The sequence below is a fragment of the Vicia villosa genome, linkage group LG5 (genome assembly GCF_029867415.1).
Source record: "Vicia villosa cultivar HV-30 ecotype Madison, WI linkage group LG5, Vvil1.0, whole genome shotgun sequence".
In the NCBI taxonomy this organism is placed as follows: domain Eukaryota; kingdom Viridiplantae; phylum Streptophyta; class Magnoliopsida; order Fabales; family Fabaceae; genus Vicia; species Vicia villosa.
Genome location: NC_081184.1, coordinates 162,815,429 through 162,887,517, shown reverse-complemented (window position 1 = coordinate 162,887,517; position 72,089 = coordinate 162,815,429). Strand labels below are relative to the sequence as shown.

The 72,089-nt window shown below is 35.8% G+C and overlaps 3 protein-coding genes and 2 pseudogenes across 4 annotated transcripts; 2 read left to right on the top strand and 3 right to left on the bottom strand.

Annotated features, from left to right (window-relative positions):
• The first annotated feature begins 12,720 nt into the window (after positions 1–12,720).
• LOC131608053 (actin-depolymerizing factor 7-like) lies at positions 12,721–14,514 on the top strand. The gene is made up of 3 exons (XM_058879992.1): positions 12,721–12,841; positions 12,935–13,194; positions 14,007–14,514. The coding sequence occupies exons 1-3, from the start codon at positions 12,839–12,841 to the stop codon at positions 14,155–14,157; spliced, it is 414 nt and encodes a 137-aa protein (XP_058735975.1). The 5' UTR covers positions 12,721–12,838; the 3' UTR covers positions 14,158–14,514.
• Positions 14,515–18,889: 4,375 nt separating this feature from the next.
• On the top strand, positions 18,890–22,439 carry LOC131603619 (RNA-binding NOB1-like protein). The gene is made up of 5 exons (XM_058876010.1): positions 18,890–19,327; positions 20,124–21,186; positions 21,423–21,591; positions 21,935–22,051; positions 22,173–22,439. Exons 1-5 carry the CDS (start codon positions 18,991–18,993, stop codon positions 22,317–22,319), a joined length of 1,833 nt encoding a protein of 610 aa, XP_058731993.1. The 5' UTR covers positions 18,890–18,990; the 3' UTR covers positions 22,320–22,439.
• Positions 22,440–23,965: 1,526 nt separating this feature from the next.
• On the bottom strand, positions 23,966–28,231 carry LOC131603618 (probable LRR receptor-like serine/threonine-protein kinase At1g63430). Of its 2 annotated transcripts, none has more exons than XM_058876008.1 (13): positions 27,644–28,231; positions 27,271–27,409; positions 26,888–26,959; positions 26,640–26,783; positions 26,378–26,527; positions 26,158–26,271; positions 26,013–26,077; positions 25,682–25,936; positions 25,394–25,599; positions 25,164–25,299; positions 24,922–25,079; positions 24,623–24,838; positions 23,966–24,471 (listed from the first exon to the last, which is right to left on the bottom strand). In XM_058876008.1, exons 1-13 carry the CDS (start codon positions 27,726–27,728, stop codon positions 24,232–24,234), a joined length of 1,980 nt encoding a protein of 659 aa, XP_058731991.1. In that variant the 5' UTR covers positions 27,729–28,231; the 3' UTR covers positions 23,966–24,231. The 2 variants fall into 2 exon arrangements, with proteins under 2 accessions (XP_058731991.1, XP_058731992.1); XM_058876009.1 differs by having other exon boundaries at positions 26,013–26,071.
• Positions 28,232–37,685: 9,454 nt separating this feature from the next.
• Positions 37,686–40,284, bottom strand: LOC131605906 (ATP-dependent zinc metalloprotease FTSH 9, chloroplastic-like; annotated as a pseudogene).
• On the bottom strand, positions 40,196–42,413 carry LOC131608052 (scopoletin glucosyltransferase-like; annotated as a pseudogene).
• Between the last annotated feature and the right edge of the window lie 29,676 nt (positions 42,414–72,089).

Sequence of the window (72,089 nt, the reverse complement as noted above, 5' to 3'; positions counted from 1 at the left end):
ACATACTTTCCGAAATTGCAATATGGCATCAGCATATAATTCTTTTGTCGAAGAATTTGCAATACAAGCCCATGCATCCATTATTTAGCCAACAACCACTCCGGGCTTCACCGGTTTCCCACCTTCGGTCTTTACTTCTTTCGTCCCCACAGCGGGTTTAACCTTACTTCTCACATTACATGCTATGTGTTATCAACAAAGTAATACATTAGAAGAAGGAAATACCCTTGTAACCACATTCATCAAAGTGGTATCACGGTCCGTAACAATGACCTTAGGCATATCAACGTGTTGCTTCAAAAGTGACCAACACACCTCCAATGCCCAACTAAAATTATCCTCTTTTTCACACTCCAAAAAAGCAAAACCAACGGCGTACGTCTTTTCGGTGGATGTTACACCGACAATCTCAAATAATGGAAGTCGATACTTATTGGTCTTGTAGGTAGAATTGAGAAGGAGCACTGTCGAGAAAGTGTTGTACAATTTTATCGAATCCGTATGAGTCCCAAAAATATCTCAGACCGTAACCTCGTCTTCGCAAGTTCTGTACCGCGACACGTAGTTGTTGTCATCCAACATTTTTAACAGTTGTTGCATCTCACTCCTATCTCCCCTACTCCCCTTATTATTGCAGTACCGTTGATTATACACTTGCCTTATATTCGATAGTTGTCGGGTTCCTTCCTTTTCAATGTGACAAGTATATTTTTCGGTTGTACAAGATTCAAGGGCATGTCATTAATACATGTCTTCTCTTCCGGCTTGAGCCGACATACACTAGGATGTCCTTGTAATTTTGCGCACAAATCATGGTTATGCAAACCACAAATAACAGAGAATCTCCACTTTTTGTTAGCCAACATGTAACCACAGATTCTAAATGGACACTCGCATTTGATCACCTTATACGTTGTCCTAACAGGTACAAAGTGATCTGACTTGGTGAGTCGGTCTACAATCACCCATATTGAATCATGGTCATTAGGTGTACGAGGTAAACATGTAACGAAGTCCATTGATATGCTCTCCCATTTCCACACCGGGATATCAAGAGGTTGTAGTACACCGCCTGGTTTCTGATGCTTAATCTTCACTTGCCGGCACACCAAATATTGGTTCACAAAATCCAATATATCTCCCTTCATACCGAGCCACCAAAAACCCCTCCTCAAATCTTGATACATCTTTGAAAAACCAGGGTGCATAGTAAACTCACTCTTGTGAGCCTTTTCTAATATTCTTCTCCTTAGTTCTGAGTTGTTGGGCATACAAATCCTCTAATTGAATAGCAGGACTCCATCAGTAGCATGAGTGAACCCCGGTTGATTCGCATTGGACTTCTAGATAATATACCCTTCTGATAATATGTTGTTGTCTTATGTTTGGGTAAGTTTGCTTTTTCTTGCCTCCCTGGTTTGATCCATAGAGCCTCATGGGGAAAGAGAGCCCAGCTTTTCAATCATGGATTTGGGTATAGGGTTGTATCTACTAACAATACGCATCCTGGTAGGATTGCTACTGAAAAGCTTGTTTTGCTGTTGCATTTATCTCATGCCATGTTGGGATGCCCTCCTCCACGGGCCAAGGGGGCTTATTCCTATGACACCATGGTTGGGGATAATAGGGTTTTTGCAATGTTCCTCATTGTGCCCCATGATGCAACAAGTAAAGAAAAACAATGGCAATTTTTCATACCTAAAATCAATCCAAGTCACCTCACTTGTCTTTCTCCCAATGTACATTCCAAGTTTGATAGGGTTAGAATGATAATCTTGACTTTCACCTTAACAATGATATCCTATCAGGCATATCAAATATTGTTGCTTCAATAGGTTTCCTTATTTACTTTTCCATTTTCATGCCCATTTGGTAAGTTTTTCCAGAAATGGGCAGACCCCATAATTGAACCCAGATGGGTGCAGAGTCGAAATAAAAATTGGCTATAGGGTCTGAACCATTCCATTCCTGAGTGATAAACCAAGAGTTGCAAAAAATCCAAGGTTTTTGTTTGAGAATTTTGTTTCTATCAACTTGTTTATCCATAGAGATTTTGAAAATGTTGGGCATAATTTCCACCACTGACAGGTTATGAGGGTTACACCATATGTTTCTTAACGCATTCTGAATTGATGCTTTGTGTATAAGCTTGTATGTGATCATTTTCCCCAAAATTGTGCTTTGGTTTGAATCTTGACTATCTCGAATTTCTATTTCTTCAAAGACCATGAAATGTGTGAAAATTCTGGTATGAAAGACTCAGATGTCAATCCCGATGTCAAGACATCAGATCTGTTATTAATGTAGCATAAGCAGAATAGAAGGATCCCCCATTAATTAATTACTCCAAAAAGAGTCAATGAGAACTGGGATCACACACGTTCAGTAGACATAACCAAATTATAATCTTTATATGGTTTTGTTTAGGAACAGCTAACACTTCTGAACCTGATGTTATAAACAAAGTCATAACATTCACAACTTAACAAACAATGTAGAAGATAAATAACATAGTTAATTGTTAACCCAGTTCGGTCTAACTACCTACTCTGGGGGCTACCAAGCCAGGAAGAAGATTTCACTATCAGTAGTACTATTTTATGTAAACAACCTCTGGTTTACAGATAAACAACCTCTGGTTTACCTAGTCACTACCCAATGCAACCTTTATCTCAGAACTCCATCCAAGACAAGAGAACCTCTGCTCACTTCCTAGTGATACCTAACTGTTATAACCCTGCAGCAGCTATTTACATAATTAACAATGAACACATACTTGATCTTGCTTCACAGCTTCAATCAAGTTTACAATACTCAACTCTTACCTACAGGCTTCGAGTGAGGACAATCACTTCTCTAACCTACAGGTTTCGAGAAGGACATGGCAGCCATCCCACAACCTGGGTGGTCTACCTATAGAAACCCTAATGACTACATCGTTAAAAACAAGGTTTTCTATATCAAACTAGGTTACAAAGTTTCCTATTTACAAATCGCAGCACTCCTTGCTGTAACAAATATGCAAAAATATTCTGCTACAAATAAGGTCTTTTAATCATGAGTTTCCTAAATTAGAAACTGCTGAATCTTCAATCTTCTGATCTGATTCTTCCTGAATCTTCAATCTTCTGATTTGATTCTTCAATTATTCTTTTGACCTTTAAATATGCGCCACATAGGATTACATAATATTCACATAGAATATTCTGTATCTGTTAAGTACAAACTGAATCTTCCTTCCAGTTCTGCAGGCGCGATGTCATGAGTTGATGTCATGACATTCCATCTATCATCTTGCTTATACCTGTTTTGTTCTTTTTAAACTTGCAAGATTCACATTAATATTATGTTTTACTGCTATTATGTTTTAGCCAAACATAAATGCCAATCAGCCAATAAAAGCACTAACAATCTCCCCCTTTGGCATATTTTGGCTAAAACTTAAACATTCATTAAAAGTGCAGCAAAACATAACTACTTCAACTTTCAAGACACCAAGGAAGAACAGAATTTTACATTCTCAGAATTGGGTTTTACCTTGTGTTCTTCAGGACTTGAACCACATCATAACATCGTCAGTCTGCTACAAAAATCCTTTTTACAGTATCAAAATCAGAAGATGGTATTCTTCTCCCCCTTTTTAGACACAGTATGACAAAGAATGAGCTGATGTCATAATATGCAGTGGAACACCTTCATGCAACACTAATGTTCACGAGGAAGATGATGGGAGAAGCCCTGCATTGTGGAGGACCAATGGTGGCATAAGGGACCCCTTCCTTAGTCTTGTACCATAAACCGAATCCTAGCATAGACCTCGAGAGAGGACTTGAGTGAAAATTGTCCACCAGTCCTAGTAACTCAGAACACAAATCACAATTATGTTCATAACTCAGATCACAAATCACAATGAAAATGATTCATATACTGAAGGTTGTATATAGTGGAACATCTTTGTTGTTATTGCAGAAAAACCCATGGTAGAGACCATCAACATCCCCAGCCCGTGTTTTTCTTTTTCTGAGGAGGTTTTGGTATAGCAACCCATCACAATACCAAACCCAGACTCGACTCACAAGAACGCACACGAACGACATTTTGAGAGAGTTTGATTTCTGTAATTCATGGAGATGCTATTGTATAGAAAATGGAGATTATAGGAAATAACGATGGTCTTTGGTCTTGTTCAATGGTAAAACGGTTAATTAGGAAACAGTTCCAAAATCTATTACTCTTTCCAAAGCATTTTTTGACTGTTTTTCTGATAGGAGTTATCTTGAATTACCAGTGCATGCATAGTCATTGATTGAACTTTACACCGACCGCTGATGTGTAGATAAACTTCAATTCAGATTTCCTTGTTTGACTTTGAAGATTCAATGTCTTTAAACATGTCATGACATTATGTCAGACATTGTCACTTTTCTTTCCTTCAAGCACATAGCCCAAGATTCCGTAAAAGATTAAGACAGGGTATCATTTGGACCAATTAACAGACTCCCTACTTACTCACTAGTCATAGACAAATACTTCTGTTGTTCTGGACACCTTGAGACTATTAGACACACAGCTACCTCATTAGTGTAGAGAAGGAATAGTCGTTACCAGTTGCACATGGTTAGCTTGAACCATTCAAATAATTGACAAACGTATCATTTTCTTCATGATGTAAAAGTATTTTTAATCAAGAAACTTTTCTTGACAAAAGAAGTTTCTCCCCCTATATGAGATAGTCTGAGCTTCCCAAATGGAATAAGCTTGAAATGATGAATGGAAAATATAAGACTCATCTTCATATCTTTAAGAGTCGCACCCTTTGTTCAACAATCTTGCTAAACACACTCACTATAGCAAATTTGTTCCTTACACTAAATACTTACATGTTGAAGCGGTAAAGCGACAAGCAACAAAAGTTTTGGAAATATTTATCCGGGAATTTATCGTGTCCACAGAGATTAGTGCTACTGAACTGCCGTTTGACGGATTCTTAGTTATGAGTTTGGTTTTGAATGAATTTAAATATGAAATGAAAAAGTAAATATCAACACAAAAAGAATACATTCTTCAAATAGAAGAAACTATCAAGTATTGCATATAATCTACTCTTCACAAACTTAAACTTATCGACCAGTTGCACTCAGTCTACTATACTCCTTAAACCATTCACGTGTTGCCCGTTGTCGGCATTCGTATCCAAACACCTCCACGAGTTCTATCGTATGCTTAGTTGACGATTTCTCCACCAATCAAACATACGGTAGCTTATCGTGTTAAATTAAAATATTGCTCGATCGACGATGTCTCCACCGATCGAACAACCCGGTAGCATTACGAACCAACACAAAGTGAACATTAACTCTTCATCTATCTCTACAATCAAGAAGCTAATGATTATCTCTCCTAATCAAGATTTGTGAGGTCTATCTCTACAACAACACAAACCCCTAACATCAAGATGCAAAACAACCCACCAAACACAACTCAAACATCAAGATGTAAAAAATCAGGAAAAACAACAAGTTTATATTGTAAAGCAACTTTATACAACGCCATGGGCGACAAATATACATGAGATCAAAGTATATATATACAAAACCCACAAATGAAACCACAAAGAGAAGAAAAGAAGAAAAACCCAAAAATCTCACGGTTTGTCGGCTCCGATTGATGAAGGATTCAACCCCGGATCATCCATTTGACAGCTCCAATGTGTTTTCTAGCATCATTCCACTCAAATATTGATTCCGCCGCTCAAAATCGCGCGTTTGAAGCCGTGTCTTCGACACTTTATTGCTCATGCTCCAAATACGCAAGAATACCTACAAAAAGAGTAGAAAATTATCAAAATGTATAAGAGTGTATGAAAATACATCTATTCACAAAGTATACGTATTTATGCACAAAACGGGGAATTATTCAACGGTATTAACAAAAAGTATCGATAAGTGCAACAAAACATATATACAAAATAACTATATTTTGGCACTTAACAACTCTCCCCAACTTGAATTTGTTTGTCCTCAAACAAGGCCAAACACTCAAAGAATCAAAAGTAAAAATCCAAAGAATCAAGAATCAACAAGATTTGGAAAAATGAAACAATTGTACGGTTCAAACAAAAACGTATGAACAAAGTAAACACTTACCACAATCCTACAACGAACATGAAAATGAAGCCAATCCTAAGTACAAAAATCATACAAAACATTCTAAAACAAAACAAGCTCAATCACGAATCACGCCTAGCAAAAACTCATCGGTAGATGAAAAACACCGAAAGGTGAGGACTTTGAACACACACCCGACAAACTTGCAAACAAAAGACCAAATTATGCGTTCATCTAAAAATAGTATTGAAAATGCAACGATACGAATCACAAGGGCTTTCAAGGTTGTAATGTGGCTCGGTTAACAAACAAGTGATAAGTCCTAAAGCTAATCAAAACAAAAACTTGCCTAAACCTAAGGGAGTAATTACTTCCACAAATTTTCAAATAATGAAATTCCAATCAAACTTATTCTTCATCACATGTTTCACACCAAACACAATACTTATTAACACAAATCTTATTCCAAACTCTTTTTGATATTTTCTTTTTCAAACTTTTTCTCTTTTTTTTTTCTTTTCTTTCTTTTTCACATTTTTTCTTTTCTTTTCACAACCTCATAATCAATCAACCAAAAAGTAAGTAAACATTCTCTCCCCAACTTGAATTCAACCATATTATCAAAGTGTGAATACTCCCTACTTTCTAAGGCAAGGTAAAAATTCAAACCAAAAATCATGGTTGAGGGTTCAAGAAAACAAAGAATCAACATCCATACAAAAATGAGAACCAAACACTCATAGACAAGCATTTAGCAAAAACAACATGGACATTGACAAAAAGGCTCAAAAAGGGATACTAATGATCACACACTCACAAGGTGAATTGAATATTTGGCTATGGTAGTTGTGCTCAAAATCAAACAAGTGCCTTGATCACTTTCGTGCATTCACAAAAACAATACAAACGAAAGATTAAACATAATAATATCCAGTTAAAACAAGAATTGTCGGTCTCTCACATATATATACAATGGAAAGCCACCTCACATTTATGGTAAAAAGGGGAAACTAATTGTGATTCAAGGCATGAGCAAGTTATGCAAAAAGAATGAGTAATATGAAAATTGTACAAATGAAAAGTCTCCTAAACATGCTATGCTATAGAATGCGATAAACGAGTACCTTGCTATATACAAATTTGATCAATCATTACCGTACAACCGGCATGTTGAATCTATCACAATCGGAGAATTACCAAATGCGACTCCAAGTAATCGGGCCAAAATTTGAGTCTAAACAACAACAAAAGAATTAAAAAATAAAACTATAAAATACTATACTATAAAGCATTGGTGTAAGTGGGAAAAAGGCTAGCCAAGTGAACCATAAAAAAGAGTTCACTAGACAAAAGCAACACAGCGCGCGACGCGCCCTCAAGACCGCGCGACGCGCCCTATGTTCTGCCAACCAAGCTCTTTAGCTCCCAGGCCGCGCGACGCGCGCTACACCAGAAAAAGAAAAACCAGTGCAGCAAAACACAAACCACGAGCAACCTCCACTTATCACCTGCACTACCCATTTACAAAAAATCAGAAAAATAAAACCGTTGGGGTGCCTCCCAACAAGCGCTTGTTTTACGTCGTAAGCTCGACGCCTTTATTGTGCTCGGGTAGTATCTTTCTCCACGACACGCCAACGCTTTCGCCCCAACGTGAACCTAAAGAAAGTATCCTAATCACACACGAAAAAAACATTACGAAACAAGAGAATATACAACAATACGTAAACAACACATATTAACAAACACGTAACGATAAGTAAAAACACAATTTTTACAAAAGTTTGGTGAAATTAACTAAACAAGTTGAAAAGTGAAGATTTGAAATTAAAAAACTATCCGAGTTCAACTTGTTTAATAAGTCCACCCAAAAAAATTAAGAACATGTATCTATACAATCCACTATACAAAAGTATACAAGTATAAGGAAATTCACAAACATACGATATTCACAAAACTCAAAAACAAAGAAACTATCGCAATGCGAATTCAATAGAAACACCAATCCCCGGCAACGGCGCCATTTTGTTGAAGCGGTAAAGCGGCAAGCAACAAAAGTTTTGGAAATATTTATCCGGGAATTTATCGTGTCCACAGAGATTAGTGCTACTAAACTGCCGTTCGACGGATTCTTAGTTATGAGTTTGGTTTTGAATGAATTTAAATATGAAATGGAAAAGTAAATATCAACACAAAAAGAATACATTCTTCAAATAGAAGAAACTATCAAGTATTTCATATAATCTACTCTTCACAAACTTAAACTTATCGACCAGTTGCACTCAGTCTACTATACTCCTTAAACCATTCACGTGTTGCCCGTTGTCGGCATTCATATCCAAACACCTCCAAGAGTTCTATCGTATTCTTAGTTGACGATTTCTCCACCAATCAAACATACGGTAGCTTATCGTGTTAAATTAAAATATTGCTCGATCGATGATGTCTCCACCGATCGAACAACCCGGTAGCATTACGAACCAACACAAAGTGAACATTAACTCTTCATCTATCTCTACAATCAAGAAGCTAATGATTATCTCTCCTAATCAAGATTTGTGAGGTCTATCTCTACAACAACACAAACCCCTAACATCAAGATGCAAAACAACCCACCAAACATAACCCAAACATCAAGATGTAAAAAATCAGGAAAAACAACAAGTTTATATTGTAAAGCAACTTTATACAACGCCATGGGCGACAAATATACATGAGATCAAAGTATATATATACAAAACCCACAAATGAAACCACAAAGAGAAGAAAAGAAGAAAAACCCAAAAATCTCACGGTTTGTCGGCTCCGATTGATGAAGGATTCAACCCCGGATCATCCATTTGACAGCTCCAATGTTTTTTCTAGCATCATTCAACTCAAAAAATGCTATTGGATGGACTGGAGCTCTAAAATATCCAACCATGCCCTAAAATATCTGATTTCCGCCTATTTATACAATTCTGGATCTGGTACAGCGCGCGTCGCGCCCAACCAGCTGAATTGGAAAAACAGCTTTTAGTAAAAACGGCGTAACTTGAGAACCGTAACTCCGATTTGCGCCCGGTTCGAAGCGTTGGAAAGCTTATTCAATTTCCTATCTAACAATGAATAAATGACAGTCAAATTGATGATTTTTATCATCCTCATTTTGAGCCTTAACCACCGAATAAATTGATTCCGCAGCTCGAAATCGCGCGTTTGAAGCCGTGTCTTCGACACTTTATTGCTCATGCTCCAAATACGCAAGAATACCTACAAAAAGAGTAGAAAATTATCAAAACATATAAGAGTGTATGAAAATACATCTATTCAAAAAGTATACGTATTTATGCACAAAACGGGGAATTATTCAACGGTATTAACAAAAAGTATCGATAAGTGCAACAAAACATATATACAAAATAACTACATTTTGGCACTTAACATTACACCAGAAGTAGAATGTCATAACATTGTGTCTGACATTTGTACTACTAGTATTCTCCACAAGTTTCATCTTTTTTTTCAACAGACCCTTGCCTAAGAACTTATCTCCTTCAGAAACGGTCAACAGATGACCTCTTGATACTAGAAGCACACACAGAGAGGTTGCCACAATCTCAACAAACAGAACTACCACTCCTTGAATTTTTGTTGAGCATAACCTTACCATGTTTGAATTAAATCACGGTCTGCTTAAGATACTTCGAAATCCTTCTTGATAAGGTGTTTTTCAATCTCACACATTGATTAACATACTCCTTGAACTGAAGAGATTCTTCTTTATCCTTAGCTGTGTTGATCCGATCATAGAAATTTTGTCTTCATAGTCATCTTCACTATGTGAAGTCTTCATCATGAAAGTAATTATGTATTGCCAGAACACATTACTAACATCCAGATCAGAACCTGCCCATTTTAATCCACCTTATGCCTGAACTGTCACTTTAGACAATAATGTTGCTTTTTAAAACTTCTAATGTATATTCCCAGTCCTTCTTCCACGAAATACGTACCTTGTGATGTTAGTACCACTTAAGACATAAGTTCATCTGAACTCAAACAAACTCTGACTATCCAAAGAGATAACACATTCTCTATAGAGGACTTGGAACACAAGAAACGATTTGTGTTCACGACTCGAAACAAGACTCTTTATTCTTTACCAAATAGTTGTAAAGAATAACCTCAGAATTAACAATGCCTGAACACTACCCTTAAACCATATGATTGACTTAAATAGACAATCATAACCTAGACTCTAGACACTTCTCATATCCGAATGAAGAACATGAGGGACTCAAACAAGACTCAACCAAAACAAAAGGACTCGATAAACCTGAGCAATTTAAACAACATACCTGGACTTTAACCAAAGTCTTCATCAAGAAATGTTATTTGAGAACGAACTGCACCAGGCGGACTTGTGCATAGGTTGGAACATGTACTTAGATCAGAATAAGTGATACACACCATCAATTCATGTCGTCAGATGATAATGCAAAGAATATTCTTTGCTAGTCTTTGAGAATAAACATGATTTGAGTTATGTTCTGAGTTTTTGTGTGACTTTGTTTTTCTTTCTTCAAGATTAGTCTTTGAAAAGACTTTGCAAATGGATAGAAACGAAAAACATTGTCTTTGTTGATCTTCATACTCTTTTACTTACCCTGAGATATACAACTTTTAGGACATCTTTGATGTTCTTCCTTGAAGTTCCCTTCATTTGGAATTGCCACAGCTTCCAAGTTTAGAAACCTCAGTTTGCTTGCTACACAAGATCCAGATTGCCACACTCTGTAACTTAAAATAGAAGAAACTATGACTGTGTAACCATAAATTGATCATCAATATACACGTCTGAGTTGTTTTATACAGACCTTGTAAATATCCAGCTCCCATCAAGATATTTAACAGAATCAGTATGCCACATCAGAGACTCTTGCCCTCTTCTTTGATGTGTGAAGATAATTGAGAACCCATGGTTAGAAGAACTTCTTCTCTGTTTAGCATCCAGGTTCTAAACCTAATAAGTACTAAGTCTCCCTTCAAAGTACTTACCAGCTTTTCAGTTAGAATTTTCTACTCACACTAGGTCATTCTGACTGATTACCTCTTCACATTTATACTTTATGTTCTTGGCAAATAAATAAAATAACTGAAGATCTTGAGATGTTGTAACATCAGATATGACATCATCCTTCATGATTCTTGGTTAACATTTTTAATGTCAAGTTGACAACACTCAGGTTAGTAACAGAATAATCCAATTATCAGCAATATCCAGACATATCAAGGGATAAAATAGCCAGCATCTCAATAACCTTTTCTTCAGACTTTCATTCTGATTTTGAGATGAAGGATGCCATAGTCTGTACCTATAGAGGAGATTCCTTCAGCTAGGTTTCTGGAACAGACTTAGTCATAGCATGACACTGAATTAGTCAGATCCATCTGACTTCCTTGATTTCAAACAACACTACCCTTTCTGGATAACAACTAGGGCAGTACACATTCTTAATCATATTTCACTGTGATTGAGACACAGTATTCAGCTCCAACAACTGCTTTATGGTTATGAATACTTATCTGGTTTCGTTGATCAGAGGAAACTTACAGATATAGGCTCTTCAAAAGTACAACATAAAGGATTAGAAAGGAATACCTTCGTGAGTTTTTCTTAGTGGAGCTGAGCACATGTTAATCGTGTCCTGATTAACTTAGCCAGATGTCTCCTCTTCCAGACCAGGAGTAAGTTCCAAACCAATGTTCTCACACTACATTAGTTTAGCACCAGAACATCTGTTCTTCAGCTGGTAGCTGCATACCAGTTCTCAATGTCCTAACATCTAGTAGAACATTTATTCCACCTTCTAGGAACACTCAGCCTTTTCAAGGCACACTGTCATACCCCAAAATTTGCCCCCTCATTTTTAAAGACAAAAATCTTCAAATGCGAAAATAATTGAAGAGGACACCCTAAGCTTTCCAACAAATTAAAAATTATTCCCAAATAATGAGAATTGAGAAAATTATGGCTGGTGAAAGTTGGGAAATTTTGAGTCAGTGCATAAAATCCAAATTGAGCAAATTCATTATTGGGCCATAGTTTTAATCCAATCATCCCTTAAATTGTTTTATTTTAGTTGTTTTGATTTATTCATTTAAATAATTCAAAATAAAGAAAATAAAATAAATTAAGCCAAAATCCGTAGAAAAATCTGCAGATTTTCTTGCGAATTTTCCTTCGGATTTTGATTTTAGGGACTAAAACAAACGCGAAAGTGAAATATAGGGACTCAGATCCAGAAAAAAAATTTACAGTGACAAAAATCAAAAACTCGTTAACTTATAGGGACCAAAATGCATTTAAGCCAATAATAAATTATGATATGGAATAAAAGAATTTTGAATTAACTTAAAATTTTATAAAACAGTAGTATTTCAATAATTTCATTTTTTTTTTACAACATGTAAGCATGTTTGTTGAAAAAAAGATAACGTGGAAGCATGAAAAAAATTTGTGGATACATAATGAAAGAAGCAAAATAGATTGTAACAGATACATCCATCAATTTCTCCTAAAAATTCTATTCTTAGTCATGTCAAATTTCCACCTCTCATGATCCATAAATCATGGATCTTCATTAGTTATTTTTTCTCCATTGTTTTCATTGAGTCTATTCCATTACTCCAATTTTACATTCTCAATTTTACATTTCTCATTGCGTTTCTTTTTCATTGCTGACAAAATGGTATGATTTCTCTTGTTCTTTCTTTAAACATTTTACTAGCCAAATTATTTTGCATGATGGTTGAAACTGATAGCATGAAATTTTGCATGACAGGCGAACGCGGCGTCTGGAATGGCAGTGCATGATGAATGCAAACTGAGGTTTCAAGAGCTAAAATCGAAGAGGAGCTACCGGTTCATTGTGTTCAAGATAGAAGAGCAGCAAGTTGTCGTCGATAAATTAGGCGAGCCTACGGAAAGTTATGATGATTTTATGGCTAGTTTTCCGGCTGATGAGTGCCGATACGCTGTCTATGATTTTGATTTCACAACCGATGAGAACTGCCAGAAAAGCAAGATCTTCTTTGTTGCATGGTAACTTTATTATATATGAAATTGCACTTCTTTATTCAGCTGCATTATTAATACTATTCTATGAGAATTGATAACAATCAGCTCTTACTAAATACAATAGTATAATGTTAATGACTTTCCATTCAAAAATCTGTGCATATGTGATATCCTCCTCAAATTTTCTATTACACTAACCAATTGTTTGATATATAATATGTAGTTTTAAAATATATATATATATATACTAGGTTATTCAGATTCAAACAGATCCATATAAAAATAAAAATAAAACGCAAAATAAATAAATATTATTTTATGTGTTTAAATGTCATTTTATGAAAACCGTTCAATTCAGATCGGATTTCAAATTGATTTTTAAAAATCGATCCAAGCATTATCACAAACACCCCTAATATATACATGCAAAATATTATATATTATTAGATGCTACTTGAAAGATGGGGACATGTTAAGTTCCTTGTTTAGGGCCACCGGTCTCTTAATTTATGTTAGAAAATCACATCCAAATGCAATAAAACATGAAAATAATGAAGGAACTATTTCGAGTTTGAGTTATTAGATTTTTCACTCCAATTTTGATCAAATTGATGGCAGAGTTTTCTTATATTTAGGGAGGGTCATGGATAGGTTAACCAAAGTTTAAGTATGACAAATTAAATAGGAGTTCTATTTTTTCATGTTTTAAATATTTTGAAGCTTTTTTTTAGTCACGGCTTAAACATGTCAAATTTTAGACTCTGTGCAGTAGTTCGTCTTATACACTAAATCTAAGTCAACGGCTAATCATTGTGTTGATTATGTACTCGTTGTAGGTCACCAGATACCTCAAGGGTGAGGATGAAGATGGTGTATGCAAGTTCCAAGGATAGATTCAAGAGAGAATTGGATGGCATTCAAGTTGAACTACAAGCAACTGATCCAAGTGAGATGAGCTTGGACATTGTGAAAGGGAGAGCCCTCTAAGCCATTCTTGCTATATATGTTCTCATGTTATGGATTAATTCCTAGCTGTTTATTTGGAAACTTTGGGAGCCATCGTGTATTGTCATATGCATCATTCTTCCTTGTACTTAGATACATTGTTTGGTTTTCTAGTGATTTTTTAGACTCTTGCCTTGTTTGAACTTGAAGGGTTATGTGCGGTGGGTTCATGATTAGTAACATATATTATATAGGTTGGTATGGTTCTCTTACAAGTTGCCAATTTGACCACTTGATTTTTCACTTGAGGTTAGATTTTGTGCAATAGTTGCTACCAAAAGAATGATATGTGTAATGTCCTTTTTCTTTTCTTGGTAATGTATGATCATTTTTCTATCTCTTTATATTGTGGAAGTATATTGGTATATAGGAATTTGGGCTAGCATACGCTAGTAGGGATCTCCGTGGAGAATTCTTCGTTTCAGACACTAATGGAGAATTTTCTTCTGCGGAGATGAAGATGTGAACAAAAAATTTCAAAGACATTTTGAAAATAGAGACGGCAAATATATCTCCAGTTCCGCATAGTCTCCCCGCCTAAAATACTATTATATTCTTAATTAATATATAATTTTAAATTTATATATATATATATATATATATATATATATATATATATATATATATATATATATATATATATATATATATATATATATATATATATATATATATATATATATACATATATATATATATATATATATATATATACATATATATACATATATATATATATATATATATATATATATATATATATATATATATATATATATATTATAAAAAGATTTAGAAAATATATATAATTTTAGTAAAAGAGATCTAGATTGTTATTTTAAAATTTTTTAAGTTTTAAAATTTAGCGTTCATGACTTTTATGGATGTAGATTAAATATTGTTAAAATAATATATCTGTTGTAATATTTTTTTTTGTTCACTACATAAATCACGCTTAACTGCAGGAGTTTGTTTGTTTGTGGAGATTTTAGAAATGCCCTCGAGATTAACTTAAAAAGTAAGGATGACATTAATTGAGGCGAAAAATATTTGTTATTTGCGGTACAAAAACTCCCTAAACTTTGTTAATTTTTTTTACTCCTTTACTTAAGTTTTATATTAATTTTTTTATCTATTTAATAGATTTTCTAATTTTAAAAATATTACATGAACAATTAAGAGAAAAAAGTATCAAAAGAATAAAAAGGAGAAAACAACGGAATATAACACTTTTTTTTTTATTTCTTATGGATCTTTGCGAAAACAATGAGGATCTATGAGGACATCAGGGATCTGTGGAGATGAAGATGAGGGAGAAAATGCTCTTGTGGCAGAAGTCTGAGACGGGGATGATGAATAATATTTTTTAGTTATCGGTTGGCAAATAATAAATAGAGATTTAATGTGATTTGCGGTTTACATAACCATGATTTATGTGAAAAATTAGTCGGCCGTCCAATTGCATGTCGCCTCTTGTCGGAAGAGAAGGAATGTGTTTCTAACATGACATTGAATTTGGTACAGCCCAAAAACATACTTGCAACCTTGAAGCGTAACAGACCCAGGAGTATCGCAAATATTAAGTTAGTGTACAAGAGGCGCTACAATACAAATTAACGTTTAGGGGGGGATATAACCCAAATGCAACACCTCTTGAAACTTCTAGATGATAGCAATTACGTATCTAGGCACCGGAGATGCGATGATGGAGTAATAGTAAGAGATGCATTTTTCGACTCATCCTGATTCCATAAAGTTGTTTACATGTTTCCCACTGTGCTCATAATTGATTCATTGTATAAGACCAACAAATACAGGCTTCCATTATTGAAAATTGTTGGTGTTACGTCCACTGAGAAGAATTATTATGTCAATTTTTCATTTCTAGAGTGCGAAAAAGAGGACAACTTTGCTTGGGATTTAGAGGTGTGTCGGTCAATCTTAAAGGAACAAAAAATATGCCGAAAGTCATTGTTACCGACCGCGATACCGCTTTAATGGATTCAGCTGCAAATGTATTTCCTACTTCTTATGCACTACTATATAGGTATCATATTACAAAGAATATGAGAAGTCGGGTTAAACCCGTTGTAGGTACAATACATATTTATATGGATTTTTTTCCTTTGTCCAAATCAAATGAATCAAGACTCTATTTATAGACAAAAAATGATGAATTTTGGTAAAAATAAAAATAAATAAAAAATTTATTTTCTATAAAATAATTAACTCCAAATAATTAAGGTGAGATAAAAATATAAACAATCACAACAATCAGTAAGATTTTGCAAAGTATTATAAGTGGCCCCCACTCATTTCTCATTCAACATGTTGAATATTTTCAATACAAATTAATCCATGTCACTTTTAACACCTCATTCAGCCATCCATTGGAAGCATTCAACCATTGAAAAGTATATTCAACACCCCCATTGCAAGTGGTCTTAGTGATTGGGTGACCAATAAACTATTTTACTCGGTCTCATACTAGGAACTAATATTTTGACCTCGAGTCCATTACACGAGGTATTTAAGGTATTATCTGCTTTTGGTCTCTGTGGAATTCCTTCAATTTTTTGTCATTTGGAAAATGCGCCTTGTTGGACTCGAAGAGTACATGTTTTGTATATAAACTATCTTTAGATTGGATTCTTAAGAAATGTGAAAGTTTTTGGCGTACCAGAATAGTAGCCTCCCATTTGAGGCTAAGGGGGCTAACAAATGGGCTCTTGAACATGCTTGTGGAATGAGTCTCACAATGAACACCAAATATTCATAATGAGTTTATTGGATAACTTATTAGTATGAAGCTAGAGATAAGGACTCGACGTGTATGGTAGTATTGAAGTATATACTGGGTGGCAAATGAGTGTCGAGAATGAGATTATGAGGTTCTTACGTGAAGTACTAGGCCCGGTCTTTTACCAGTGCAACCTGTGCTATGGAACTGGGTCCCAAAATTCCAGGGCCCAATTTTATTATTATTATCAAATAAAAAACATTAAAAAAAATATATGAGAGACTTTCTGCAATTTTATTTACCATTTGTAGAAGTAAAATAATATTATATATAAGCTACTTAATAGAGCCATAGGCACACACAGAGAGAATGGCAAGCGGTGGTGTTCACATGATGCTTTTAGAATTTATCTTTATGTCTTTAACAAAATTTGCTACATGTACATATTTCAAAATATACAGTATTATATATTGAAAATACAGTGTGGATATTATATTAGAATAATTAATTTAATGTTTTATTTTTCATACTCTTGAGTCAATGTTATTAAGTTATATTTTTGTTCAGTTTAATTTTATTCGTGAAATTATAATTCTTAATTTTCTCAATTAATTTTTTTATTAATATAATAATTTGATATAGAAACACAATTTTATAATGGGACTGAATTTTTTATAAAAATACTTAATGAATTGATATTTATAAGAGTTTAAAATGATATTTTAAAGACAATAAAATATAAAAATCTAATAGATGAATTTGATTTTATAAGTGTTTGGTGAAAGACTTTTTAAAGTAACTAAAAAAATTTAAAATTTATGAAATGATATTATTAGTTTAAAGTTCAAACAATGCGCCAATTTTAGTTTTAAATTTAAGTCTATTTTTAAAATTAGAACAGGGCCTCTTAATTCAATGGGCCGACCCTGACATGAACCCTCTATTTATAAATCTTTTTAAACTACTCTTTATCATGGGCCATTATGAGCATGATCCACTGACACCTTTTTCATAATGATTGGTGATATGCATTGAGCCTCATGACGTTGGGTTTTGCTTGTATTAGTTAAGGTCACACAGGTCAATTAAAGTCAAATTTAAGGTCTAGTGTAGAGACATTGGTTAGTTATGTGTAAGAATGGTAAAACGGGTCCGGTCCGTCGGGCATGTCCATTTTGCCCGCATTTTTTTATGGGGCGGGACAAGGTTTTAGGTCTGCTCTCTTTAATCTTCCCGTTCCGCCTCGTATTTTCGCAAACATGAATTTTTTCGTACAATTTTACTATTTTTAGCTTAAAAGGTTCAATGTCCGCGGACTTTTTCTACCCCACCCTCACTTTTTTGCAGAGCGAGACAATATTTTAGACCCACACTATCAAATATATCAGCTCCATTCCATCTCATTTTTTTACGGACTTTTACGGGACAGACTTAAACGGGACAAACATGTACATTTGCGTCTTTAGAGTATTCGTTTGGCCTGCTAAGTCCGAGCTAATGACCCTCTTAAGTTTTCTCTAGTATAACAGTCGTCGATGAATATATATCAAAATAAAAAAGTATAAGTATATATTTCATAACTACAAACAAGTTTATTCGATTTAATAAATTACAAACATAATTTATTTTAAATAAATAAAGAAAATTTAAAAATAATTTTATGTTTTATTTATTGAATAAATCATAGTTGCAATTTGTTAAATAAAATTTTCTTTCATCGATGCACTTTATTTTTAATCACATTTAATTATTACGTAAAAAATATTTATGTGATTTTATGAATTTTTTTTATATATTTTCTTTCATATCAAATTTGTAGATACTCATTTTATTTTCTAATTCTTTCACTTTTTTGTTCAACAAATAAGTAAAATATAAATAAATAGAAATTAAATTATTCAAATTTTTTTATTTATAAACTAAACTAATTTTTTATTTCTCAAGAATTAAATAGGGTTTTTACTCAAAATTTATATCGTCTTTCCAACATATCAACAAACAACAATCTAAGGAACCGTGTCTTTCCAAACACCTAAAACCCTAAACCAAACTAAAACGGCGGCAGAGCTTGAATCATGGAGGAAGCTTCATCAATTGCACCGCCACCTCCTAAACCATCGTGTTGGAGCAGCATAGTGAAGAAGGAGGCACCGCCACCTCAACAGCCGCCGCCACTTTTGGAGACTCAACAAGTTTTGGAAGATGCGCGTAACCGTCATGGGATATCTGTTGCCATTGTTGATGCTAATGCTGTTATTGCAGGTGGAGAGAAGCTTCATGGTATTGCTGATAAGTTTGTTTCTGTCCCGGAGGTTTTGGAGGAAATCCGTGATCCTGTTTCTCGCCACAAGCTTTCTTTTCTTCCGTTTACTATCCAAACTATGGAACCCACCCCTGAATCCATTAACAAAGGTATTTTATTTTATCTGATTTTTAAGTTTTATTAGTTTCTTCACATTGTTATGATTTTATGATTATGATGATTCTGTAGAATTAGTTGTTAGTTGTTAGGTGTGTTTGGATAAACCTATTTGAGTTCATCTAACTATTTTTTAAAATCTTGGTATCTGGCCTTACTACCAAAATAATTTATTTTGAATATAATTGATTATGAATGAATTGATTATGTAAAATTATTATAGCTAATAGTGAGTTGAATGTAAAGTGATTTATATTTTGATAAATGTATTTAGAAGTGAGTTCAACAGAAAATTTCAATGTAAAAATCATGTTTAAACTCAAAAGTTACAAATTTAGTTAAGTAGAATCAATTTTGGAGGCAAAATCAATTATACTTTAGAAGAACTAAACACTCAAAGTCATTCCAAAATCAATTCTACATCTCTAGAATTGATTTTGACTCTTCCAAAAGTTAAACCAAACCTACACTAATACTTGTGACATCATTTAGAAGAGCTTATGAAAATAACTTATTACATGTCCATAAGTTGCATGGCCATTCGTTTTCAGCTTATTTTCACAAACACTCTAGGGTAACTTAAGAAAACTACTTATAGTTAATATGAAAAAAGATTGACTTTATTTTGTCATTTGTTATAGAAATATCGTATGCTTTAAGCACTTAGTTAAGTTATTTATCCAAACAAGACCTTAGTATAGTATCTTATGTTTCTGTTTGTATGTAATATGAAGATGTTTTTTTGAATTCTAACTTGGAAATCTTTTTACCAATTGGACATGGTTGTAGTTGTCAAATTTGCTAGGGTTACTGGTGATTTACAGACTCTATCAGATGTTGATATCAAACTCATGGCTCTAACATATACTTTGGAGGCTCAAATTCACGGAACAAAACATCTCAGAGAAAGCCCGCCTCCAGTGCAAACCTTAAATGTTAAGAGGTTGCCTGAGAAGGACTTGCCCGGATGGGGTTCGAATGTTTCCAATTTGGAAGAGTGGGAAGCATTGGAACGCGAAGAGGATAATGCAAATTCAAATTCAAGAATCCTTCCTCTGCAGGACTTGAGTTTGAACATTGTTCCTCAAGATGATATCTCTGTAGATGGTTCAGTAGAACATGCTAGTGAAACTACCTTGGAAATTCTAGATGGTAGTGAACATGGTGGTTCAACGAGGCGTAAGAATTATCAGCCTAAGAAAAAAGTCATAAACATTGAAGGGAAGATAGTGGCTGATGGTGTTGATGCATCTCAAGGGCAAGTTGATGACAATGAAGGTGATTGGATGCCTGCTGTTAGTCGTAGTACTCACAGGAGATTTCTAAGAAGGAAAGCTAGACGAGAACACTATGATGCATTATCCAGTAATCAAGATCAACAAGATATGGAAGAAACCATCGATGGAAGTGTTTGTGAAGATGACAAGGCTTCAAACCGTGATGAGAACCATATTGAAAATGTTGTTTCCAAGGATGATATGATATCTGCAGAGAACAATGACGGGGAAGCCCTCTCTGCAACTCTGGAGCAAATGACTCTGGAAAAAGGTTCACTTGAAGTTAACGAAGAACACAAACCAAGTTTGTCTCCTGAAGAGCTGCAGTCAAACAATGATATGGAAAGTGCATCGGATGTTAGTGCATTTCACTCCGAGATTGCAAGTCAGACAAGTGAAGCTGCTGATGCTTCATATGCAGATGATGATGTCAGTGAACAAAGTTGGATGCTTAGATCTTTGTCTGAATCATCTGTGGCCTGTATAACCGGTGATTTTGCAATGCAAAATGTTCTTCTCCAAATGGGTTTGCGCTTGCTGGCACCTGGAGGATCACAGATACACCAGCTGCATAGGTAATAGTTACTTGTTAGTAGCTTCTTAAAGATACACTGTTAATATAGATTATCTGTCTTTGCTATTTTCTAATGTGTGGCGGAATTGAACCTTGTGTGTTTTTTTTAAACATTGTGCAATATTATAATTGTGCAATGACACATGCCTATTTCTTCTAATCTCTATGATGCTATCTTATGAAGCACAGTATGCTATTGTATTATACGAGCTTATTTTTTAATTTGTTTGCATCCAGGTGGATACTTAAGTGTCATGCTTGCTTCACTGTTACTGCTGAAATTGGGAGGATTTTCTGTCCAAAATGTGGAAATGGTGGCACCTTAAGGAAGGTAGCTGTCACTGTTAATGAAAATGGAATAATGTTGGCAGCCCGTCGACCCCGAATTACATTACGTGGCACAAAGGTGAGTATATTATGAAATACTGGCAGATATCAATTCAATTTTCCTTATTCATGTTGGTCATTTTATTTCTAAAGACGTGTTCTTTCAGTCACATGGTCATCTTTGTAATTGTCGGGTACTTGATTAATGGGTTACTAACAATGATTAATGAATACTAATGGATCAATTCCACACCCTTCCTGGAAAGTTACCAGACTTGATGAGCATTTATCCCAGAAGTTCTGTTTGATAGATGTTTGTTTTCAGTTGTACGAATGATGATGTATCTGAATAACTGAATATTTATCATTTGTATCTTTCTGTGGCTAAGCTGTTAATGCTTTTTCAATGACTTTACGTGCAGTTCTCATTGCCTTTACCACAAGGAGGAAGGAATGCAGTCACAAAAAACGTTATTCTCCGTGAAGATCAACTCCCTCAAAGGGTACTTCATCCTAAAACAAAGAAGAAATCCAACAAGGTAGTTTGTGTGTTTTAATATAGCTAATGACTTGTTTCCCACAACAGTGTGGTTTTCTTTCTTTTTGTCTCAATCATTTTAAAAAACTTCACTGAACTGAGCTACTTAATACCCTCTGTAGGATGATGAGTTCTTTGGGCCAGACGATGTCTTCAGCCACCACAATTCTAAAGGATCTCCGTTCCTGCCTCCTGTAAGGAAAGCACTAGCAGTTTACAGTGGGAAGAGAAATCCAAATGACAATCACTACTCTTCAAAGCGGAAGTAGTGGATATCCAAAAATTTGGTTGAATGGCTTGTTTGCACCATCAATTTTGTTTTTTATTGCTTTTTGTTGAATGTTACCTTGGAAGGTTGTTTAAGCTATACAAGAACATGATTTAAACCATGCTTCATCTATATATGATTTAGTTTGGGTGATTTATAGAACCTGATTAACGGCATGATATGATTTTTATTTGCCTACTGGTAGAGTATAGTGTGAAGGCATAATCAATTTTGCACTAATGCCATTGTCCACATAATCGAGTAGCTAGTTCCTATGGGAAAGTGATTATGACAGAAGGGGAGTTACTTGTTGAGATGTGTAATAAGAGCTATTTTTCCAATATTTAATTTGAACAGATTCCTTTATTGTTTGCTCTTTTAAAACATTAATCATGTGTATTAGATTTCTCCTCTTCCTTCTCTGAGTTAGGTTTTGGAGGAAGGGAGAGTAGAGTTTACTTTTTTTAAATTAAGGACATTTCAAAATGTTTTTTATAAATGAATTTAGAATGATTGAAATATTATATGATTACTTTTCTTGACTTTTTCTTTGAATTTAGAGAGGGTTTCTGCATTTTAATTTATAAATTTTGTAGGTATCTCTGCTAACTTAAAATCTTGAGGATTAGTGTGCTTTTTGAGAATATAATGTAATATTTTTTATAACAGTAAGAACATAAGCTTCTAGCTCTCTCAATTATGAGATTGTTTCGATTTTTAATATCAGAACTTTCTACGCAACTTAACCCTAAGATATCATGCTCGAGCACACGTCTGCTTCTTAAAATTATTGAATAATCGATCCAATAGTTGACGCGCATGAGAGCATCCAAGAAAACGTGAGAAAATCTCACTAGAAAGTGTAAACTGAAGCCATGTCAACTGCATCTTATCTTTTTGTAACCAAACGAAATACTCAGTGTTGACAGAACCAATACGATGATCTTCATTCATCATCAAGAAATTGAGGCAAAATTCGAGTGCAAACAACAAGACCTGTGAGATTATGTGCATTAATGTACGGTTCTACTTGCGGATGGAAAAGATGCATTAATGTACGGTTCTACTTGCGGATGGAAAAGATGCATTAATGTACGGTTCTACTTGCGGATGGAAAAGATGAAAGTTCTTTTCATCTAGTTTGTGTACGATTTTGAACGAGAAGTGCAGGCGACTTGATTCCTCAGTCGCATTCGAAGCTGCCGGCGCAAGAGTGGTGGTGATCTGAGTGGAAGAGGGAAGCGACATTGGCGGTGGAGTAACCGCAACCATAGATCAATCTAGCAATCTGATACTATAATAGAAAGTAAGGGTAGAGTTTCCATTTCAATTGTAACTAACTCTTTGATTTATGAAAAGTTGGTTACCAAAGGCTGCAGCTGCTATAGAAGATTTGGTACATTCAGTTTTGAAAAGTTATTTTGATATGTCCTTTTTTATTACAATGTTATAATTATATTTATACATAACTAGAGAACTAAAAAAATCACTTATATTACCTCATTATTAAAAGTCCTTATTTTTATTTTAATATGGTCCATTTCATTTAAATATACCAGAAAAATACTACATTGATGTGTATTTCATAAAACAGGGGACCATTTTGAAACAAATGAATGGACCATATTGTTATGACTTTTGTGGTCCTTTTCAACAGCACAATTTTTCTTCTTCCATTCATTAATCAATTTATAGACTTCTACATTTTAGTCACCAATACAAGATACTTGTCATGGATTCTTCCTTACAAATTTCCTTTATGAGCAATCATTTACAGGTAAACTATATATATAGGCAAAAAAAAATTAATCAAAGCAACAAAAAGGTGATTGGTCAGAAAAGCATAATGGGTTATATAGGTAGCAGCATGCTTCTTCAATTTATGTTGTTAGTTTTGAGTATTGATTACTCAATTATGTTGAAAGTGCTAGTTCAGCCCAAGCTAAAGATTTGAGCTCCACACTTATTGATGTGTCGATTCGGCTCTCCAGCATGCTGCATAATTCTTGCATTGATGGACATACATTAGGGTCAGGACTAATACAGAGAGTTATCACCTCGCATATTACTTTGAGATCATCGTATCCGAAATGCTTCAACTCGGAATCGACTAAATATGACATTACTTCCGGCATTTCAAGATAATCTCTCGCCTGCATCACATGTATACAAACAAGTACACGATTAGAGACTTGATCACGAAATATGGTCTTCATTTGAGAAAAGTGATCAGAGTCAGAGTGAGTGCCCGTCTGCACGCTAGTAATAATAATAACTGTAATGAAACTTGTAGAAATTTCTTACCCAATCTACCAAGTAACCTCTGTCCTGGCAATACGGAGATCTGCCACTGATAATCTCAAGTACAAGTACTGCAAAAGCATATATGTTTCCTTTGGTATCAAGGTAGCGCGCTCGAAGGGAGTTTGGAGGAATACTAACACCACCTTGGCTGCTAACGGAACCGGAGTTTTTCTCTGATCTTTCGAGAATTGTCTTCCAACTTTCAAAATCAACCAACTGCAATTTAAAATTTTCATTACAATGACAACAATAACATACAGCATATAAACATCAACGCGTTCTAAACAATTCTTATATACCTTGGGGGAAAAATCTTCTGTAAGGTATACGGCGTTTGAATTCAACTCAGAGATAGTGAATGGAGGATCAATTTCAGTGTGCAAATACTTTAGTCCACGAGCAATGCCAATGATAATTTTCATACGTCGTGTCCAAGATAACTGAAACCCTTCTTCATCTGCAGACATAACTTTCCCGTTTTAAAGAACATAACACAGAAAAATTATATATAAAACACTACTAGCTAAGAATCTCAACTTACAACAATGTAGGTGTTCATAAAGCGTTCCATTTGATGCATAATCAAAAACCAGCATTCTTGTAAATGGAGCGTTTTCTCTACAATATCCTAGTAGTTTTCCTGTGTTTTCGTGATTTAACCTTGCCAAGTCTGCCACCTGAATGACACCAATAGCAGAAAAATCAAACAATCGATTTAATCACTTTTCTCATGTCTTTTGCACACTGCAAGCGTTGGAATGCACTATTTACCTCTCTCTGAAAATAAAGTTCAAGGTGTCCAGTCCAATTCTCTTCTTTGATGCATAGGGAAATCGCGGCAATCTCAGGTCCACCTTTCATTGTACCTTTGTAGACAACACTATCCGGTGAGGATCCGATTATGTTGCTGAAATCTTCACAAGCGACCTCAAGCTCTTGTCTGTTATACCTCCTGACATCTTTCAACATCTCCGAGTCTGCACATTGATATCGTGTTAAATATGATTGAAATAGCCATACACGGTCGTCGGTAGCAATCAAAGAAAGTGAGGAACCGACCTATATATACTGAAATTTGCTCTTTCTCGCTTGAAGATTTCTTCCAAGGAATAATGATGGATGCTTTTTTGTTACACCTTTGAACAGCAGTGAAAATTCCAATCAGAATGAGAGAACCAACCATGGTTCCGGTCGCTATTTCTATAGCCAAAAGCCAAGCAGGTTTTGAACCTCCTTGATGCTTTGATACATGTTCGGCTTTAGATTGGTGCTTCGGTTTCACTACTGGATGGCCTTGAGCAGCTGAAGCTCCAGCTATGAAACAATAACTCATTGTTAGATGTAAAACAAACTATGATCCGCAAAACAAAATATATTATGTCATACTTACCACATTGAACTTTCGTCCGCTGTTTTACGTCTTTGACATGGAGGCAATTCCCTTGAAAGCTAGTCCTGTAAGACGTAGTTCGTGTTTTTTAAGTACGGATATGACTAGAACGGCAACATGCTATTTAGATTAAAATAAAAAGTACCTTGGAAGATACTCCAAACATTTCGGTATGCTACCAACCAAAAAGTTATATGAAAAATCAGCAACTTTAAGCGACGAACGACAGAAGCCAGTCGAATTCGCATTTGATGCATACCTGAATATAAAATGCGATCAATAGGATTCAGATTAACAAGATCCAGATTTTGATAGTGAATCCATAAGCAAACTATATGGATGATAATTGAAATAGTTTTACTCACATTTCATGCATATTCGAAGAAAAATTTGAAGTGCTGGCAGCAGGAACAGGCCCTTCAAGCTTATTCCTATCGAGCCGAAGTTCTTGAAGGTATTTCAAATTTGCAAGCTCTGGAGGTAACCTACCAGTCAAACCATTGGACTGCAGATTTCTACAAGAAATCAAAATCGGGTTGAATGCGTAAGTCCATGATTAGACTTCAAAAGTCAATAATTTTCTCTAATAAGAAAAAACATAGCATAAGCATATTGATTTCCTATTACATTTTCACGATTTCGGTCAAATTTCCAATCTCTCGAGGAATTGGTCCGGATAACTGGTTCTTTCCCAAATCCAACACCTTAAGAGATTTCAACGCGTTCAATTCTTTCGGTATAATTCCAATGAGATTGTTACCATGCAAGATCCTACATCAATAAGAACCACAAATCAGTCACAAAACCATGAAACGAATCATGAACTGTAACACATTTTCACTAATTAAATAAAGGTTTCTGGATGAGAATCATACAATTCTTGCAAGTAGGTTATTTTCCCGATTTCTGGAGCAAGAAACCCTCTGAGTAATGCTCCTGATATGTTTCTGCAAAGAAAGATCCCAATATATAGATTAGAAATCTGCTAACTAATATGATAAACTCTTATGCTATAAGAGGTTAACTAAGACCAGAGCCGTCTTTGAAGGTGTCTAAAGCGAGCTAGTGTCAAATTTTTCTTGATTAAGTTGTGATAAATGTCATGGTTAGAATATAACTAAAAAGGGTCCGTATTTGTTTTGTCAGGGTTGAACCATAGATAACCAACACAGAGCCTCCAAAAACTGAAGAAGCTATGATTAAGATGTTCATTGAATGAGAGACTAATTACAATTTACATGAACCAAATGAATCTTACAGCTTGATGACATGATCTCGAGTTCCGGTGCACGAAACTCCATTCCAATCACAAGGATCTGAATCCAAAGTATTCCAATTGGACAAAACCTTATGTGGATCTTCATACACAGCTTCTTTGAAGGCTTTAAGCGCCCAAACTAAGCACAAAAAGAAAAAACACAACACACAAATCTTCATTAATATGAATAATAAATAACACCATAGTTCCAAGTTTCACTCTTTAAAAGGCAATACAGAAGTACAATGAACATGAAAAGCAATTAATTAATCTCAAAACTTGCAAACTTATTCAACAGCCAAACAGAGATTAACAAAGTGAAAAGTCAAGATCTGAGAGAGAAAATGAATACTCAGCAACATGTAGTTAGTACCTTCATTTGTGGCCACCATGGCAGAAGAAACAAAAGAGAACATAGAAACCAAACCCATAAACAAAAATGAAGTACTCAACTTCATATTTTTTTTTCCTTGTTAATTCAGCACCTTCAATCAAAGAAGAACTCACCAGACAAAAACTAAAAATCCTAGAATTTGGTCGGATTTTTCATTTCTCTACCTTAAAAAAAACAGACACAAATGTTCTAAAAAACCAAACTACATTAACATGAATGAAAAAATGAAAGATAAAAAAAGTAGTGAAACAAGAAGAGAAACAAGAGTTTAATTTAAATGGTAGATTTAAAAATGAAAAGTGTTAGTGAGAGAAAGTAGAGAGAGAAGCAAAATGTGAAAGACATTGACAGTGTACTGGATGAAAGTTTGAAGACAACCCAGAAGAGAATGAAACTTGGATTGAAAGAGAGTTTATCCAAGATTGGATTTTGATGGGACTAGGATTAAAAAAGAGTGACCTTTTTATTTCTACTTGTGTAAGAAAATGGCGGTTTTTGGTGCAAAAATTACTTGATTTTCACTTCAAGTACTTCTTTTTTAGTAATGATTGCAGTTCCAGAAACATATGAGAGGTTTCTGTTCTGAATGTTTCTTTAAAAATGAATATAAATATTATTTTTTATTTATATACTATCTTATTTTGAAAAATAAAAAAATATTTAAACATAAATATATTTGAGCAACATTTATACATAAATTAATTCTTAGATACACTATATTTTTTGAGATATACAAGACGCTCTTTCAATATAAAATATCCGATAAAAAATTAATAAAATATTTTAAAATCAATTATATGTAGATATTTTTGCGAATTCTTATCCTATGAGTGCATGTCTATTAAATTCATCATTTATAATTTTTTATATAAAGTTGTATTTTTATGTTAAAAAAAATTTAGGTGAATTATTCAGTCAGAAATTCACCAATGCAGCACATATTTCAAAATTTGACAAACTATATTTATATTTTTTATAAATAATTTATTAAATAAATAACCTTTTATTTCAACGTCAGAAAGTTAACTTCTAGACGAATTTATAAAAAATTGAATGATATAAGGAGTAAAAGGTGTTATTGCAAAATAAAATTTAAATTAAATAAATATTACTAAATAAAGTAGATCAAATAAATTTTACTTATTTTTATTCTTTATAACAAAATTAGAAGTATTATTAAGATTATCAAAGTTAAGTAGTTAGTGAATTTCAATTAATGTTGAATTATTCAGTTGAATTATGAGTTTGAAAGTTCTAATAAAGTTTGAATTCCACAGTTACAGTTGTTCTCCGTCTAAATAAATTCTAAAATCATTATTAAAGCTATTGTCATGCGTCAATCATGCTTCTGGTCTTCATGCATAAAATTCTCCACCCCTACCCCACCTTTCTCATCTAAATGTATATTTTTTACTCAACAATTTCAAATTGTGTTTCTAAGTTTTTTTTTTCTTTTACCAATTATTTTCAAATAGCCACCACTATCACGTAGTAGTATTTTATTTTCATGCAACTGCGTACTGAATTTAACTTATTAATATATCATTGTACTATGTTTCATGTGTATTTTCTTCATGTTTATTTTCAAATACGTGACTCCGAAAACATAATAATTTAAAACTAAATAATATTTGACTCTAGTCTTCAAATGCAAATTTTATTTTACCTATAGTAATGTCACATCAAGTATTCAGATTCAAGAAATACTACATTTCTTAAATAAATTTTTACCTAACCACTGCGTCAGATTCAAGAATTAATCTAAGGGTTGGTGAAAGGACCAAAAAAGCTATAAATGGAGAAGACTATTCTTCATAAACATATGCTATACGTATATAATAAAAAACATGACCTAATTGTCATGAGAGGGTAGTGGATCTATTTCAGATTAATGAGAGCTTTTAAATTTGAAATCAACTCTACTCATGTTAATTTTTTTGAGAATATTTTTTATCTTCCGTTGTGGTTAGAGTGGAAAAATGGCTCTGGTCTGTGTGTTTGATATGTTCGTTTTACCCGTACGTTAGTATGAAATAAGTTAAGAATTTAAGTCCGCATCCTTTAATGTATTTGTGTCTGTTTTATTTGTGGGGGCAGATATTAATATTATTTTTTTCTTTTCATTTTTAAGCTTAAAAAGTATAGTACCTGCGGACTTGTCCCATCTTGTCTTTATTTTTTTTTTCGGAGCGGATCAAAGTTTTAAGTTTGTACCCTTAATTATACCCGCCCTCACTCCGTTCCGTTTTTGTGCAGATTTTGCGGGATAAATTTAAACAAAATTGACATACTTGTTTATCATCTCTAATTGTAGTCCTCTCTAACTTAAAAGAATTAATCTTTACAATTAAATGTTTAGAATACATAAATATAAAACAAAAAACATGAGACTAATTCCACAAAGATGGTGTATAATTAAAGAAAAGAACCTTATAATCATGAATTAAATTGCACAATAAGACTCCTTCAATAAATAAATTAATATAAAAACCCAACTTGATCACAAGCATAATATGATGGAAACATTTTTAAAAAGTGATTAGATTATTTTAAGTGTTTTTGTGAATAAAGTCAGCTATTGATTAGCTATCAAGTATATGTGTTGGAGATCAAAGACAGGTTGGGTCAACAATTGGGACAAGTTTTAAAATCATAGAGAGGTGTTTTGTTTTTGTAGTAGCTTTATGTCAAAGTGTTCCATCCACATCCATTTTCTAATTTAGGGGTAGGTTCCTTGGACTTGCCTTCAAGAATCCTCACATGTGCTTTCTTTCATATTATAAAGGGCCACACATGCTTTTTCTTTTTTCAAATATTTATTCTCCTTGCACAAGAAAGATAAATTCTTGTGTGTGTACCATATTTTTTGTTGATGGTAGGTTTCTTCATTCAATTGGTTTGCTCTCTCAATCTCAAGTCTTCAAACATTTACAATGAGAATGAACTTTGTCCATCGTTTATAACTTTTTTATACTAGTTCAAATAATGTTAAGCACATTTTTCTTTTTGAGAATTAGACTAAGAAAAACGTAAAGTAGAAATAAATTGGATCAAAATGCGAGTAAAAAATTGTTTGATTGAATGTGTTTGAAATAAAATGTACAAGTGGCATTTATAAGTTAAACCTAGCGAGTTTATAACTTAAACTTTATTTTTTAAGCCACATATTTTTTAATCTTTTTCAACTCTTAATATAAAAATCATGTAAATACAAGGTGTTTAAAGTACTTTTAAAATTTCTTTGATATCCTCAAAAAACTGCAAAATTCTAAGAATATGATTCTCTAAGTTTTTACTCTTTGCTTCTCATGAGAATTTCTACCTTATGCATTTTTTGTAACTTGTGCTGACAACGAATGAGAGAGAACCATATTTGATAGCCGAAGTATATATTTTCTCTATTCTCACTTGAGGTTTCGAGACATATTATAATAATTCTCAACATTGACTTTAATCTTATGGTGACGTCAATATAACCACCACCCACCTTTTATTGCTCTCTCCAAAACTTGAATTACCCTTCAATAAACTTGATCAAATTCAAACAATGCTTGAATCTTGATCTTAATGTCCACATTGCTTGCATAGTTTGAATATACAAAACCCTCTAAAGAATCTTCGTATTGAACTGACTTTGTGTACTTTAAACTACCCTTTAGAGAGCCATTTAAATACCTCAGCATTATCCACTTCAAATCTTCTCAATGAACCTGATCAGGATTGACCACAAACTTACTATGCTTACTACATATGGTAAATATGATCTACTACAAACCACTCCAAACATATTGCTTCCAACCCCACTTACATCATGAGTAATCTCAATTATATTCTTCTTCTCCTCGGTTTGAGGACATTGCTTAACCAAAAGCTTTGTGCGATGACTCAAATGAGTGTTGAAGGTTTTAGCATCTCGCATTTAAATTGATCCACCATGTTCTTCAAATAACTAGATTAGGATAAGAACATTTCACTCTTCTTACGACATATCATGATATCCATACCCACGATTATTTTAGCTTCACCAAAAATTTTCATATTAAATTCACCATTCAAAAACTCCATGAGCTTACCGACCTCAATTTTTCTAAAGCTTACCATTAAAATATAATCAACATATAAAAGGAGGTAGATAATATCTTTCTCATTCGTCTTCAATATGTATATACAACTGACATAATTACTTCTTACCAAACTATGTTTAAGAAGAAATTCATTAAACTGAAATATACCATTGTCTTGGGCTTTGTTTCAATCCATACAAAGATTTATTCAAAAAACATACCTTAGCCTTATCTTCCACAAAACCATCCGGTTGTTTTGTGTAAATTGTCTCTTCAAAGATTCCATATGAGAAAGTTCTTTTGACGTCCATCTATTGCAACTCAAGACTATATTGATTTACAATTTCCATAAGTACCCTTATAAAACAATTTTTTTACCATTGGTTAAATTTTTTTATTGTAATCAATCCTCCCTACCTGAGAAAAACCCTTCGATATAAGTCTTTCCTTAAACCTTGGTTCTTCAATTCCTGGAATACCTTCCTTCTTCTTGAAAATCCACTTGTATTCAATAAACCTTTCTTTCTTAGGTAGTTTCACAAGCTCCAAAATAAAGTTCTTCATCAGTAGATTAATCTCATAATTTACCGGCATTAATCATATTAGACTATCTTTGCTTTTGACCGCTTTTCTAAAGCTCTTTGGTTCTGATTCTTACAAACATTCTATCACATTTAAATCATAACAAAGCTCCGAAAATCTTTAAATTTGAGTACTATTCTCTCCTTCGACACATGTGAAAAGAGCAACATGATTCCATAACCCAACTATTCCCTGTCTCCAAACTTGTTACCATTAGTGCACCAACACTTTCATAACCACCTTTGTTTGAGGAAATCACAATCTGAACAAAATCAAGATTGTTTCTTCTTTCGTGGAAATCCTTTTTGAAGTGGTCGGTTTTGTGACAAGTGAGACATTTAAGCTTTAACTCATCAAAAACCTCGGAATTGGACTTTGACCATAATCTCTTCCCTTGCTGGTTTTCTCTACTCCCCATCCTTCCTCTTGAAACACTTAAGCTTTGACCACTATCATTAGCCTTCATATCTTTCAACTTTCATATCTCATTTGATCTTACGGTCATATGAACTTCATCCAAAGTGATAATATATTTCTTGACATAAAGAAGAGTATTCTTAAAGTACTCAAATGATTTGGGTAATGAGCTTAACAAGAGTAGAGTCTTGTCCCCATCTTCAATTTTCACCTTAATATTTTTCAAATCATCAAGGATCTTGTGAAATTCTTCCAAGTGCTTTACAATATATTTATTCTTCACATACAAAAAGAATAAAATTGTTGTTTCAAACACAATATGCGAGCCTATGACTTGGTCATATATATATATATATATATATATATATATATATATATATATATATATATATATATATATATATATATATTGATTCAAGTTTGACCCACATCTCAGTCGCAATCTTCTCCCTTACAATTTATCTTAAAACTTTATCTTCAATGCACAAGAAAATGACAATTCTGCTCTTATCCATCATCTTGTGCAAGGGTTGCAAGCATTAATTCCTCTACCTTCAATGCTTCTACCCAAGTGTTTTCAAATCTTTCAAACTTTGAATAGAAGAATCACTAGGATATCTATCTTTGTTAGGAAAATTCTGGGGGAGGGGGTTCAACACGTGAGATCATTTTAACTTTGGGGTTTTTCCTTTCATGAGCAACACTCCTTTGTGAGAGACACACCACATACTCATCCAAAACTCTAAGGCAATAGGTGTGTGGGTTCTCCCACTTATAAATATTAAAGTCTCTACATTCCTAACCAAAGTGAAATTTCTCCTCACTACTCACACTTGTAATTCTTTTTGAACAATCTTAAGTATTTTCCGTAACTTGTATTAACAACAAATGAGATAAAAACATATTTATAACTATCAAAATCTTAAAAAATCAAAAATATAATTCATTAACAAAACGGATCCGTAAACAAGTCCCAAAAACTAATCATATCAGTTTTCTTTCTTCTTTTCTTTCTTATGGTTTTAAGATATATTATATACATAAATTATTTTTAAATTTAAACACCATTTAATCATATTTTCGTCATTACTTTTTTTAAGCCATAAATGCTTATGGAGATTATAAAAAGTAGGCGAAACTATAAATACAAAAATAGAGCATAACTAGTTTCCCAAGCAAGCTTGCGTGGCTGCAAACTAAAGACAAGTATAAAAGTAGTCACTCTTATTATAACTTTCCCAAATGATTTTTATAATCTACCATACAAACTTTTTTGCTATGAGACATTATCGTGTTTCTTAAGCATTAAGGTGTGTGCATTTGAGTTGACATAATGTGTTGGTTCGTTATTAATTTTAGTATTGTATATTCTTTTACTGTTTTACCATCAGAAGTTGGGTTGTTTATTTTCTGCTGCATAATCAAAATTGATTCAGAAGCAAGGAATTCAAAGAATTGATTTAGACGCATAAATAATTAGTTAGATTTATGAAAGAAAACGCTAGAGCACCATCATTTGGTTCGGTGAACTTTAAAGTTCTTTCTTTACCATATACAATGATTTCCTGGTTTTCAAGTCTAAATATTTTTCTACTACTTTCAAAAATCACATTAATGCAACTTATCTTTAAATTGCCAAAGTCACAAAATCAGTCAGAGAGAATCATTTATTTAGTTCATAATGATATATGTAGCTTCATATTTAAGTATGTTTTTAGAACTAACACTTCAACAGTAATTCTATAGAAGTTGTGATAGATAGTTTACTAGCACAATTTTATATGTTATCGTGAAACGTCTTAAATAAAATAAAGCGATCTGCCAAAGAAGTTTGGAATGTTTAGAAGACTAAATATGATATCTAGTAAGTCAATACTAAAAAGTATACTAAGAGTTGTTAACTCAAATATAATAATTGATGACAAATCGACGAAGTCTAAATTCATGGAGATCCAAAAAATTGCTCACGAGATCATCATTGAGTGTATAAATTTAAATGAGTTGTTTTAAGTGAAATTGTGATGTCTGTCACGGTATAATCCTCATATTTTTCATATGTATTTTAATGTTTTTGTAACATTTTTTTATTACTTGTAATTTGGTTTATTGCTTTGATTAATTTGATTGTAATTTGATCATATATTCATTGTAGATTGTACCTTGTGTCTCTCCTTACATTCAATAAGTTAGATTTGATCCCTTTCAATGTATTTTTATCATGAGCAAGCAGGGCTAAAGCTAACATATGCGTGCCTTAAATCACAAGTTAGAAAATTTAAAACATACTAACATTTTTTATGCATGATTCGAATAAATCATATAGTTGATTCGAATTAAAAATTCATTTGGATTTTTTTTTTTTGATTTGTTCCATCATCTTCAGTCATAGCAAAACGGATCGACTGCGCATCTCTACTCCGAGTGACCCAGCATGCCACAAACAAAATAGAATAAATTCAACTTCTCATATTTAAATTTGACAGTACACAATTCTCCGCCTTATTTTTCACTCTAGTTTGTTGTTTCAATTAGTTTCACAAAAATCGAAGGCTAAAGTGACAAGTTATCATGTTTTATTTGTTACCTCGCTTGTATAACCGAAGTAAAAGTCATTTCAGTAGTGAAAAGAACGGACAACAACTATTTATTCATTTATTCATGCATTAAAATTTCACAATTACATCCCCATATATTTCACACACACCATTTATTCTTGCATTAACATTTCACAATTACATCACCAAATATTATAACCAAGAAAGCAACAAAGTAATAGAGGTCAGTATAAGTTTAATTACAAATCTCAATAGACTTAACCTTTAGCTTCTTAACTTCTTAATTTTAGCTTCTTAACTTCTTCTTTTAGAAGAGTGACAGTAAGAACACCATTTTGGATAGATGTGGAGAAACTTGGGCTTAAAGTCCAATAATAAGTGTTGATATATGTTTTATTTTATAATAACATTAAATGATAAACTATATCCTAGTCATTATTGGCATGTTATTAAAAATAAATTATATCTTTGTCACGTCTTTTAATTTTCTAGGAATCATGCATAAAAAAAAATGAGAATTTCTTTCTTCACCTTCCTATGAGGCTGACCCAGCGAAAACTCCTAAATATCTTTACTTCGGAAATGCATTTCCGAAATAATTTTTTTTTCAAATTTTTTCAGAATTCGAAAATGCATTTCCGAAATCCCATTTTTTGGATTTCAAAAATACACTTCCCGCAGAAGTTTTGAAGTATAGAATTATTTTGAAATGGTGGTTTAAAATTAAGATCTTCAAAGATTTATACTATTTATTAGTTAATTAAGACAAATATATCGATTTTAATTATAGGGAACAACCATTTCAAATTTTGGACCGATGAAATAAAATATCTTATAAATGGAATAAGTACATAATAAAAAAAATATGTTAATAATTTTGGAAATTTGTTATATTGAATTAATAATGATACACAAAATTAGAATGAATTTATTATATTAGAATGACCCAAAAACTGCCATATTCATTTATTTCTATTATTTAAAATTTCCTATTTAATTTTTAAATTTTAATAATTTATTTATAAATTTGAATTAAGTTTTAATTGTTAAAATTAAAATTTTAATTGTATTTTTTTATAAATTTTATTACTTTTAGATATTTTATAATTAACATAATAAATTTTAATTAAAGTTAAAATTATATTTTGTAATTAACTATTAAACTATTTATATTTATAATTTAGCTATTTTATAATTAAAGTTTTATGCATAGAATTAAAGTACCAAAATGAAAAGAATTAGTAATTGGCAGACATAAATATAATTGAATACAACAGTTTATTTTCTTCAATTTTATTTAAATTAAAGAATAAAATTAATATTTATATGTATAATTATACTAGAGATTCACTTAAATTTTAATTCTATTCACTTAACAAAGTACGATTTACATTTACTACTATAATTTCTATCAAATTGATTTTATATGAAATAAAAAGTTTCTTTTAATTTTTTTAAAATATTATCATTGTTTTTTTAATTTTATTAAAATTAAATTCTATTCTATTCGATTAAAATAAAGTATCAAATAATTTATTTGTAAATAAAGTAATAGTGCATAAAAAATTGTTGAAAAAATTTAATTATAAATAATAACTACAAAATATTTTAATTTAAAAAAAGATGTTAATAATTATTATTATATTTTAATGATAATGATATATATTTAATAATATCTTTTAATTAATACAATTAATTATACTATTAATTGTATTGATTCTCCTTTATTTTAATTTTTTAATAATTATTAAATTTTTTCGGAAATGCATATCCGAAACATTCCAAGACCAAATATTAGAATATTTCGGATATGCATCTCCGAAGACACCCCTCTCCAAAAAAAAAGTACATTATGAGAATTTCATCGGAGGTGACCAAAAAGGTTAGGAGGTCAATGAAGAAATTTTCAAAAAAATTAAGGAAAAGAAAATTAATTTTTAGAATGGGAACTAAAAATTATATAATCAATTAAAGAAAGTGATGTAATATATTTGGAATATGATATGAAAGATGAAAATAAAATGAGGTGACGAGTATTTTAATATCAAAGATGTACAAACATCATCATCCCTATAAAAAATAGTCTAAACCATAATTCAACAAAAGGAAATATATAAAACCCATACCATATCTGATAAGAAGTTAATCCTATCAAAACTATAATCTAGGGTTTGTAATAGAAAAGGGGAAGAACACTAAAATTAAAGGACTTAAAATAAAAGATAAACATAAACTTTGATTTCTTTGATTTCTTTCTTTTAAAGTTTCAAAGGATTACATATATAGTACTCATAGTGGATACTTAACTAGAAGGCCCAAACACTATATAAAGCCCAATTACATAACAATACCAATAAAATACTTCTAATATAAATTAGGCATTAATTTAAATGACTAAATTATTTATCTAAATAATTTCTCTTCTCTATCATTACCAACCCCTTCAAAAACAACCTTGTCCTCAAGGTTGAAAAACCAAATTGCTAAATCCAATTTTTCTTTTTCCTCTCCTGGATCCCACTGTTTAGACTGAACAATCATAACATTCTTCTTCACAGTCCAAACAGCACTAGGTGCAACAGATTTGTAAGGATGCTCAGCACAATTTAAATTCTCTAGTTGAAAACATACAGTACCCAAAGTGTTAAAACCCTTCTTGGAGCATGCCAAAACCAATGGATGTAAAAAAAATAAATGGGCAGAACAAGTCATTAGCTTCTTGATTGGAAATAATGCAGCCTCATTTACTAGGTTCGCAAGATCCACCCCTGTGAATCCAGTAGTCATAGAAGTAATGTCACCAATGTAAACATCATTGGCCAATGGAAGTTCTTTCTTAGAAACGTGAACTTTCAGGATGGATTCTCTTCCAATCCTATCAGGTGTTTCCACTATGACTACTCGATCAAATCTTCCTGGTCGGCGAAGTGCAGGATCTAAGATATCAGCACGATTAGTTGCTCCAAGAATAATCACTGCTGAATTGCTGTCAAACCCATCCATCTCAGTGAGCGATTGGTTCAAGGTTTGTTCTCGTTCATCATTGCTTACAATGCGAAATTTACCATCCCGACTTTGAGCCACAGCATCTATCTCATCAATAAATATAATGGATGGTGCTTCTTTCTTTGCCTTTGCAAAGAGATCTCGCACCCGAGAAGCACCCATACCAACATACAACTCAACAAACTCACTAGCAGAACAACTTATAAATGGCACATCAGCTTCTCCAGCCACAGCCTTTGCTAGTAAAGTCTTACATGTTCCTAGAAGACCTACCAAGAGAACACCTCGAGGAGGACGAGCTCCAAGTCGTATATATTTATCCGGATTTCGAAGAAATTCCACAATCTCTTCTAGCTCCTCCTTAGCCTCATCAACACCAGCAACATCAGCAAATGTTATTGTTTCACCTTTTTCAGATGATTTTGTACAATCGGAAGTTCCTGATTTGCGGTTCCTAATCTGACCAAGAGTTTTCTGAGAAAAGCTTCCACGGACTCGATGGAGAAGTCCCACCAGTACAGCAACACAAAACATGGTTATCAAACTAGGGTTGAAGAATACACCAGAACGTCTCTCATCCAAACTCCACTTCATTCTCCAGCATCTTTTCATAAGGAGTTCTAGTATCACTAGGCCTAGTTGTAGTATAAACAACAGCAATCCTCTTTGTCGGTGCAACACTCTTAACCAAAGACTCTGATTCCTCTTGCAACCTAGTAGTACTACTTGAAACTTCACCACCTTCAAAATCAGACTTCAAGTTATACTTTATATGAACCCCATCAACTTGCACCTTCAAAACCTGATCACTATTAATCCTACTCAAAAACTCACTATAAGGAACTCTCACAGACTCCATGGAAGATCTCGGTTCGTAGCCCGGTAACATATTCCAAGGCCTAATCAACCTCGTAGAAAAAATCACAAGCCCTAATTGAAGAAGCCAAACCCCAACTTGTTGAGCTTTCAACAAAGTCTCCCATTCCCATTTCCCAGTCTTAGAATTAGAATCTTCCGTAAGCTCATCAGAAACATAGAGAGGTATTTTATCAAACACCTTATATGCATTATGTTCTAAAACATCATTAAACAACAATACCTTCGCGTTGGTCTCATACGAGTTGAAAAAAGATGTTGTTGCAGTCGTAGATGATGTTCCACCAAACAGAGTTGACGTTGTCGAAGCAGATGATGTTCCTCCAGACGATATCGTGGAAGACTCAAATCCAAACGAAGTAGAAGATGTCGAGGACGACAACGGTGGCTCAAACATCGTTGAAGAAGTCAAAGAAGCCGAGGTAGGTGCTCCAACTAGTGAAGAATCCGACGGTGCTCCAAATGGCGTCGAAGAAACTGGTGACGTTGCTCCAAACTGTGTTGAATTAGCCGATGACGGTGCTCCAAACGGGCTAGTTGAGGCCCTAGAGGCTGAGGATGACGAGAACAATGACGATCCAGTTGTAGAAGACCCGAAAATGGAAGGATCTGAGGAAGCCGGCGCGGAGGAAGCTGATGAAGATCGGAAAGAGAAACCCGACCTTGTTGAAATCTTGAAAGCGAGCTCTCTAGAATGGAGACTGATGGTCATTTGTTTGTGTTGTTTTTGTTTCTTTTTCTTAAAAGAGGAATGAGACCCTTGGAGATACTTCTCAAAATCTCTTCTATTTCTAGAATGAATTTGATATTGATGATAAATTGTGGAAGAGGTGTTTCTTGGTTGGAATTGTTGATGATAATTATTATAGCAATATGAATAATGAGATGATGAATAGGATGAATAAGGGTTGGCATTAGATGGATGTGGTGAATACCCATGATTTGGATACAAACTTGGTGATGATGATCCATGAGTGTAGCAAGGTGTAAAAAGTTCCCATGGAAAAGATGGAAATGAAGATGTGGAAGAAGGGTTTGTGGGGTAGGTAGTAGGAGGAGTGCTCCATGAATGATATGAAGGTGTATGATAAGCATAATCCATAGGAGGATTTGAGTACATGGATGAAAGCACCAATTGATAAGAAGTTAATCCTATCAAAACTATAATCTAGGGTTTGTAATAGAAAAGGGGAAGAACACTAAAATTAAAGGACTTAAAATAAAAGATAAACATAAACTTTGATTTCTTTGATTTCTTTCTTTCAAAGTTTCAAAGGATTACATATATAGTACTCATAGTTGATACTTAACTAGAAGGCCCAAACACTATATAAAGCCCAATTACATAACAATACCAATAAAATACTTCTAATATAAATTAGGCATTAATTTAAATGACTAAATTATTTATCTAAATAATTTCTCTTCTCCATCAATATCAATACAATATACCAACCAAAGGTTTGAATATACAGACATCCACGTATATGAAATTCATATCAAATTTGTCATAGTAGCAAGTACTTCATAATCAATCCACAATGTTCACAATGTTGCTTCAGGATCCATCAGACTTTTAAAAAACGGTTGCGGCGGCGTCACAGTGAAGGTTTTTGCGATTTTCATTAAGACAGGTCTGATTGCGTTACTCAGATAGTAAATTAAAACATTTCTTTGAATTACTCAAGCTGCTTGAAGTCTCTCAACCTTTTAAGATCATCAATTAAGGCCAACAGATTATTATGAGACGAGCCACCTTCTTCAACAGCTCGTCTAGCCTTTTCCCCATACTCTCGAGTAACCACTCTGATTCCCTCAGCTTCATCACCACCGTCCATCAATCTCCTCACAGCCTTCTCAATGCTTGCTTTCCCTCGACACCAACTTCTCCCTCTCCCTAAAACCACTCAAACACCATTCTGTTGCACCAACTTCCACTCCAATCCCTCGCACCTCAGTTATCAGTCTCTCATTATAGAATTGTTCCCCATGCACCGGCCATGTTATCATCGGAACCCCCGCAGCGACAGCCTCCACCGTGGAGTTCCACCCGCAATGCGTCATAAATGCACCCACAGCTTGGTGGCTTAGCATCATAACCTGTGGAGCCCAACCTCTAATAATCAAACCTTTCTTCCTCTCAATGTTTCTATCTTCGAATCCCTTAGGTAACCATTTTTCTTTCGCCTCTTCGCTCTCATCTTCCTTCCCTTTCTTCTCTGGAACAACCCATACAAATTCATGACCCGACGCTTCTATTCCACTAGCAAACTCGTATAGTTGTTTATCAGAGAAATAGCAGATGCTTCCAAAGCATATGTACAACACTGAGTTAACTTTCTTCGAGTTGAGCCAACCCAGACACTCATGCATGCTCACAACGCTCTTGTTTCCTCTCTCTACTCTCTCGTGAACGGTTCTGCGAATAAGAGAAGCTGGACCAAGATGCCAAGCTTTGCGACCTGTAGTTTTCTCGTAGTGTTCAATGCATTCCTCACCGTCGAGTTCAGCGAAACTATTGACGATGAGCCCGTTGCTTTTGAGTATATTCTCAAGCATAATTTTCATTGAACCTGTGAATATCTTCGGAGGTTTTGCGCACAAGGTGATAGGGTGAGGAAAATTTGTAACTGTGAATGAATTTGAATCCGAATCGGAATGAAGTATATGATTTTTTCTGAGAGATTCCATGAGGGAGATGGTAAAGAGAGAGAATCCGGTGAAAGAAAGGCTAGGGATCTGAAACTTGTTGGCCAAGTCATCAAGCCAGGGGTATATGCAGTCGGCGATGATACAGTCAGGTGGGTCATTCACCATGAAATCTTCAACAGGTTCATGGAGGAGCATTGCGCCTGTGTAAATTTTTCCAGAGGTGGCAGGACCAGTGGTGGAGGACATATATTCAACACCGTGAGGGAGGCCGACTTTTCCGGCGGGGAATTCTACGGTGTGAATGCGGAAGAAGAGTGGATCCGCGGAGGAGAAAGATTTTGTAAAGAAATGGACATTGGCGGGAGTGGTGATGATTGTGACATGATGGCCACGTGAGGCAAACATAGTTGCTATGTCGTAAAGAGGGATCATATGCCCAGGTGCTGGATATGGAATGATGTAAAGTTTCAGTGGGCGTTCAACTTCCATGGCTTAATCTATTCACTATTCACCTCTATCCCTGTGTGTGCTTCTTCTAAGTTGAACCTTAATTTGGTTTTATATGCATTTTGTTATTGAATTATATAAGCAACGAGAACCACGAGATAAGAATAGATAGTAGAAGAATCATATCAGTTGACTTTAGATTGGAACAGATTATAGAGAAGAGGGGTTGTATCGGCCGGCCTTACGTAACCCAATTGCATGATATGTGACTTTCTTCTAAATTTGTATATAGGCCATTATTTTAATGGTGAGGTCATACTGAAATGATATGCATTTTATTAGTCCAGACCGAAATTTATAACACAAATATAAGAGGTTGCATCCTTAAACAAACTGACTTCTGTTGTAACTAACTTCTGTTTCTGACTTACTAAAAGTTGTTACAAATATTAAGTCCTCCTAACTAATGTATTTACACAATGTTCTTAAGTGATTTGTTTTCTACTCTTGTCGTGAAATTTGGTTTTCAGTGTATTCAATATAGTTTGATGATATAATTTCTTCTGATTTTTCAAGTTTGGTTGGGTTTGGTTTTAATTTTTGTTGCCACTTATTATTAAAAATCACAAAAATAAGTTTTTTTTATTATTTAAAGTATTATTTTCGTTTTCTATTTTAGGAGTATTTTTAAAATATTATTTTTCATTTAAATGTTGATTTTATGCATTTTATAGCTCAAAAAATCTAAAATAAAAAATATTAATTTTGGATACCAAAATCAATGTATATAAAATTTGTATTAATGATTTTAATGTAAATATATTTTCCTTTTTTGTTAGACCTAATTTGTTAATATAAAAAAGAACACATCTCACGTACAGAGGGGGTTTTTTTGCAGCGTAAGAACGGTGGCCGAAATCAAAAATCAAGAAAAAGAACTGAAATTTATTTCAAAGATTCAATTGGTTTTGGTGATTCAAACGTATCCCTGGAAGTGTTCTGAAGTGAACCGTATCATCCATCACTGATCAACACGTCCAGAATCCCGCCCCTCTTGGTCACGGTTTGGACAAGAAAAAATTGATTTCAATTCGCATCATAGACGCATTATAAATTGATCTTGATTTCATATTTGTGTTCACCTTGAAGTTTAAAAGCTATCTGGATATTTTAATTCGTGTTTAGGTGCAAGTATTGGGATTCACCATATCTAGGGTTCTTGAGCATTGAATTGGGATTATTCGATACAGGAAAAATTGGATCCCGAAACCTATACCATTGCGTTCGGATGATGATTTACAATTGATCTATGCCCCTGGAATTTATTTATCTGTTGTATTTTGCTAGGTTCAGATTTGCAGGGCTATTGAAACATAAAAAAAACGTTGCCATAGGGTGAGTTTTTTCAGAAAAGTGACGCGAGGAAGAAGACAAGCTGGTGGCGCGCGTTTGGTTCATTTAAAGGGACAGTTTTATAACATATAGTTTCAGTTTGGTTTCTTATTCAATTGATGTTAACAGCACAGGTGGTAAGAGCCATTCGCGCGTGACATGGAGGTAGGGGGTTCGATCCCCATCTCCAACCTTAATTTTAATAAAACACAGATTTATCAGATCCAGTACCACGCATCTGCATGGTATCACGATGCACCTCCCATTCCCACCATTAGATTTGCGTTAAAGCTGGATCCAAGGGACAAAAATGCGCAGGAACACCATAGGTCATCAACAAGCAACCACACACGATTGGTGCCAGGTTTTACTTATTTATTTTTATTATTTAAACTATTTGGATAAATATAATAATTGATATTTGTTTGTTTAATTAGTTTATGTAATTAAAATTATACAATAAAATTAGGATAGGCTAATGACTAGGATTTAGGATCTTTCTTGATTATCTCGACTGTTCGATTTAATTTATTCTATCCAATCTCTTTTATAATAATAAAAAAACCCTAGAAGGATTACCCATGCCTTAGGGTTTGCCCAATCCCATTGCCCTTTTGGCAGAACATTAATTCTTGAGTAATTCTCTCCTCGATCCGACTAAAGCTATTAGTCGCATTAGACGAGGGATAAAACAATAAAGCATTAATCCTTTATTTAAATTCTCTCCTCGACCTGACTAAATCTATTAGTCGCATTAGACGAGAGATAAAAATTAATTATAAATCTAAAACACATTCAATTTGCTGCCCACGACGATCAATCTATCGATCTGAGTAACCAGCAATGCCCATTAATCTGTTAGCTATACTGATCAAATCTATTGATCACCGCATCTAACAGTGCCATATTAAAGCAGGGTTGTACGCCCAAAACCACATCTAAAACACTAAACCACGATACTACGGATTTACATCCTTTCAAACACTACGATGTTCACAACTACGATAAGGTAATTCAAAATACCTTCGAACTTCGCATTTTAAAACAACTTCAAAACAACTTCAAACACCTCCATAATCTAATTCTAAGGCGTACAATCCTGTGCCCGAACTATGTTGACTCTGATTCTCCCTAAGGAGATACGTAGGCACTTGGTAACAAGGCGAGTCTCCCTCCCTAAAATCTCAATTCACTTAAAATCTCAATTGTGCCCTTTTCACTTCTTTAGCTATTATCCTAAATATTTTAGCCATAAGCCTTTACCTTAGATACAAACCATAGGAAAGGGTTGAGGGTGCCTAACACCTTCCCTCGACCTGATTATAATAACTTACCCCGAATCTCGTATCTACGTAGGGTTTCTTATCCGCCCTTCAGAATAGGTGGCGACTCTAAAACATATATTTTTAGGGCAGGTTGCTACAGCTGGCGACTCTGCTGGGGATTATAGTGATAACAAAACTGTAAATTATTATGCTCCTAGGTTTTGGCAGGGTTTAGGTTTTGGCGAGTCATTTAGGGTTTTGGCAAATTTTTTAGGGTTTGGCTTATTCACCATTTTAGGGTTTATGGTTTATCGTAAATATTTAAATTTTATTTATTTATTTATTTACTTGCAATTTCAATTATTTACAACAATTACATTTATTTACAGTAATTTAATTAAATATTTGTTTACGTGAATATTTGCTATTTTACTGCACTTTTTGGGTTATATATAAATTGCGTTAAACCTAAGCGTGGGAATTATAATAATGACCAGAGGGGAATTACATTGCCTACGAGTCTTATTATAATTCCACTTAGAGTGGGTTGAATATCCGGAAAGGTCTGATACGAGGCTCGACCTTGTTGAGGGCTGGACTTGGTATTTGGCTGATCTCTCTGGGAACCTACCCCTAAAACTCGAACCTCATGGACCAATGAGTTGTTCCAAAATCCAAAGAGACAAAAAGTCTCGGCGGCTACAAACAATCCCATGAGACCTTCTAGAACATACCAATGGGAAGGGTAGGCACCCTAAGCCGTTACGTCGAACCTATGAACCTAGGGCTTATGTGCTTACATGCTTATTATATATGTGCAATTTATATACTGCGAATGCCTTGCATTTTAATTTTTGCAGGTATTCCTACACAGTCCCTAGCCTGTAGGGACTCTATTTCTAAAATCGCATCTTTCGTATGAAGGACATCCTCATTAATGCACGTCGATTGGCCTCTTGATGGCCATGAGACCTAGTGACTGTCATGAACGGTCACTCTGTGCCTACGTCTACGCATTCCCTATCCTGTAGGGATTCCATTTCTAGAATCTCGTCTTTCCTACGAAGGACATATTTATTAATGCACGTCGATTGGCCTCTCGATGGCCTTGCGATCCAGTGACTACTTTGAACAGTCACCATGTGCTTACATCTACGCGTTCCCTAGCCTGTAGGGACTATATTTCTAAAAACGCATCCTTCATACGAAGGACATCTTTGTTAGCATACATCAATTGGCCTCTCGATGGCCATGCGATTCAGTGACTGTCTTGAACAATCACCTCGTGCTTACTCCTACGTACTCCCTAGCCTATAGGGATTTTCTTTTACATCCATGTGTTTTCACAACGACGCGTCCTTCCCCGAAGGACAACTTCATTAGCATGCGTTTGATTGGCCTCTCGATGGCTATGAGATCTAGTGACTGTCCTGAACGGTCACTCCATGCTTATCTCTGCGCACCCTCTGACTTGTAGGGTTTGGATTCCCATCTCTACGTTTTTCATCCCTAGCCTGTAGGGATTTCACTTCATCGGATATCGTCCTTATATAGGTTGTGTTCCGCATAGAGAACCTTCCCACTAAGGACAACTTCATTGGTACACGTTGATTGGCCTCTCGATGGCCATGAGATTTGGTGATTGTCTTGAACGGTCACCAGCCGTTACCTTCTGCATATTCCCCAATCTAAGGGATTTCCATTGGCGTGTCATAACATCTATCTTGCAAGGATTTCACTAGGGTCTAATGTCGCCTCTAAGGCTATCCCCAGGATTACATGTCACCCGTATGCATTGCATACAAGGAGTTATGATACGAGGAGTCCTTCGCATACGCATGCATTTGCATTTTCATGCAATCATACATTTACATTCGCATCTTCGCCCGCATCCACACTCACGTGCTAGCCGATTTCCTAGAACTCCCGAAGAAAATCCAGAGGATCATAAACTATGGAGAAAGGAGACTAAACCATCAAGAATGATCCTGGTCCTTCAAAGGAAAAAGAATATGACTTTCGCCATGCCAGTCGCATGTTCATGCCTTGTCGTAACAGGATTATAAAGACAACAAAGGCTATCGTCGAGCAAGGATTAGTTCAACAAAGAGTTCCTCATAGATACACTCAAGATGTATCTAGTCATAAAGGGGTTCATCTTAGAACTTATCAAACCTACAAGGATGCTCTACGATAACCTGGGGGCAAGGGTTTACCCAACTGGGGCAAAATACTGAACAAAGACGCATAACTACGATGGAGGGAAGGCGACGTATGTTAACTACACACCAAGGGGCAAAAGGGTCATAGGTTCTCTCTATCCATCTACAAACTCTTGAGGTTACAAACGGTGTGATACTATCCTTAGGAAAAGCAAAAGAGGTTCAGTCAAAGGAAACTCATGAAGTTCCGATACGACGAAAACCCACCGCTAACGATTTATTCCCAACAGGTTTGACATGTCCAAGGAGAATTCGAGACTACCCTCACTTCTACAAGTTCATTAACTAAGGAGTAAAACATGGTCAACGGATTTACAAAGGAGGTTGTCCCTAGGATCAATAGGTGTTTACCATGCTCAGAATTTCGACCCCTACGAGCGCTAAGTGTCACTTAGGATAAAAGTTGTATCTTCGGATTAGCAATTCCAATGGGATGACCATGCAGGTTTTGGAATCAATTCATTCACTTTATCCGCTCACTACCATAACTTTCCATTCACACACTTCTATGCTATTTTCAATTTCAAATTTATGGTTATTAACAAACTGGAGGGAGAATGACGAATACAAATAATTGAGTCCAGCTAAACATATGCTTTCAAGGTAAGACCGAGCCGAGGATGTACAGGCATTGCTTCAATTCCCAAACAGTGGAGATATAAGGATGTTAATCCCTCGTCACCCCCTCGAGCCAGGAGTTGGAGCTTGTTTATACTTTTCAAAAAAACCTTGATTTTAACCGGGGGCAGGGTAGATTTCAATTAATTCAATGGTGTATTTTGGTTGTCAAGAGAATCAATCAATCCAAGCAAGGATTCAAGCAAAGGTTCAAGCAAAGGTTCAAGCGTATCTTATTCCTCGCGTCCATCCAAGAATGAGGAAGCAATGGAGGTAACATTCACAACACCTTCTTCCTCAATATATCATTCAAGATCGAGGACGTACCAAAGACGAAGCTTGCAAATCAAAGTCATGGCAGTCACAACATTCGATATCCAAGGATCAATCTCAAAAGGAGCCTTCAAAAGAAAAAAAGCCCGCTAAGTCAAAATAGAAAATTCCATGAAAGAAAACAAAAAAGGCTTAGGCAAAATTTAGGGCATCCCGATGGATCAAATTCAAAGGAATTGGTTCATGCAAAAATAAGGGATGAAAACAAAGGCGAAATACAAAGGATAATCTTGTGACTGCTAAACCATCAAAGCTTTGTTTGGATCTTTACAAAACTTTTCATTGGTGCTTGGATCTCTGCTGAGGCTTTTACTCAACATCGAAACCAAAACGATTCTCTTACATACAAAGCACATCCATTGGATTAGGCGAATTTTTAGGATCTGGAGAACATCAAGGAGAAAGGGGTGGATTAAATAAACTTTGAGCCTTATATCCATTGTTTCTTAAAACTGTGAACCAGGCCAAGTTACAACATTCAAAAGTCCTAATTGAGGCAAGGTTAACTATGAAAGCATATTACGCAGGATTTGTTATACTGACTCCTAAGTTTGTTAAAAACTACTTCTAACCACTACGCTTCTTCAAGCATTCATCCAGTCCTAATTCATAACGGACTTCGATTTCAAAACATGCATACACATCGCATTGGAGTTACTTCTCAAAGGGTACAACGTCATCTACAAGTATACACTTAGCATCGAGGAGACCTCGAAATTGGTTTAATCAAAGGCGATCTTTCTAATAAAGACTCTGGAATGGGGGGAATCACATCTAGGGGGTTCCCCTTAACAGAGGCAAAATTTCAACCGTTGCAGGGGCATGCAATCAAACATCCTATTAACTAGGGGCATTCATCCTAAAGGTTCAATCTGAAGGATAGAAAAACACTTAGAAAGGGGGGGATTGAATAAGTGTGACTTAAAATCTTGGACGATAAAAATAAATTGCACAATTATTTTTATCCTGGTTCGCTGTTAACGAAGCTACTCCAGTCCACCCCCGCAGAGATGATTTACCTCAACTGAGGATTTAATCCACTAATCGCACGGATTACAATGGTTTTCCACTTAGCCGCAACTAAGTCTTCCAGAGTCTTCTGATCACAACTTGATCACTCCAGGAACAACTGCTTAGTTCACTCCTAAGACTTTTCTAGAGTCTACTGATCAACACGATCACTCTAGGCTTAGTTCACTCCTAAGACTTTCTGCTCAGCCAACTGCTAAGACTTCCTAGAGTATACTGATCACACGATCACTCTAGTTCCTTACAACTTAATGTAATCTATTCAAGAGTTTACAAATGCTTCTTAAAAGCGATAATCACAACTGTGATATTTCTCTTACAGTTTAAGCTTAATCTCACTAAAATATTACAACAGCAATGTAGTGAGCTTTGATGAAGATGAAGATTCTGAGTTTAGATTTGAACAGCGTTTCAGCAAGTTAATTTGAATTGTCTTTGTTCAGGATCGTTAACCTTGCTTCTCATCAGAACTTCATATTTATAGGCGTTGAGAAGATGACCGTTGAGTGCATTTAATGCTTTGCGTGTTCCGTACAGCTTTGCATTTAATGTTATACGCTTTTGTCAACTACCTCGAGCCTTGTTCACGCTGTGTCTACTGACGTAGCCTTTAGTAGCTATAACGTTCCTTTTGTCAGTCAGCGTAGTCTGCCACGTGTACTTCCTTCTGATCTGATGTTTGTGAATACGACGTTTGAATATCATCAGAGTCAAACAGCTTGGTGCATAGCATCTTCTGATCTTCTGACCTTGAAGTGCTTCTGAGCGTGATACCATCTTCTGATCTTCAGTGCTTCTGATCTCATGTTCTTCTGATGCTTCCATAGACCCATGTTCTGATTCTGCTTCGACCATCTTCTGATGTCTTGCCAGACCATGTTCTGATGTTGCATGCTGAACCATTTGAGACACATCTTCTGAGCGCTGAATTATGCGTACTCTTTATATATTTCCTGAAAGGGAAATTGCATTGGATTAGAGTACCATATTATCTTAAGCAAAATTCATATTATTGTTATCATCAAAACTAAGATAATTGATAAGAACAAATCTTGTTCTAACAATCTCCCCCTTTTTGATGATGACAAAAACATATATAAATGATATGAATTTGCGATCAGTAAGAGTAGACGGCAAAAGACAAATTACACAGCTATAGCATAAGCATATGAATATGTCTCCCCCTGAGATTAACAGTCTCCCCCTGAGATAAATAATCTCCCCCTGAAATAAATACTCGAAGAACTTTGATAAAAGACTTCCCTGATTATTTCGGTAGAGACGATCATATAAGCTTCTGCCTTCAGAGAATTCATAGCTTCTGACTTCTGATTCCATTGGACAGCTTCAGAACTTGAATTTCTTTAGATCCTTAGAACACTCACAGCTTCTGATTCCTGCTTCCATCGTGGACAGCTTCAGAACTTGAATTTCTTTGATCTTCAGAACATTCACAGCTTCTGATTTCTGCTTCCATTCAGGACAGCTTCAGAACTTGAATTTTCTGGATCTTTTAGGACATTCACATCTTCTGATTTCTGCTTCCCTCGGATAGCTTCAGAACTTGAATGTCTACCAACATCACTTCATGCTAGATTTGTATCAGAACATTGTTGAATGTACCAGAGCATCATCTGAGCATCTCTACATCCTGAAATGTTACAGAACAAAAACTAAACGACAAAAGTCAGCATGAGCGAGTTAGAACATAAAATGTATGTTTGAACACATTATATGTATCAGAGCCATATAGGCTGATATAATGTATCAGAGCAAATAATGTATCAGAGCCATAACATTATATGTATCAGAGCAAATAGAATTTTGTCAGAACAGGATAGACAATGATATTCAAATTCTATTATCAGTGCTTCTGATTCATTCTTCTTTCTTGCTTCTGATCTCTGAAGCTTGACAGCACTCAGCTTGCTTCAGTTTCCAAGAGCTTATTCCTTTTACAGAATAACGCTTCTTATGGTTTTGCTTCTGGTGTTTGCTTCTGAAGATTCACTTCACTTCTTTGTACCTGCACAACACTTAAACCATATAGAACTTGCAGTTCTTGTTAGTGAATGTGTGGGAGCCTTTACCCAGTAACTGATAGATTTAATCAAATCATTTATCATTTATCTTTCTCCCCCTTTTTGTCATAACATCAAAAAGAATTATTTCAAAAGATTCAGATGCATAAGACAAACGAATAGAGACACTTGAATGTAAAAGCAAAGAAACTTTTTCATTGATTAGTCAAAAGAGGATTACAAGAAGATATGCAACAAAGAAACAATAAAGCTACTAAGACCAAAGTCTAGGACCCTAGCTAAAACAACGTCTGTGCCAGCATGCCATGAAGGAGTAAAACGCCTCATTGACTGCTTCTTGGGCTTTCAGGCGAGGGATCAGGGAGACTTGGTCCTGAAGCAGATCTTCCACCACCTTTACCAGAGACAACATCCTCAGCGGGTGAAGATGAAGAGATGTCTTCAGACGAGATTAAGGGAGAGGAAAGAATAGAGGAAGCTGAGTCTTGAAGGTCGAAAGATGAGGAAGAAGATGGAGATGATGGAGGGCTTTCACCAGGAGGATGAAACACACGTCTAGAATAGTTTCCAGACAACATTGCTTCGAAAGGATTCACCTTGAGAGGATCATAGGTGATTTTGATCTTTTTGGGTTTGGAAGGTGATGTTTCAACAGCTTTTCGTTTGTTGTTTTTATCATTTTCATTATTTCCTGGGCTTGATGAGGAGTTCATGATGGGTTTGCAGAAAAATGAACAGGAAGGGTTTGATATGGAAGAGAGGGAGAGACAAACTTTATGAGGAATGCAAGGAGATAGAAAACCAAAAACCATTTTGAAGAGTATTTAAAAGAAAATAAAATGAAACGAATGATGACTAGCATTTAATGTTACGTGACGTGAGGAGAGATAATAAAGACAAATGAGGTGACTAGCACAGTTACCTATGGTCGGCGTCCCTTCAACTGCACGCGCGCTTATCCATGAATAGTAACGACAGGTTTACCATCCCGAGATAAAACGTAACAGCTGTTTTGCTTTAAAAGAGGTTCTGAATCAACTTAGACAATGAAACGTTAGTAATAACCGAATCATAATTTCTAAAAGAGTTCAGTCAGAACTTCTGATTTTAAAAAAAAATGTTCCTCATTCATTTCAGAAGATACTCATACATGAGAACTTCTCATATTCTCATTCTGGGCATAAATCCATACTGATATTCTTCAGAATGAACTTAAACCTATCTTCAGCCAGGGGTTTTGTAAAGATATCAGCCCATTGATGGTCTGTATCAACAAAGTTTAAAGAAATAACACCCTTCTGAACATAGTCCCTTATGAAATGATGTTTAATCTCAATATGTTTAGCTTTTGAATGAAGAATAGGATTCTTAGATAAACATATAGCAGAAGTATTATCACAGAATATAGGAATGTTACTCTCAAATATCTGATAATCTTCTAACTGACTCTTCATCCAGAGCATCTGTGTGCTACAACCAGCAGCAGCGACATATTCTGCTTCTGTCGTTGATAGAGCAATAGTTGCTTGCTTCTTGCTGTACCAGGAGATCAAATGACTTCCAAGAAATTGGCAACTTCCTGAAGTACTTTTTCTTTCAATTCTGTCTCCAGCATAATCAGCATCACAGAATCCTACTAAGTTGTATTCTTTAGATTTTCTGTAAACTAAACCAACATTAGTAGTACCTTTCAGATACCTTAGAATTCTCTTAACAGCAGTTAAATGAGATTCTCTAGGATCTGATTGGAATCTAGCACACAAACAAACACTGAACAGAATGTCAGGTCTAGAAGCAGTCAAATATAGAAGAGATCCAATCATACCTCTGTATAACTTCTGATCTACCTTCTTACTTACCTCATCCTTACCTAGGATGCATGTTGGATGCATAGGAGTTTTGGCTTCTTTGCAGTCCATAAGATTAAACTTCTTCAGAAGTTCCTTCACATACTTGGTTTGGTGAACATATGTTCCTTCTGATGTTTGATTTATTTGTATTCCAAGGAAGTACTTGAGTTCTCCCATCATGCTCATCTCAAACTCAGCCTGCATAGACTTAGCAAACTCCTTTCCAAGTGTAGCATTAGATGTTCCAAAAATAATATCATCTACATATATTTGACAAATTAAAATATCCTTTTTAAAGGTTTTACAAAAGAGAGTAGTGTCCACTTTTCCTCTAGTGAAACCATTATCCAGAAGGAAAGAACTTAAGCGATCATACCAAGCTCTGGGAGCCTGTTTCAATCCATACAATGATTTCTTAAGTTTAAAAACATGATTAGGAGACATAGAGTCTTCAAAACCAGGAGGTTGATGGACATAAACTTCTTCATCTATATAACCATTTAAGAAGGCACTCTTAACATCCATTTGATAGAGAGTGATTTTATGTTGAGTGGCAAAAGAAATTAATAAACGAATAGATTCTAACCTGGCCACTGGTGCAAAGGTTTCTGTATAATCAATCCCTTCTTGCTGACTATAACCCTGAGCCACCAGTCTGGCTTTGTTCCTTACCACTTCACCCTTTTCACTGAGCTTGTTTCTGAAGACCCATTTTGAACCAATTATATTGAATCCATCTGGTCTAGGAACAAGATCCCAAACATCATTCCTTGTGAACTGATTTAGTTCTTCTTGCATAGCAATTATCCAGTCTGGATCTTCTAGAGCATGATCAACAGAAGTTGGCTCGATCAAAGATACAAGACCTAATTGACAGTCTGCATTGTTCCTAAGGAATGCTCTTGTTCTGATTGGATCATCCTTCTTTCCAAGAATGACATCTTCTGAATGACCAGAGATGAGTCTGGATGATCTTCTGACAGATGGTTCTTCAGAAATACTTAGATCCTCCAGAGAAGCTGATACTTGATCTTCAGATTCTTTGCTTCTGAGAAGCTCTGCTTCTGATGCGTTGCTTCTTGGCTCAACAACTTCTGAGATGTCAATATCACAATCTGCAAAATTATCAAACTGCTTTGGTTTTTCAGAACCAAGCTTATCATCAAACCTGATATTGATTGATTCTTCTACAACCAATGTTTCAGTATTGTATACTCTGTAGCCTTTTGAGCGTTCAGAATATCCAAGAAGAAAACACTTTTGCGCTTTGGAATCAAACTTACCAAGATGATCTTTAGTGTTCAGAATAAAGCATACACATCCAAAAGGATGGAAATATGAAATGTTGGGCTTTCTATTCTTCCACAATTCATAGGGAGTCTTATTTAGAATAGGTCTGATAGAGATTCTATTCTGAATATAGCATGCAGTGTTTATTGCTTCTGCCCAGAAATGCTTAGCCATATTGGTTTCATTGATCATGGTTCTGGCCATTTCTTGAAGAGTCCTATTCTTTCGTTCTACAACCCCATTTTGCTGTGGAGTTCTAGGACAAGAGAAATCATGGGCAATACCATTTTCTTTGAAGAATTCTTCAAAGGATCTGTTCTCAAATTCACCACCATGATCACTTCTGACCTTTATGATTTTACACTCTTTTTCAGATTGAATCTGAATGCAGAAATCAAAGAACACTGAATGAGTCTCATCCTTGTGTTTCAAGAATTTTACCCAAGTCCAGCGGCTATAATCATCTACGATGACTAATCCATATTTCTTTCCTCTGACAGATGCTGTTTTGACTGGTCCAAACAGATCAATGTGCAAGAGTTCTAATGGCCTTGAGGTAGAAACAACATTCTTAGACTTGAATGCAGGTTTGGAGAACTTTCCCTTCTGACATGCTTCACAAAGAGCATCTGATTTGAATTTCAGATTAGGGAGTCCTCTGACAAGATTCAGTTTGTTAATCTGAGAGATCTTTCTCAAACTAGCATGACCTAATCTCCTGTGCCAGACCCACTGCTCTTCAGAAACAGACATAAGACAAGTCACCTTCTGACTCATAAGATCTTGCAGATCTGTCTTATAAATGTTGTTCTTCCTCTTGCCTGTAAATAGGATTGAGCCATCCTTCTGATTTACAGCCTTGCAAGACTCTTGATTAAAGATTATATCATAACCATTGTCACTCAATTGACTGATAGATAAGAGGTTATGTGTTAATCCTTCTACAAGAAGTACATTAGAGATGGAAGGAGAGTTACCAGACTTTATAGTTCCAGAGCCAATTATCTTGCCCTTCTGATCTCCTCCGAACTTGACTTCTCCTCCAGACTTAAGCACCAGGTCTTGGAACATAGACCTTCTTCCTGTCATGTGTCGCGAGCATCCAGAGTCCAGGTACCATGACATGTTGTGCCTTGTCCTTTTTGCAGTCAAGGATATCTGCAATAGGAATAATCTTGTCCTTAGGTACCCACATCTTTTTGGGTCCTTTCTTGTTAGATTTTCTCAAGTTCTGATTGAACTTGGATTTAACATTGTAAGCAATAGGAGGAACAGCATGATAATTCTTAATGTGAGTTTCATGATATTTCCTAGGTTGTGTCACATGCTTCTTAGTGTGTGTAATGTGAAAACTTTGTGCATGTGAAGTGTGCCTAATATCATGTGAGTGGCCATACTTGAACTGATCATACAATGGCTTGTATGTGATTTTCATCTCATCAACAGGTTCAAGTTTGTATGGGGTTTCACCCTCATAACCAATGCCAACTCTTTTGTTTCCAGACACAGCATATATCATAGAAGCTAGCTGACTTCTGCCAATACTTCTAGATAAGAACTTCCTGAAACTTAAATCATATTCTTTCAGAATATGGTTTAGACTAGGAGTGGATTTTTCTGAATCAGAAGGAGATCCAACATTATTGGATAATTTTAAAAGTTTTTCTTTTAATTCAGAATTCTCCAACTCAAGCTTCTTTGTTTCAAATTCAAATTGCTTTTTCAGCTTTTTGTATTTGAGACTAATCTGAGACTTGAGTTCCAGAAGTTCAGTTAGACCGGAAACTAACTCATCTCTAGTAAGTTCAGAAAATACCTCTTCAGAATCTGATTCTGATGTAGATTCTGATCCGTCATCTTCTGTCGCCATCAGCGCACAGTTGGCCTGCTCATCTTCTGAATCATCTTCTGACTCATCCCAGGTTGCCATAAGACCTTTCTTCTTATGAAACTTCTTCTTGGGATTCTCCTTCTGAAGATTTGGACATTCATTCCTGAAGTGTCCTGGTTCATTGCATTCATAGCACATGGCCTTCTTCTTGTCAGATCTTCTTTCATCAGAAGATTCTCCATGTTCAAATCTCTTTGAACTTCTGAAGCCTCTGAACTTCCTTTGCTTGGTCTTCCAGAGTTGATTTAGCCTTCTGGAAATCATGGACAGTTCATCTTCTTCTTCAGATTCTGATTCTTCAGGATCTTCTTCTCTAGCCTGAAAAGCGTTAGTGCATTTCTTGATATTTGATTTTAATGCAATAGACTTACCTTTCTTTTGAGGCTCATTTGCGTCCAGCTATATTTCATGACTTCTCAAGGCGCTGATAAGCTCTTCCAGAGAAACTTCATTCAGATTCTTTGCAATCTTGAATGCAGTCACCATAGGACCCCATCTTCTGGGTAAGCTTCTGATGATCTTCTTTACATGATCAGCCTTGGTGTATCCTTTGTCAAGAACTCTCAATCCAGCAGTCAGAGTTTGAAATCTCGAAAACATCTTTTCAATGTCTTCATCATCCTCCATCTTGAAGGCTTCATACTTCTGGATTAAGGCTAGAGCTTTAGTCTCCTTGACTTGAGCATTTCCCTCATGAGTCATTTTCAAGGACTCATATATATCATAGGCCGTTTCCCTGTTAGATATCTTCTCATACTCAGCATGAGAGATAGCATTCAGCAAAACAGTTCTGCATTTATGATGATTCCTGAAAAGCTTCTTTTGATCATCATTCATTTCTTGCCTTGACAGCTTTGCGCCTCTGGCATTTACTGGATGTTTGTAACCATCCATCAGAAGATCCCATAGATCACCATCTAGACCCAGAAAGTAACTTTCCAGTTTATCTTTCCAGTATTCAAAGTTTTCACCATCAAATACCGGCGGTCTAGTATAACCATTGTTACCGTTGTATTGCTCAGCAGAGCCAGATGTAGATGTAGTCTTTTCACTTTCATCAACCATCTTTTAAATGAAGCGTTTTTCTCTTCCTGAATCTTTTCTAAACACGGTTAAGTGCTTGCACCTTAGAACCGGCGCTCTGATGCCAATTGAAGGATAGAAAAACACTTAGAAAGGGGGGGATTGAATAAGTGTGACTTAAAATCTTGGACGATAAAAATAAATTGCACAATTATTTTTATCCTGGTTCGCTGTTAACGAAGCTACTCCAGTCCACCCCCGCAGAGATGATTTACCTCAACTGAGGATTTAATCCACTAATCGCACGGATTACAATGGTTTTCCACTTAGCCGCAACTAAGTCTTCCAGAGTCTTCTGATCACAACTTGATCACTCCAGGAACAACTGCTTAGTTCACTCCTAAGACTTTTCTAGAGTCTACTGATCAACACGATCACTCTAGGCTTAGTTCACTCCTAAGACTTTCTGCTCAGCCAACTGCTAAGACTTCCTAGAGTATACTGATCACACGATCACTCTAGTTCCTTACAACTTAATGTAATCTATTCAAGAGTTTACAAATGCTTCTTAAAAGCGATAATCACAACTCTGATATTTCTCTTACAGTTTAAGCTTAATCTCACTAAAATATTACAACAGCAATGTAGTGAGCTTTGATGAAGATGAAGATTCTGAGTTTAGATTTGAACAGCGTTTCAGCAAGTTAATTTGAATTGTCTTTGTTCAGGATCGTTAACCTTGCTTCTCATCAGAACTTCATATTTATAGGCGTTGAGAAGATGACCGTTGAGTGCATTTAATGCTTTGCGTGTTCCGTACAGCTTTGCATTTAATGTTATACGCTTTTGTCAACTACCTCGAGCCTTGTTCACGCTGTGTCTACTGACGTAGCCTTTAGTAGCTATAACGTTCCTTTTGTCAGTCAGCGTAGTCTGCCACGTGTACTTCCTTCTGATCTGATGTTTGTGAATACGACGTTTGAATATCATCAGAGTCAAACAGCTTGGTGCATAGCATCTTCTGATCTTCTGACCTTGAAGTGCTTCTGAGCGTGATACCATCTTCTGATCTTCAGTGCTTCTGATCTCATGTTCTTCTGATGCTTCCATAGACCCATGTTCTGATTCTGCTTCGACCATCTTCTGATGTCTTGCCAGACCATGTTCTGATGTTGCATGCTGAACCATTTGAGACACATCTTCTGAGCGCTGAATTATGCGTACTCTTTATATATTTCCTGAAAGGGAAATTGCATTGGATTAGAGTACCATATTATCTTAAGCAAAATTCATATTATTGTTATCATCAAAACTAAGATAATTGATAAGAACAAATCTTGTTCTAACACAATCGACCTGGGGCACATCTCGAAGCAACAGAAGTCAGGGGCATGTCAAATATGGGAAGAATTCAAATTCAAAGGATAGAACACTATGGATAGCCCTCCACATCCTGGAGATCAAGGGCATACCCTTCAATCTAAACATCGGAGCATATGATAAGGTTATTTCTTAGAGCACTCCCTTCATAGCTTGGAGATCATAGGCACCTTTTTTCCACTAAACATTGGGGCATTGGATATCAAATCCATAAGGTGTGGAGAATCTCCAAAGGTTAAAGGTCTAGAGAACCTCAAAAGGTCAAAGGCGTGGAGTATTTCAAAGAGCCAAACTGGGGCAAGGCGCACAACAAAAGGGAAAGGCGTTCTCATACTTTACAACCTCGGACCGATCTTTCTCCTAACTACGATCTTCAAATGCAAAAACAGGGATTGGGAAATTGCGCTAGCATCACACCCCACCTTATCAAACAAACCTGCAACTTCAGCGAGCTATATATGCTTTGGTTATCAACAACCTATCATCGGAGCATCATGCAAATACATATGAATCATGCGTTGCATACATTGGTTGATACATCACACTACACCTTTTTAGGTAGTCTTCCTTAAGACAAATCTCACGACCCTTTCTAGGAGCCTCCTCAAGCAGTCTTATTCAAGGCGAATTGTCATCCTTTCAAGGAACCTCTTCAGGTAGTCTTTTTCAAGACATTCTTTTATACGAACATTTTCAGGAACCTCTTCAGGTGGTCTTCTTTAAGACATTCTATGAACCTTTCTGGGTGGTATTTTCTAAGACATTAATCATTCCTTGCTAAGAACCTTTTTAGGTAGTCCTTGTTAAAGACATCTTTCAGCCTTTTCAGGTAGCCGTCTTTAAAGATATTCCTCATTCCTTGCTAAGAACCTTTTTAGGTAGTCCTTTTTAGACATCTTCCAGCCTTTCCAGGTGGTCTTCTTTAAGACAAATTTCTATCCTAAAAAATCTTTTCAGATAGTCTTCTTTAAAGACAAACACTCACATCCACTCCAGAAACCTTTTCAGGTAGTCTTATAGAAGACACTACTTCGTTCCACTCATCAATCAACATATACATAAGCATTACCCGCATACATAAACATTACCAAGCCGGCATAAGCATAGTCGTGGTGTAGGTGCAAATATGGTTTAAACAAGTTCAATAAGGAGATAAAATCTTGAGATTGACATCAGCATCAGCATACATACATACGCATTAGCATATGCATATCATCTAGTGCATTCAAATACTACAAAAACCCAGTTTCCAACCCTCGTGTTGTGACAGGTGTGTTTTCCGACCCTCGAGTCATATATTTCCAACCTTCGTGTTGTGATAGGTGTGTTTTCTGACCCTCGAGTCGTGAATATTTGACGTGCTATTTTTCTCCGACCCTCGAGTCGTGAGTCTTCAAGCAGGTGAATCTTTTTGGTGCAGGTAAGCTTGTCCGAAACAGGGCAAGTGACTCCTATTGGTGCAGGTAAGTTTGCTAGAACTATAGCAAATGATTCCTAATGGTGCAGGTGAAATTTGTCCGAGCCAGGGCAGATAATCCAAATGGTGCAGGTGAAGTTTGTCCGAGCCAGGGCAGATAATCCTAATGGTGTAGGTGAGTTTGCTATAAGCATAGCAAATAATCCTAAATGGTGCAGGTGAAGTTGCTATAAGCATAGCAAACGATCCTAAATGGTGCGGGTGAGTTTGCTACAAGCACGACAAACAATCCTAAATGGTGCGGGTGAGTTTGCTACAAGCACGGCAAATGATCCTAAATGGGGCAGGTGAGTTTGCTACAAGCACGGCAAATGATCCTAAATGGTGCGGGTGAGTTTGCTACAAGCACGGCAAATGATCCTAAATGGTGCGGGTGAATTTGCTACAAGCACGGCAAATGATCCTAAATGGGGCGGGTGAGTTTGCTACAAGCACGGCAAATGATCCTAAATGGTGCGGGTGAGTTTGCTACAAGCACGACAAATGATCCTAAATGGTGCAGGTGAGTTTGCTATAAGCATAGCAAATTATCCTAAATGGTGCAGGTGAAGTTTGCTATAAGCATAGCAAATTATCCTAAATGGTGCAGGTGAAGTTTGTTATAAGCATAGCAAATTATCCTAAATTGTGCAGGTGAAGTTGCTATAAGCATAGCAAATTATCCTAAATGGTGCAGGTGAGTTGCTATAAGCATAGCAAATTATCCTAAATGGTGCAGGTGAAGTTAGCGATAACCCTCGCAAATAACCCTATTGGTGCAGGAGCCTTTCCAGGCAGTCTTCTTTAAGACGTATTCCATCCTTTCTAGGAGCTTTGCCAGGCAAAACGGGTTTTTACAAAGGATTTTACAACAAAGATCTTCAAAAAATTTCTCAATCGGGTTTATCACGTTAGTTCCTCGGCAGTGATATTCTCCAAAACATCATCAATAACAATCAAAGGTGTTATCTTTCTTTTCAGAGCTACTAGCATACTTTAACTAACAATCATGCATCATTCCACTTACATACTCATTCATACATAATGCATATTCATACATCGCCCTCATTTATTTTGAGAGGCTTGCTGCATCATACATGCATGCATCATAGCATTGCATAAAATTCAGGTTGCCTTTTTAGGCTATGCTACAATCAAAGTACAGGGTTCCAAAAAAGCATTTGCTTCACACGCTGAAAAGTGGTGTTTACCTTGGGTGACATCTTTAAGCCCATCTCCCACAGAACTTCTTCCCGACAAAAGCAAATTTCAGGGCATTTTTCAGTGTTCAATCATCTTCTACCTTTAAAATCATGATAGGCAGACGTGTCTATCTGACTCTTCAGGTTTAAGAAGATTGAACAGGGGCAGCTGTCATACCTCAAAATTTGCCCTCACATATTTTCATATGTCATTTTATTTCAAATAACTGACATAGCCCAGTCGGTAAGGATTTGAGTGTACAAGAGTGCGAGGTCCCGAGTTCAAATCCTACTTCTAACTTTTTCTTTTATTTGCTTTCTAACTTTAGTTTTAATTTTTATTGCCACTTATTATTAAAAATCACAAAAATAAGTTTTTTTTATTATTTAAAGTATTGTTTTCGTTTTCTATTTTAGGAGTATTTTTAAAATATTATTTTTGATTTAAATGTTGATTTTATGCATTTTATAGCTCAAAAAATCTAAAATAAAAAATATTAATTTTGGATACCAAAATCAATGTAAATAAAATTTGTATTAATGATTTTAATGTAAATATATTTTCCTTTTTTGTTAGACCTAATTTGTTAATATAAAAAAGAACACATCTCACGTACAGAGGGGTATTTTTGGGTAAATATTTTCGGTAATATATCGTATCCACAGGGATTGGTTAATATCACTGCCGTTCTATAGTTGTTTATTTTGAGTTAGGAAAATTGAGTTGGTTTGTTTTATGATTCTAATAATATCAAAAGTAAACAATAAATTAAAAGCGAGTAATGAACTGTTGTTAACGATTATAGAGAAAGATGTTGAACCTTAGGGTTCATCAACCTATTCCTATACAATTATCAATTAATTCACAATTGAACACTCTTTTGAATCATTATCTTCACTTATCCTCAAATAAGATTCCATGTCTGCAAATCAAATTAGAAAACCTTTACCGGTACGAGATTCGATCTCTCCAAATATCAATAACGATAACAGTAATTAAGAATGATAATTATGAAAACTCAATCCCAATTCCATCTCTGCAAATTGGTATTGAATCAATATAGTAACCTAGGGCAAAAGTGAAATCCTTTCTTTCGATCAAAGATTCAACGATAATTTAAGAGTAAAAACAAGATTACTTATTGATAATGAATTCAAACAATTGTTCACAAGAATTAATTAATGGTATTGTATATTCATAGGTTAACTACTACCTTAGATTCAACAAGAGGGGTTTAGCTCTCCATAGACATGAAGAACACACAAAGATTAATGGAAGAATTCATCTTCATCAAAGGAATGTCTTCGCTTGATAGAGAATTGGTCTTCAATTGATGATTGTGGCTGCACCTTCAGATTGCTCTCCTAATTTCGCTCTTCACAAAGTTATTTTTCTCTTGGAAGCTAGGGCTTTTAAATAGAAGTTTTGGGCTTTTAACGCCGAGGCCGCGGCGCGGCATCGGACTGGCGCGGCGCGCTTCAAAACAGAGATATTTTCGCGGCGCGCTCTAGAAAGTCTCGCGGCGCGCCCTTTGCAAAATTCATCTTTTTCTTCTGCCTTTGGGACTTCCAGCTCTCTTTCCTCCTCATGTTCTTCTCAAGCTTCAATTCAGCTCTAAACCTGCAACAATAACACCCACAAGTGATTCAATTTGCTTTACGCACGAACTAAACTTGTTCAGTTCAATTCTTAACAAAAACCTATGGATTTATCACAAGTTGCATCAGTTTTAGAGAAGAAATCACTTATATTAACACATGAATTTACCATTAATTTACTCCTAACAAACTCTCCCCAACTTAGAGTTTTGTTTGTCCCTAAACAAAATTACTTACCTCCAGCAAAGTTTACCGACAATCAAGCAACAAGTTTTTCAAAAAGGTTTTCTCAAGTGGTTCAATCCAATAACTAAGTCAAATACTCCTCTTCTACCTGCAAACTCAGAATATACTCATGAAACAAACTTTAAAAGCAAATTACCTCCAGAAGTTCAAGACACTACACAATTGTAATTGAATCAGCACTAATCACTCTCATCAAAAAGTATGATGAATAAAAGAGGGGTTAAACACTCATCCAAACAATTAAATCAACAAAGATCCATATCATACGTTCACCAAATTGCTAGCATCAAGTACTGTGGAATCTGAGAATCAGAAGGTCTTTCTAAGGTTGTAATGCGGTTTAGATTCAAAGAAAAGAAGATAATCAAGGGTTGTTCCTAATCTAGGGAAGCATCCAAATCATAACTCATTCCTTCTTCTCTATAACTTTAATTCTCTCATCCGTTCATCTTTTTTCCATTCGTAGCTTGGTTTTTCTTTTTCACTTTTTTTTTTCAACAACCGTTATATTCAAACGCAGTTCTTTTTTCATAACAATTTTTTTTTTCTTTCAAGCTACGAATTCTTTAATCTTTCACCAATGTACTTACTCTTCTTTTGAATGTGACTCTCCCCAACTTGGAGATCAACCTGTATTTAGATTATATGAATGCTCCCCTACTTTCTAAAATAGGTCAAAGAGAAAACACATCACCAAATTTTATGGTTGATGGTCCAAAACAAAACTTTTTATTGAGATCAAACTCACCAGGTATTTTCCTTAGTGCATATTATGATGCTTATCTTGACCTCAGGCTCAAAGAATGGTTAGCAAAGGATCACACTCTCACAGAAGCAAATAAGTTTTATATTGGAATAGGCTAAAAGAACTCTCAGATTCAAACAAGTGCCTAAATCATTTTCCCAGATTTCCACAAACGATGCAGCAAATGGTTTAGCATGATACAAACAAGTCAACCCAATTGATGGTCTCCTGCATATAGTAAACAATGGAAAGCTTTCCTCACAATGGTTAAGGCTAAACCAATCCAATACAATAGTGTACCATAAAGAACTTCTGTTAAGAATTTACTAACAACCTAAATTTCATGCACACATTAGGAGTTTGAGTTCAAAAATTCATACCTGCTTTGTCACTTTATTGAAAAAGAAAGTGAAAATTTAATTTTCTCAAAAAAAATTTCACTCACTACCACTTTCACGCATGTTGCTCCATTGTTGGTACTTTGCTTGCGATTTTCATTATGCTATGGGACTACTCACTCTAAATCGAAACAGAGAAGAAACAGCTAATTGCAATACTTAACAGAAATTTTAAAGCAATAAACAAGTCATAGTGACCCTAAGGTTCACCAGAGTACAGGTCAGATAAAAACAAATAAAACAGCAGCAGTATTATCATCAACTCAGTTACCAGAAATAAACTCTTATCACTCCTCTCTTACATCACCTCACACAAACATCGCATCAATATCAGCCTCAATATCCGCCTCATTCTCCTGGTCCTGGTTATCAGCCCCAGCAGTGCCACCTGCATCTGCACCTGTACCAGTACCTGCATCCCCCCCAACAGGAAAAGGGTTGGTCTCCGGCCAACCACAGTAAGTGAAGTAGCTTTCCCTGGTTGGGAAAGTTCTCTCTTCAGGAGCTACAGACAGGTTCCTGAATTGTTGCTGCATAGCATCGTGCAGAAAGATCTGGGACCTCTGATTTGCTTCAAACATAGCGGAGTAGTAATGATGGGCTACCAGAGGGTCAAAAGGGGTTGCACTACCCTGAGGGGGTGCTGCAGAAACAGAAGGTCCAGCTGGAGGAGGATCGGTTGCTTGATCCCTGTAGTATGGCTTTGCACAAAACCTGTCAATATAAACATCATCAATAAAAGTGTTAATAACGTGATGTCCCTGTCCAGGAATTTCCACCCCGGCTTCTTTACAAAGCCCCATAATCAATCCAGGTAGTGGCAACACACATTTGGCATTAATGCCATGTTGTGTGTCACTCAATGCAGCTCGTCGCAATTCATTCGAGAGAATGAAGGCGACATCAACAGTATTTTCCGTCATGATCGTGGTTATTAAGAAAGCCACATCAAGAGGAATGGTGGTGACATGAGTCCTTGGCCGGATGTTGTAGAGGATCACCGATAGAATTCCCCTTGCTTGAATACTCAGATCCTTCCTGTTGTAATGGGTTGGGTTCCCTTGCCGACTAAGCTCTGGTCCTCGCCCCCTAGTACAAATTGTCTCCGTCATCATCTCCACCATGTTGGCACAATTGTTGACATTCTGCCGGTAGAAGCATTTTTCATCCTCACCCAATTGGAGTGGTTCCCCCAAGAATTCACTGATTGACTCTCTGTCGAACGCCACAGTTTTGCCTCTCACATAGGACTGATATGAATAAGCGACAGATTCATCAGTAGTCTTGATAGCATTGGCATAAAATTCCTTGACTATGTCGTAGTCAATTACAGTGTGTGGTTCAAACACCTTTTCCCAATTCCTATTTTCCAGAAAACCCCACATATTAGCATAAGGACCATCTTCATCTCCCCGAGGTACAACAACTTTCTCAGCCAAAATGGTTCTGGATCCCAGAATCTTGAACCTGTCGGCTTGAGCCCGACCTAAAAACTTTTCGGATTGGTTGCCCGTAGCACGCGATCCGCGAGGACCTGAGCTTGTTGACTTTGTGCGCACTCTCTTGGCTAGGTTCATATGCAATTACCACCACAAATAACAAACCATAGATAGGGTTAACACAAATTAACAAAGTTAAAAAAAATCTCCAGTCGCGGCGCGACTACGGGGTGCCGCGGCGCGGCTGCGGCGCAACTGAAAGGGGTTTGCCTGCTATGGGTCCTTCTTTCAGCCCCTAACCCTCATTCATTTGAATCGGAAACGACTTCAGAACCACAAATTGAAGTAGTCTACCCTAGGGTTTGCAAAGAAAACATCATTGGATTCCTAATATTGAAGATTTGAGATTACCTATTGAGAGGTTATCATTACCAGAACATAATACCGAAGAGGGAGATACATACCTTGCCGCCGAATGAGTAACGATGAAAAATAGCGAACTAGGTGAGTGATTGGAGCTCTGAACCAGACGTTGCGTTTTTGGGCTTGGAAGTTGTAAAAGATAGAATGAGGGGGAAGTGAGGGTTTTCAAAATAAAACCTATTTTTAGCCCTGCACCGCGGCGCGCAAGTTTACCCTCCGCGGCGCGCAAATATTTCTGTTTGGCATCGCGGCGCGCACTCAACGCCCGCGGCGCGGTCTTTTAAAAAATTTCCTTTTGTTGCTTGTTCCCCCACTTCACTCTTTTGCAACTTCCCTTGTGCTGATGGCACTGATTGATGATAACTGCTATAAAAATAAAAGACAAAAATAAAGGAAAATTGCTTAAAATGAAAGATGCTTACTCTGTTGGGTTGCCTCCCAACAAGCGCTTCGTTTAACGTCGCATGGCTCGACGGTTAAACTCCTTTGACTAGGAGTTCAACAGTGATATTGTGCACACTTCTCTATCAAACTCTCCCCCAAGGTAGATTTTCAACCGTTCTCCATTAACGGTCCAACTGTCTTTAGTCTTACCATCTTCGATAGTAATGGCACCGTAAGGTTTAATTTCCTTGATTATGAACGGCCCTGACCACTTAGACTTCAATTTGCCTGGGAAGAGCCTGAGCCTAGAGTTGAATAGTAACACAAGGTCGCCCACCTTAAACTCTTTCTTTTTTATTCTCTTATCATGGTACCTTTTCATATTTTCCTTATACATTTTATTAGATTCATATGCTAGGTACCTGAATTCCTCAAGTTCATGGAGTTGATTCTTCCTCTTCTTATACGCCAAACTATCATCTCTATTGAAGAAACGTAAGGCCCATAGTGCTTTGTGCTCCACCTCCACCGGTAAATGACATGCCTTACCATAAACCATTTGAAAAGGTGATGCACCAGTTGGCGCTTTGTATGTTGTCCTATATGCCCACAAGGCATCGTCTATCCTTACCGACCAGTCTTTACGGGATTCTGACACCGTCTTCTCGAGAATGTTCTTGATTGCTCGATTTGAAATTTCTGCTTGCCCGTTGGTTTGGGGATGATAAGGTGAAGCTATCTTGTGGTTGATATGATATTTGTCCAGCACTTTTGCCACCTGTTCATTAACAAAATGAGATCCACCATCGCTTATGATCACTCTAGGCATGCCAAAACGTGTGAATATGTTACGGTTTAAAAATTTTAGCACCGTTTTGGCATCCGCCTTTGGTGTAGCGATGGCTTCGACCCACTTGGAGACATAATCCACTGCAACTAGAATATATTCGTTAGTAAAAGAAGGAAGAAATGGCCCCATAAAATCGATGCCCCAACAATCAAAAACTTCTACTTCAATGATGGTTTGAAGTGGCATCTCATCCCGTTTACTTATCCCACCAACTCTTTGACATTTGTCACAACTCTTTGCATGGTGATGGGCGTCTTTGAAAATAGTTGGCCAGAAAAATCCGGATTGGAGGACCTTTGTTGCTGTCCTCCATCCATTAAAATGACCACCACTCGGTGAATTATGACAATGCCACAAGATTTGTTGGGCTTCTTCTTCAGTAACACATCTCCTTAGAATTCCATCCTTACCTATCTTGAACAAGTATGGGTCGTCCCACACATAGTACTTTGCATCGGCTAACAACTTTTTCTTTTTGTTCCAATCAAAGTCCTCCGGTATCATACCGGTTGCTTTATGATTAGCCAAGTCGGCGAACCATGGTCTTGTTTGTATTTCAAAAAGTTGTTCATCCGGGAATGTCTCATTTATTTCAGCTTCTTGGTTGGTGACATTTACATTGACCAACCGGGATAAATGATCTGCTACCACATTTTCTGACCCTTTTTTATCCCGGATTTCTATGTCAAATTCTTGTAAAAGGAGGACCCAACGAATGAGTCTTTGCTTCGAATCCGGTTTGGTGAGCAAATATTTTATGGCCGCATGGTCTGTGTAAATCACCACTTTTGACCCAATGAGATAGGATATGAATTTTTCAAGAGCATACACTATAGCTAAAAATTCTTTTTCTGTGGTAGCATAATTGACTTGAGCGTCATTTAGCACCTTGCTTGCATAGTGTATGACATGAAAAACTTTTCCTTTCCGTTGGCCTAACACCGCACCTATGGCATAGTCGCTAGCATCACACATAAGTTCAAAATGGTTTTTCCAATCTGGTGCTACTATCACAGGTGCGGTAGCTAGCCGTTCTTTCAGGTCATTGAAGGCTTTAACACAAGATTCATCAAAATTAAAACACGTACCTTGATTGAGTAGATTACTCAAAGGCTTGGCAATCTTGGAAAAATCTTTAACAAATCTTCTGTAGAATCCTACATGACCTAAAAAACTTCGTACTCCTTTGACATTTATTGGAGGTGGGAGCTTTGAAATTACCTCCACCTTGGCTTGGTCTACTTCAAGTCCTCTTGAAGATACTTTGTGTCCGAGTACAATTCCTTCTGTTACCATAAAATGGCACTTCTCCTAGTTAAGAATCAAATTGGTCTCAATACACCTTTCAAGTGCCACGTCCAGATTGTTCAAGCATGTATCAAACGTCTTTCCGAACACTGAAAAGTCATCCATGAATACCTCAATACTCTTTTCAATAAGGTCAGAGAATATGGCCTGCATGCATCGTTGAAAAGTTGCTGGGGCATTGCAAAGTCCAAATGGCATCCTCCTATATGCGAAAATTCCAAATGGACATGTAAATGCTGTCTTCTCATGATCCTCTGGGTTGACTACGATTTGATTGTATCCGGAATATCCATCCAGAAAGCAATAGTAATTCTGCCCCGATAATCTCTCAAGCATTTGATCCATGAATGGTAATGGAAAGTGGTCTTTTCTCGTTGCTTTGTTGAGTCTCCGGTAATCTATGCACATGCGCCACCCGGTCACAGTTCTAGTTGGTATGAGTTCATTCTTGTCATTCCGGATTACCGTCATGCCTCCCTTCTTTGGAACAACTTGTACCGGACTTACCCATGCACTATCAGAAATTGGGTAAATCATTCCTGCTTCTAGGAGTTTGATCACCTCTTTCCTTACTACCTCTTTCATTGTTGGATTTAGTCTTCTTTGTGGTTGGGCCACTGGTTTGAAGTCTTCTTCTAACATAATCTTGTGCATGCAATATGCGGGGCTGATACCTTTCAAATCTGCCAATACCCATCCGATTGCTGCTTTATTCTTTTGAAGGATTTATATGAGTCTTGCCTCTTCTGTAGCATTTAACTTTGAGCTAATAACGACCGGTTTACTTCCCTCTTCATCTAAAAATACATACTTCAAATGAGTTGGGAGCAATTTTAATTCTAGCTTCGACTCTTTCACTTCTTTTTTCAGCCCCAAATCCTCCACTTTGTCTTCTTTGTTGGATGTGTTGCCACCTTTCTCTAATTCTTTTAGAAACAACTCAATTTCTTTTTCTTCTTCTTGAGTGAGTACATTAAAAGAATCAACAAGAGATCTCTCTAAAGGGTTAGAAAGATGAATTTGGCTTGCTACTTCTACGACACTTGCTTCAGTTACATCCATGCGAAAGCAATCATTCTTGTCTTTGGGTTGTTTCATGGCATCAAAGAGGTTAAAACATACCTCTTCATCTTGGACTCTTAGCTTCATTATACCGTCATCGATGTCAATCATCATCCGGGCTGTTTTCATGAATGGTCTTCCAAGGATGATAGGTGAATCTTTATCTTCTTCCATATCAATCACCACAAAATCTACCGGAAACAGAAATTTGTCAACTTTCACTAACATGTCTTGTGCAATTCCATACGGGAGAGTGGTAGATTTGTCTGCTAGTTGCAAAGTCATTCTTGTTGCTTTCATCTCAATATTTCCCAGCCGCTTTACTATTGATAAAGGAATTAAATTTATGCTTGATCCGAGATCAATCAATCCATTCCCAATATTTTGATTTCCTATAGTAACCGGCAAAGTGACTCTTCCGGGATCTCTCGCCTTTTGAGGAAGGCGCGATATGATAGCACTACATTGTGCATCAAGTATAATAACCTCTTCTTCTTCCGGTCTTTTCTTCTTTGTCAAGATATCTTTCATAAATTTCGCATATTTTGGCATTTGGGCAATAGCTTCAGAGAATGGAATATTAATTTGTAGTTGCTTAAAAATTTCCATAAACCTGGCATATTGTCTAGCGTTGTCTTTCTTTGAAGGAGCATGAGGATATGGCAAATGTTGACTTGGAATCGTGTTGTTCGCCATCTTATCTTTAGCACTCCTTCTTTTTAATTTCTCCTTCTTGACTTCTCTACTCATATCTTCCTCTTCAGCCCCCTTGTTAATAATTTCATATTCTTCATCTTCTCTATTATGTTTTTCATCTTCCTTTTCTTTATCGTCTTCAACCTCATTCATTTCCTGCTCATCCTTGCCACCTTTTTGTCCAGACCTTGTCACCACTGCTTTGCAATGTTCCTTTGGGTTCTCTTGAGTGTTGGCCGAGAAAGTTGCATTTGATTGATTAGTTGCAATCTGCTTAGCAAGTTGGCCCACTTGAGTTTCTAAATTCTTTATAGCTGCTTCTTGATTCTTTTGATTTGTCATGGACATTTGCATAAATTGTGTCATAGTTTCTTCTAGCTTTGATTTTCCTCCTTGTTGTGGTGGTGGTTGAGTGTACGGTTGGAAGGCTTGTTGTTAATACCCTTGATTCGGTGGCCTTTGTTGGTACCCTTGATTGTTATATCTTGGTGGATAACCTTGTTGGTATGGCTGATTTTGATATTGATTCTGCCTTTGTCCTTGGTTATTATTCATGTAATTCACTTCTTCTTCTAGCACTGGTGGACAGAATCCTGTTTGATGATCTCCCTTGCACAATTCGCACTTAGCAACTTGATATGAATTAGATACCCCGTTCAGCTCCTTGATCTGTTGTGGTAATTTAGACATTTGTTGTGTCAAAAGTTCCACTTGTGAAGTTAGCAATTTGTTCTGAGCAAGTAGAGCATCACTGTTGTTCAACTCCAACATTCCGGGTTTCTTATCTCTTACCGTTCGATCATGATTGCCTTGACGGTCATTTAGAGCCATTCGCTCTATTATCTGAGTAGCTTCTTCAGGTGTTTTGGACATGAGTGAACCACCAGCTGTGGCGTCCAAGAGTGTCTTGTTTGTAGCTGTGAGACCGTTACGGAACATATGGATTTGATCAACGTCTGTAAAACCGTGTCCTTTGCACTTTCTCAACATAGCTTTATACCTTTCCCATGCTTCATTCAAAGATTCATTACTACCTTGAGAAAAGACTGCTATTGCTGTTTTTGCTTCGAAGAATCGGTTTTGAGAGTAAAACCTTTCCAGAAATTTTTCTTCCAATGTGTTCCAATTAGTCATCACTGCTTCGGGTTGATCCAGATACCAATCTTTTGCCTTAGATAACAAAGAGTGTGGGAACAACCTCTTAAATAATGCTTCCTCATCAGCTTGAGCGACACCTGTGGTACCTGCTAACTCATAGAATCGAGTAAGATGCGTGTACGGGTCTTCATGGTCCAATCCGGCGAAAGGACTTGCACAAATCAATTGTATGATACCGGTCTTCAGTTCTGTCGGTCGCCCGTTGGCGGCAGTTCTAGCGAACTGAGGATTGAGTCTTGGACTATTAGCACATGGACCATTAGCCGCCATGTTGCCAACAGTAGGTTGTAAAATAACTTCCGGTTCTTCTTCCGTGAATAGTTCGTGAAAGAAGAGTCCTTCTTGCGACTCGTCAATGGTTTCAAGTTGTTGTGACGATGTCGCGGTTGTGTTGTCTCTTGCTTTTGCTATGTTTGCTCTTCTTCGTGCTTTGCTATTTAGCCTCCTAGCGGTCTTTTCGATCTCGGGATCAAAAAGAAGTTGGTCACTGGGAACTTTGCTGCGCATACACGAATTTCTGCACAA

Bases quoted from the DNA above. Each gene is read 5' to 3' on its own strand.
- LOC131608053 (XM_058879992.1), top strand. The intron at 13,195-14,006 runs GTAACTTTATTA...TACTCGTTGTAG, and splicing joins AAGATCTTCTTTGTTGCATG to GTCACCAGATACCTCAAGGG.
- LOC131603619 (XM_058876010.1), top strand. From the start codon at position 18,991: ATGGAGGAAGCTTCATCAATTGCACCGCCACCTCCTAAACCATCGTGT. The intron at 21,187-21,422 runs GTAATAGTTACT...GTTTGCATCCAG, and splicing joins CAGATACACCAGCTGCATAG to GTGGATACTTAAGTGTCATG. The intron at 21,592-21,934 runs GTGAGTATATTA...CTTTACGTGCAG, and splicing joins TTACATTACGTGGCACAAAG to TTCTCATTGCCTTTACCACA.
- LOC131603618 (XM_058876008.1), bottom strand. From the start codon at position 27,728: ATGAAGTTGAGTACTTCATTTTTGTTTATGGGTTTGGTTTCTATGTTC. The intron at 26,960-27,270 runs GTAAGATTCATT...CTTTCTTTGCAG, and splicing joins CGAGATCATGTCATCAAGCT to AAACATATCAGGAGCATTAC. The intron at 24,839-24,921 runs GTATATAAGAAT...TTTAAATTGCAG, and splicing joins CAGAAGATTTTTCCCCCAAG to TTGGTTGATTTTGAAAGTTG.